The sequence below is a fragment of the Marmota flaviventris genome, chromosome 16 (genome assembly GCF_047511675.1).
Source record: "Marmota flaviventris isolate mMarFla1 chromosome 16, mMarFla1.hap1, whole genome shotgun sequence".
NCBI lineage: Eukaryota > Metazoa > Chordata > Mammalia > Rodentia > Sciuridae > Marmota > Marmota flaviventris.
In genome coordinates, this window is record NC_092513.1 from 1,516,901 (window position 1) to 1,588,190 (window position 71,290).

The 71,290-nt window shown below is 51.8% G+C and overlaps 1 non-coding gene across 1 annotated transcript; it reads right to left on the bottom strand.

The window, feature by feature from the left end:
* Nucleotides 1-37,269: 37,269 nt before the first annotated feature.
* On the bottom strand, nt 37,270-37,371 carry LOC114092768 (U6 spliceosomal RNA). The gene has a single exon (XR_003582803.2). It is a non-coding gene; the product is annotated as a U6 spliceosomal RNA (small nuclear RNA).
* Nucleotides 37,372-71,290: the final 33,919 nt, after the last annotated feature.

The window sequence follows — 71,290 nt, forward strand, 5'->3', positions numbered from 1 at the left end:
ATTAAGGCAGTATCCAAGCCCAGGGGAGCACAGGGCAGGCTGGCAGGGTGGCCACGGGCTGCTAGAGCCATTCTCACCACGTCAGGTGCTTGCTCTGCTAAAGTGATCCCTGCTTTGCTCCTTGAAAGTTTTTGGTCCCTGGATTTGGCTTTCCCTTCCCCCCAGACTTTCTTATTTCTTCTCAAGCCTGGAAGAAGTTTCAGGACTCAGATGGGATCTTGGTCCTTGCAGACCTGGGCTGGTTAATGGTGGCCTACTTCAAACACACTGTGCTTGGTGAAGCCCAAGGTGGAGGGTCTGCAGTCCTGTGGGATTCAGAATTATTTAGAATGGCTCGCACTGTACAAATCGAGCAGGGGACGCAGAGTGGACACCATGCCATCACGTAACCTGAAGTACGTGCTCTGGGGAACACATGGGTGAGGCACCTAGGGGCACGGACGACTAGCCAAGGGGGTGGTGCAGCACCTAGGGGCAGCCACTCAACCTTGTCGTGTCTCCAAAGGCCCCAAACCATGCGAGCTGGCAGACGCTTTGTTGGTGGGATGGATCCTGTGCTCTGTGGAGCCTCTGGGAGATGGGTTGGAGATTCAAGTGCCCACCCAAGGAGGCCCCTGTCATGGAGAACTGTTCCTGTCTTAGAAGAAGCTCTGGGCCACTGGTCAGGATGGAGTGCCCTGCACAGCCTGCTTTCTTTGTCAAGCCTTCTCCCTCAAGAATGCATCTGGGTGTGCGAAACTTCTCACTGTCGGCTTCAGTGTGAGCTTGAAGAGGTCGTCCAGTGCCAGCAAGAGCATGGCGCCCAGCACAGAGATTTCCATGAGTAGGTGCTGAATCATGGGAGTTGAATCGTGTAGAGACGCTCAGACATCACTACTCAGCATCTGTGTGCGATCCGTAGCACCCCCCATTCTGATTCCTATCAATGTCGACAGTGACCAGAGAAGCCGCCAGATGGGTCTGGGAGAAGGGGACAGTTCTTGTCTTCTTTGACTATGATCCATGCGTGATGCTCTACAAGTGCCACGGGTGGGGTAGCTCAAAGCAATAGAGATTGACTTCTCACAGTTCTGGAGGCCAAAAGCCCCAAACCAATGTGTCAGCAGGGCCACCTTCCCTCCAAGGTACCAGGAGAAGGTCCTTCAGGAGGAGGTGGTGCAGGTAGAGATGTGTCCTCCTCCCTCAGCCTCTGTTTCTGGGGCCTTCTCCTCAGCCTCCTCCATGTCATGTGCAAGACTCCCTGTGCTTTCTCCTATAGGAACACGGCCTTAACCCAATCCCACCGGCAGAACCCTATTTCCAAGTGAGGGAGGTCACACTCACAGAGGCCAGGACTTCAGCGTACTTTGGCTGGGGACAAAGTCCAACCCCCAGCAAATGCTAATACAAATGAAAGCACTTACTAGCCCTGAAATGATGGCTGTTATTTTATTTCAGAAGAAAATGGGGCCAGCATGGGGCAGGTGTCCACAGTCACGCAGAACCCTCTCTTTACCAGCCCCGTCCTTCTTTATCCTTCAGGCCAAAAATGGATACTCAAAACTATTGCCTGGCCATCTCCTGAAAACTGAGAAGTGGCCTTCAGCACCCAGGCTGCCATGGGGAGTGCCCCTGAGCCCTTTGCCCGGGCCCCAGGGTCCCGAATGTCACTTCCTTCTGCCACTTCTGCTACAACACGGCCACTTCTTCTCTGCTCTGCTGAGACCCACCCTAAGCTGTTTCATCCATAGCCGTGGTTCCATATTTCTAGCTGTTAAAAAGGTTAACATCTTCTATTGCCGTCTAAGTCCACGCAGCAGCTTCACGGCAGCGCGCTCCACACACATTTCCTGCAACATTAGCTGCATTTAAAAGTATAATCTTATGCAGCTTTTTCTTGCTCAACAACATTTCAGAATAATGGGGCAACACGTCTATTTACAATGGAGAAAATAACACTCAGTATTTAACACTCCTTACGATGTTTATAATTACTTTAGGTGCAAACCTGGAACGCCAGGCGGGGCCTGGAACACCCTCCGGAAGCAGGAGAGCATTTGAACAGGGGGCCATAACCAAGTTGCAGATTTTCAAAAGCTGAGGTTTGCCTAATAAGTGGATGCAGAGCACACAAATGTTTTTCAACGTAATTACTATATGCAGAATGAAAAGGCTTAACACTTCTAACTAGCAGGTAATGAGCGCGGCCATCAATAGGCTTCCTTATAAGGCTTCTCTCTGTGCAGCCGAGCAGGACTGACTGCTGGGCTTGGTGTTTTGTGTCTGGGGCTTTCAGTCTATCTCGAATGAAAATATATAATTCCGGGCCACTCTTCCAATACATCACAGTCATTTTCGGCACTTTAGTTGTTTTTCTCTCCATTTTTCTTAGAAAATAAAGCGTCATTACAGCAGGTTTAAAGTGCATGTTAGTGCCTGCAATCTACCCATGCTTTTCTTTAATATTTCATCATTAAATAGCAAAATAACCTGATATGATCCTAATTTAGTGCCAATTACACTGCATTGATCAAAGTGACCTTTTCATACTGGAGCACAAAAATCAATCCCGCTGTACAACAAATGTCAGGGGAGGAGAGCAACATATAATCTGTGACAATCAAAACATTACTTACAAATGAAATCACCAAGGACCCGCACGCCAAGGCGATTTCTGCATGGTGGGCGCTGTTTGTGTTTGCAGCTCGGGTCGGGGGCTTTTGTTGTTGTTCCCACTGTCTGCCCCAGCACTTTGGGGACATTTCTGTTCCAGTGGCACTGGATGTCAGTGGTGAAGTCCTGGCAGCTGGGCCAAGGAGAACCACAGAGACTTTGAGGACCCTGACTTGATTGTGGGGCACAAAGGGAGGCTCTTTCCCAACTCATAGGGCAGTTGCCACGAGTACCTCATGGAGCACACCTGGGTGGCCCTCCACGGCCTGACATTTCAGGGGAGTGGGCGTTTACAGAAGCCGAGTCAGTCCACAATTTTTGTGGGGAGACCTACGGATCCTCAGTACTCAGACATGTGAACTGAGTTTGGCCCAAAAGGTACAGTGCTGTGACAGGTTTTGGTGGGCACGCCTGGATCGCCCATTTCCCAGGGCATGCTCTTGGTTCCAGGTGGCACAAGACTTTTGGATGGGGCACCAGTCACACTTGGAGTGTGACCTGGAGATGATAGTGTACAGCAGCAGTGGCCACTAGGAGATGCTACGTGGCCTCTTTCTGCCCCACCCCTGTCTGCACCAAAGCAGGCCTGTCCTCAGCCTTCCTGGATCTTAGTCCAGGTCAGTTAAGTGTGAAGCACGGGTCTCCTTAGTGCTGCCCTAGGAGCAAAAGGATTGTCACCTCCCAGCATGCAGACACACCTGGCAATCAAGACCACAAAACGTGAGCCCCTGTCATAGCAGAGGCAGATGGGTACTTGTTACATCCTTGCATTAGGAAATAATCAATTTTCAAATTTACACTTAGTGAAAGTAAAATCGTCTTGGATTCAGCCTTATAGGACCTAAAACGTTGGCTAGGTTTGACCTACAGACCCATACTAGTGTTGTGGTCTTCAAACATGGTCCCACAGACATGAAATAAATTTATTGCCAGCTAGAGAGAGACAACTCTTTCCCAACTGTCAAAGTCACAGACTTGACCGAGACGCAGTGTCTCATTGGCAGACAGGTTTCTGGATGGGAACGTCTGAGGGGTGCCCCCTCTTCCTCTGCACTGCCTGGGCTTCCTCCTGGTTGAGGGACCCTGACACCTGGTTCTGCTGCAGGAAGAAGAGGCAGTGGATCAGGGAGGTCAAGGGTGTGAGAAGAACACTCACATTGGTGGGAGAATTCACAGCTATTGGACGAGTGTCCTGTGCTGCTGGCCATGTGAATGTGGCTACAGGTAGCTAACCTAGCTGTTCATGGGGGAACAGGAGAGCTAGCCCGTCACTCTGCTGCCAAGCCTGGGGATTCAGGAAGAAGGTCACGTGACCGGGGGATGTGTGTTCTACGTTGGGGTGGCGACCTCATGCATCACCTACCTGTACACCAAGTGTCTACTCTGGGGTCTCTCCCAGGTTCCAGATCACCAGGGTGGGGGTCTCCCTTGTACCAGTGCACTGCAGAAGCCAGTTCTCCCCCCAGCTCCAGATCTGAGGCTGGTGCTTCCTGGAAGCTATTCGAGCCATGGGTAAGAACTAAGTAACGCTCAAGTGCCGGTCGCCGACCACATCCAATCCATTTCACGCTAAGGCAGAATTAGTTTCCAGCTTAATGTAAAAGAGCTGTGTGGGCAGATTGTAGAGGTGACTCCCTTATTTTTTTTTAACGTTTTCCAATGCAATTTGCAGCTTAACAGCCACACTATAAATGACATGATTAAGTTTTATATATTTCTGTATATTTGATGTATTTACCCAAATGCAGCTGTCTCTGCTCAGAGTGGTTCAGATGTTTAGCACAGAATCGCTGCCAGAGTAATCACACTTTCCAGGAAGAAACTCCCTCTATCCACTCTCTTTTCTTTTTTTAATAAATTCTCCAATATAAGCACCAACTACACAAAAACACATGGAGAACTGACACATGAGCTTCAACAAAGCCAGTTTTTACTTTCACAGAATATTCAAATCTCAAAGTAAGTAATCACTATGCAGATGGAAAATAGAACATTGGATTGTCCAGAAGACGGACCCATACACAGTGAGCCACTCAGACCTAGAGGCTGATCTTCTCACAGAAGGTCTGGATGCCTTAATTTTCCTCAGTTATTCCCAGCCCACGTAACTCTATCACTGATCTTCACGAGCTTGGTCACAGGGAGTGTGGCCAGTCCTTAACGTCACGATGGTCAGCTATTCCAAAGTCAACGGTCAGGCTGGCCATGAGCCGGAGTGGACTGAGGGTAGAAATAACGAAGCATTCAGTTAGAAAGAACAACAGGACAAGAAACTCTGCACATATACAAAGATTGTTCCTATATTTTCAGGAGGCAATAATGCAGAGATAATTTTAGAAGAAATGAGGCAGGATTAAGGGGAAAAGAAAGTAATTGGGAAAAAAGCAATAGTTGACATTAAAAGTAGATTGAATCTTTGTAGATCTGAGAAATGCATTATAGTTCCCATTTTAAAAATTTCGAATTTCCCTGCCACAATTAAAAAGTGTCTTAACACTTCTGCTGTGAGGTCCTACCTGGCATAGTTTGATGATATTTTTTCTTCAATAGGGCTTTAGGCTTTCTTTCTATTTCTTTTAAGTGCATTAGATTAGTTGATTCTGTTGCTCTACTAATCCAGGAAGAGGCCTGTGTCTATTTAATATTATTTATCACCTCATTAGATGCCCTAATAAGTCATTTTGAAATGCTCACAGGTTACACACATGTTTCTTGGTGGCTTTTAGCAGCAGTGTCTTTCTGGAAAGCCGGCTGCCTGTTGTCTCACTGGGAGCACATTTATTTAATAGCAATAAAAACACTGACTGGGAGACATTTTTCATGGATAGTATTCGGTCTTGTGTGTTTGTTCTCTTAGGTGGCCAAGCTACTTCCCTAAACTTAATTGCCATTCACCATCTCAACTAATCATTTTACAAGTAATAAATCATGCCCTATTAAAGAAACCAAATTTTCTGGACCTTAAGATTGGAAAATTATTAACTTAATTCTTTACAAATTGCTCAGAAGATAATATCTGATAATCCATTAGGCACAACTTAATCAATGTCTTCCATCATAATGCAAAATGCACTGATAAGAATTCAAGCTCTGTTGATTAAAAGAGTATAATGAAATAGCTTCCATGACTTCAGATTACTTAAAATGAGCATCTCACTAATGTAACAAGCCATGAATTAGATTATCCACATTCTTTGTGTTACATTAATATAATGATAAAACAAAATATGGTATAAAACCTAACTTAGGAAAACATGTCATTAGGTTGATAATAGTAGCTAAGTAGAAAGAGGGATTCCACACCCTCTCCTGCTCCTGGAGAGCGTTTAGCTGGGCATGGCCCTTGTCTGAAGTCTGCGTGGCCCCATAGCAACAAGCACATGGGTGTGACTCAGTAGCCCTGTCTGACCCTACATAGACTGGAAATGTGGTATGGAATGCAGTGATTTCAGCAATCTCTTCCCCCATCCTGTCTTTGTTAGGTAAGGGCAACTCTTTTAAAATGACATATTACAACATTTATTTTAAATGAAGGGAGTGGGTTTTTGCATATCATTTGATTCTTAAGTGCAAAACATTATGTGCTACCATTGGTCACATTTGTTTCCCATAATGTTCTCCAGAGTGGTTCATCTTCCCTACTCTTAGCTGTTTTGTTTTCTTTCTTCTTCTGATTGCTAAATATGCACACTTACGTCTGTGACTTCTCATACACCCTGTACAGCACTGTGAAATCACACAGTTCATGTATAGCATAACGATTTTCAAATTATTTTGTTACCTTGATGGTGTAGATGTCGCTTTTGAGAAGACACAGTCTTGATAAGTACCCAGGTGCACCAGGTAGGGGTGTGTGTGCAGGTCACATGCAAGGCTTCCCTTCAGCTAGAAAACAGGTACCGCCCACCTGCTTCCCTCGGTTGTAAAGTAAATGCCCTTTATTTATATGAATACAGATACTTTCCAATTACCATAACTCATTGCTCATGATTTTACAGTACAGTTTTCTTTTGAATAATAAATCATACTGAAAATAATATTAAAATATGTAACACTTAAGGTTTTTATATAGTGGGGCACTGAAATCAGGCAATTTGATATCTGATAAGAGACAAAGAATCTTCTTCGGTTTGTTGGCAAATGTGATGACAGTTAATCATGAAGATGCTGTGATTGTCCCCCTCCAGAAGGTCAGGAGGTACCTGCACAGGCCCCGTGTAGTTAAGGGAAGGTTCACAGCCTCAAGAAGCCATTCCAGCTCTGCTGGCTTAAGGAAGTGGGCCTGAAGAGAGGAACACACCCTGTGTAGTCAGTGCCCTTTCAAAGTCGGGTGCTGCCTTCACACCCCTTCTTAGCCCATAGCAGGTGCCACAGGACAGTCCTGCCAGTTGTCACCACTTGCTCCTTCTTTAATTAAGCATAATATAGCAAACAGCATAATTTGCATCTAATTAAGAATCAGCTCCTTTAGACGGAAGCCCTTGCAGTCCTGCTGTGAGGGACACTGGTCAGTGGGAGCACTGGTCAGGGTACAGGTCCTATCGAGGCTGTTTGCTTTCTTGGCCTACCTTGATTTATACCTAAAATTTCTGCCTCTTTTTTCCTGATTTCTTCTAAAAAGGTCCTGGGAGTGGCCCAGGACTGTTAGCAGAGGTAACAACGATGAAAGTTGTAAAAACTGTCACATCCACATCTCATTAGTGACTGAATAGAATATGAGTCTCCTTCTTGCCAGCATTAGAACGAGTTTTTTCCACTCAGCGGGACAGATAATGAATACCCAAATTCAGGAAAGTCACAGTGACTTAGCAGTTTTGAACTCTGTCTAGTCTTCAAGGAGCTTCTTAAGTACTTTGAGAGTACGCCGTGAGACGTAACTGGTCAGGTCATTTCACAGAGTCGACGTTTAGCAGCCTAACCTTTAGAAAACGTGTTTTGGGGGAGCAGGCCTTGCCTACTTCTGTCTTGGGAGGTGGCAATGGCCACCTTAATTTAAAGGGACAGAAATGGAAAGACAAGTGAAGCAGATCTTCTGGCACCAAACTGAGGCAGGAGGGTAGCAGGAACCATGTCCTCCAAGAGCCTTCACCAAGCTCCTAGGAAGTGCAGGTCCAGGGGTCGGGCTCTGGACGAGCTTCCAGTCTGGCGGTGAGAGGGAGGGAGACTGTAGCCAGCTCCTGCCAGGCACCACAGCAGTCCTGTGTCACTGGCACAAAGAGGTCATCCACTGGGACCCGGAGAGGTGTGTTGATGGGGCATGTGAGCCTCCTGAGTGCAATGGGGGCTTGTAGGACAGAAGCGAGTCAGAGAAAGCATCTGCAGGGCTGAGGATGGGGAGAAAGGAGGGCAGCCTCCACGGCCGTGCTTGGAGAGTGTGTCTTGTTGGTAATTGCCATCTAATGCTGGGTTTGTCCCTGTCCTCCTGTTATTCACTGTGTCACCACTGGAGATCTGGCAATGGTGGGGAAGAATGCATTAAGCAGGGCAAAAATACAGATTATGAACAGGCCTAGAAAACAGATGAAGTCAGGGCGTGCGCTGGGGGCTGCCTTCTGCAGCCAAGGCAGTTTGGTCTAGGTGGAGGGATTCTTCACCAGCCCCATCCCTGGAGCGGCCAGCCTGGCAGAGGACTGGCACTGGCTGTCAGCTGCAGCAGAGCAGGGGCCCCGCCGCTCAGTGCCTACCGCTTCCGACCCTTCCTCCCCTTCCACTAATGCCCATTTATTCAAATTTGTGATGCTGGTTGCTACACATCCAAGCTCCTTTTTTCCTGAGCATTGAACTCTGAAGAGGAGAGGAGCCGTGTAAATCCAGCCATTTAATTAATTATGCACTGGTTTGCATTGACCAAGCTCATCTGAATTTTCAGACCGTTCAAACCTGAGTCTTGTGGTGAGTACCAGGACAAAGCAGAGTGGCTGCTTGGCCAAAGCACCTCATTATCCAGGAGCGTTAGGGAGAAGAGGGCTGCAGCGTCCCCACTGGGCCTGGGGGTAGGGGAGAGTCAGGAGGGAGCCTTGGAGGCTGCACAGGGAAGGCAGGTTCCTGTTGCTGTGTGGCTCAGGGTGCCCGCAGCTCCCCAGTGGAGGGGAGAGGGTGGGCAGCAGGGCTATTCCCCTCTGTCTGCCCCTCTGTACGCAGAGAAGCCCGTGATGATGGGAACCCCGTGTGCAGCTGGTGACATGGGCCTGCTGAGGGCTGGAGAGCCACTTAGAGGTCCACTCAAAGCCACCCCAAGTGTCAACAACATGTTTGGAAGAGAGTAATTAGTAATGCCAATGTCAAGTTATCTGGGCCTGGGCTAGGGACAAAGCCACTCGTGAGCCTGTGGGCCTGGCTGGAAGGGCCAGGAGGAGGTATCCCAACTCCCAACTCTGAGAACTTTGTTTTGATGACTCTGATAAAGATAGTGGAACTAATTCCCACTTGAATGGGCGATTGTTTACTTCTGCTTAGCATGAATCAGAGTTAACTGTTCTGAATAGCCTTTCATGGTGGCTCTGTGCTGGGGCCATCTGGTACAGATGTCCCCAGTTTCCACTTGTGGCTTTTGATATGCACTCAGCTCAGTCTGGCTTCTGAGTGGACCACTGTGGAGGCAAGGGCAGCCCAAACCCCATTCACAGGTGAGTGGACACTGAGGGCTTTCTTCTTCAAATGGGCAAATGTCTTAGTCTCCACCGTCAACCCTATGTTTCCATGAGAGAGAACAGCAACAACTGGAAGGTGTCCTTGACACAAGTGGAAGCGATTATGAGGTGGGGCTCAGGTGGCTGGGACGCATGATTTAAAAGTATCTACTCACGGAAAATATTCCTGGGCTGCAAGCCCTTCCTGTGGATTCTTCTGAGGGCTCCTGTCCTTGAGAGGACAGAGCCCAGGCAGCAGAGGTGGGAGCCCTGGCTGGGACACCGGGGCCGGGAAGGCTCCTGACAGCAGTGGCCCCAGCCTCAGGAGCAGGGGACCGCAGAGAAGTGCCTCGAGCAGGAGAATGGGCACTTCAGAGGAACGGCCTGCTTGGGTGCCTGAGGAGACCTGCGATTCAGACTCCGTTGAGCAGGCGGGAGATGGGCAGGAGGCCTCCGGCTCTGTTTTGAGGAGGGACCCAGCACAGGACGCGTCACCAGGTCCCCCATGGTTGGAAGTGCTGCAAACCAAGAGGGGCTCCCAGGGGGGTAGGCCGAGGTGTAGCCCAGGGCAGAGGAAGAGACCCAGGACGGTGGACGGCACACGGCCCTCAGGCTCTTCCCAGGTGGAGAGCGTCCACTTCCACGTCGGAACTCTCAAAAATCAAAGAGGGAGAGGCGCAGTTCTTTGGTCCCCTTTTGTAGAGGCACCCACAGACGCATGTCTGTGTCCGAGTCCCACAGCTTGAGCAGGGACCTGAGCTGACTCTTCCCGCTCAGGGCCCTGCCGCTGGGCACTGGTGTTGGCACCCACACCTGCCTCCTCCCCACTCAGAGGAGGCCGCCCAGCACACTGGGGCTGCCAAAATGCCTGCATCTCCTCCAGTGTACTCCCTCCCAGGTTTCCTCCCTCCTAAGCTCCCTCCTGCCCTCCCCTCCCCTCTGTCCCCTTCCCACTGGCCTGTCCAGGCCCCTGCAGACCCTTCTGGGGCTCGTGCTGCCCGCTCCACCCTGTGCTTCACTCGCAGCTGGTAGACTGGCAACCCCCATGGAGGCCCTCCATGCCCTCCTGGCTCAGAGGGGAGGGTCCTGTGCTCCACCTGGACTTCACCCGGGCCCCTGCCCTCCGCCTGTGCAGGCTTCATCTCCAGCTCCGCCTGTGCGGGCTGCCCTAATGGAGCTCCACGGCTGGGCTGCTTGTGAACTAGGCTAGTCCTCCCAGGTCTCCAGGCAGGAAGTTTAAAACGAGGGCCCTCAGGGCTGGGCTCTGGCACTCAGCTGCCCCGAGTGCCCGCGCGGTGGCCTTTCACCTGTGCAGATGCAGGAGGATGTGTCCTGCTGCCTCTCCTGGATGATGCATTCTCCCATGGTGGGCTCCACACCCTCATCTCCCCCAGAGCCTCAACTCCCAGCGCCTCCCCTGGGGCTGGAGTTCACACGTGAATTCAGGGTCTCGCATACAGACTTGGCCCTGTGTCCCAGGAGTGTGTCCCCTCTCCACCTCCTGCGCCCGCTTCCCCTGACCTGGGGCAGTGGCCAGCGTTCTCCACAGAAGCAACCTGTGGGCCCAGGACAGGCAGAGCTCCACTACCGGGGCCAGCTGCATGATGTGGAGGCAGAGGGAGCAACATGTCTGCACGGCAGAGACCCAGGGGAGAGGGCCGCCACGTCCACCTGAGCCCGAAGGTCGGAGGGTGTCCCTGCAGGGCAGACCAAGAGCAAACCTGGAGCTCTGACCCTGTGACTCCACCCTGGAGGACTGGGGCTGGGCGGGAGAGGCTCTCCTTGGTCCACTCGCTCACTGCCGCCCTCTTTAGAAACACCTCACAGACCCACCCAGGGCAAAGCTTCACCAGCTACCTGGACACCCCTGGCCCAGGCACGTGGACAGACAATTGATTAGAAAGAACACCCTGCCCTCCACTCACGCTGCTTTTCCTTCTGTCTAATTCAGGATGTCCTTCTCTGGAACCCTTCCAAGAGCTCACTGGTGACATCTGTTGTTGCATTCATACAAGGGCACATAGGTGTCTGTCTGCAGTCCCCTCCCCAGGCCACATGCCTCTTGAGGTTGGAGACACTTCATGACAGTGTCAGCCACTTAACTCTGGGTCATAGCAGGGGCCTGGGGTTTCAATCATAGTTACAGACTCCCAAGAAGAGAAGTATTTCAGGTTAGGCACATTCTGTTCACTTTTACATCACACACACACACACACACACACACACTCACACACACTCACACCTCAGTCCAGACGCAATTCTGCAAGCATGCAACACTTTGAGTGTTTGAGCTGCAACTCCAAAGATGGATGTTGTGGTTTATGTAGAACTCTATATTTTAAAAACAGGGGAAAGCTCTGGGGGACCCGCGGCTGGTGAGCGATCCCCCCCACACTGCTCTGGGGAGGGTTTGCAGAGAGCAGGGAGCCTGGATGAGCTCTGAGTTCCTGGCAGGTGCCTGCCGTGGACTTTGTCCAGCAGGTGCTCTGAGGTCTTCACTGACCATGTGGAAGCTGAGGCTCCAAGAGGTCCCATCTCGACTCGATGGTGAGTCGAGGTTCCAAGGGACTCCCCTGAAAGCCTTTTCCTTCTGTCACCCACCACATTCCCCTCAGCGTTTTCTGCGCGGGGGATACTTCAGTGCACGGAATCCCCCGTTATTCACTCGGTGTGGCCTTGTGTTAGTGTCTTGCAAGAGTTGGTTATGAAGTCATGACTTTCATTCCATTGTCCCAGAAACGTTTTGATGTAAGTCTCTGTAATAGTCCACTGTGACAGATAAAATGATTGAAGCAAAAGACGTTACCTGCTTGAGTTCAAGCCGGGGCCAGGTGAGAGGAAGCAGAATGATTTCTGACAACACACTGTTGAATCCCAGAAGTTCAGAGCCCTCTGCCTTCCAGAGCCACCCAGGAAGCTCTGGGGTTGACAGAGGGAAGGAATCAAGCCCAAGGCCTGCTCTCTCTCTGCTTTCCAGAGGGGTCCAGATGTGGGGACGCAGCGGGACTTCTGGCTGGGGCTTGCCGCCCCTTCGCCACTTAACAGTGGTCAGCACAAGCTGCTCACCATATCAGCGGGACGAAAGGACCCTGTGGGACATCCACCTCTGGAGACCTTCACCTGTGACCTGCCTGCAGCCCAGTTCCAGGAACTCAGACGCACCACAAGGACATGCTTTACAGCTTTATCTGCTTCTCATCTGGACTGGAGACCCTGCCTGGCCTTCTCTGATAGTTTTGCCTGGCTGGGCATTTCTGTTTGTGCTGCGGCCACTTATTTTTACTACTTTATCTTTGCCTTTTTATTGAGTAATTTTTTTAGCTTATTTTACCTTGCTTGTTTCTCTTTTATCTGTGACTTTTTGTGGGAAATAAGAAGTGACAGATCAAGATTCAAAGGCAGACCTGGGCAGCCAGGGGATGGCCGGGCCTCATCTCTTTGGTTGGCTTAGCAGAAGCCCTGGGCTTGCAGGGCAGCAGCCCCTGGCAGCCTGCTGGGAAGGCTGCCCACTCCAGGGGTCCAGAAGATTCCCCACAAGGATGCCGCCCTCCAGACCTCCTCCAAACAGAGAACCCGAGGGGCCTGCCCAGCCCAGGCCCTCACCTCCACCGCCTCAGCCTCCACGCACGACCACGCAGGCCCCGCTGTTGCCAGGCCCGCGTCCCCCAAGGACGTCTCCTCTCTGCTCACTGTTGGCTCTTGCCACTGCGGCATCACACCGGGCACCACGCATGCTCTGCCCTGAGCCCTGGGTCTGAAGGGCCTCCAGAGTCAATCTGTGCAGCCGGGTCTTCACTGCTTCTGAGTCCTTGCTTGTAGCCTTTGAGATCTGTGCTCATAGCCCACCTCCTCCTGCAAGGGTTTCACTGACCTTCTAAAATGCACCTGGACAAGGGAGGGAGGGGAAGCCCCCAGGAAGGATGGGAAACTGATGCTCACCTGGGAGAAGACACGGTCCTCTCCACGAGTGGTCGGTTTACCTCAGGACTTCTGTGATCCAAGGCAAGAGCAAAATGTGAGTTTCCCAAAATCAGCCATCCCAAAGAAGAGATCGCAGGTGCTCCTCCAGAGCCCCGCATGTCCTCATACGGCCGAGTCAGCGTTGCAGGAACGATCGGCCAACACCTGTCCACCCCAGCTGTGGGACGAGGTGGCTCCTGGCTCCCTGAGGGCCTGGACCTGGGTGCCCCTCTGCTCCAGGGCCAGCAGAAATGCACAGCTTCACCAGAAGCCTGCAGATCTCAGACACTGACCAGACCTGGGCACTCCGTCTCCATGTCCAACAGCACTGACCTCAGTAGTTCCTGCTGGGATTTGGAGCGTGGATTTGAGATGAGTTGGGGATGTAAAAAAAGATATCTATGCTGTGGAAAGAGCCTCAGAAGTGGTAATTAAGTCACCACCTGAGGTAATTGAATTGTGTTAACTCTCTAAGGCTGTAGCAGCAAGGTGCTCCAAACCCAGGGCTTGAGACAGCAGGGCTCCTCTCTTGTAGGCTAGGAGTTCAAAATCAAGGTCTAGCCCCTGCTTCTTCTGCCGGCTCCAGGGGAGGGGGCTTTCTGGCACCTTCCAGGGTCTGCAGGCTCCTGCGACACTTGGCAGGTGGACATGAGTCTGAGCCACCTGTCTCCTGTGGCCTTGGCCTCTATTGTCTGTCTTTGCATGACATTTGCCTCTTTGTTCAAATCTCTCTTCTTGTAAGGACACCAGTTGTTGGATCAGGGTCCAACCAAATCCAGTGTGGCCGCGTATGAACATGACCCTGACTGTGAAGACACTATTCCAAATGCAGTCGCACTGTGAGGTGCCGGGAATGAGTTTTGGGGGACACTATTTAAACACTGCAACCAGATGATACAGGAATTCATTAACAGAAAGACGGTGGGGTGGAGACTAGCTCTGAAAGATGAAGCTGTCTGCTGACGGCAGCTCTGTTCTTCAGCCAGGCAGGAGGGTGCCCAGGCCTGAGCCTGGAGGGTGAACAGCAGCACAGAGCGAGGAGGGCCATGACCCTGAGGAGGCCCAGGCTGGGCCTGGCCTTACACCTCCACCCAGCAAGGCAGCGACCACCCCATCGACACCCAGAGTTGTCAGGGAAAATTGTGAACAAATATTCATTTCCAAGTTCCATGCACTGTGCAGAGGCTCTGCCACTCGGCACAGGGCCTGGCTCAGCCTGTGAGAGTGAAGGAATGCAGGGTGAGGCCCTGAGAGCAGGCATGCAGGCTGCAGAGGGCGGGTCACACTCAAGCACCAGGGAGGCCCAAGGGGGCCCTGTGGCACAGCGGGTCGGGAGAGGAGGGTGTGCCTGGCCCAGCACGGAGGTGAAGAGTGCTCTGCTGCAGAGTGAGCGGGAGTGAAGGCCAGGCCTGCAGAGGTGGCCCAAGTGGCCGGGACCTGCCAGCTGTGAGGCCCACCTGCAGCATGGCTGTCTGGGCATGAGCAGCCCCAGGAAGGGGAGGCTGGGGGTCTCTGTGTTACAACAGTCTCCTCTGGAATGGAGAGACACGGGGTGGGGACCAAGTTTACTTGCTTCAACTCTCCGGGCTACTGAGAGGTCAGAGGTCAGCTCTGCATGGGGAGGCCTGGAGTCCTGGGCTGGTGCTGGCTTGGAAGAGGGAGGGAGCTGGGAGAGAGAGAAACTGGGGGCAGGCCGGGATGAGGAGGAGGGCCAGCAGGCTCTCCCCAGAGCCTGACGGCAGGAGGGAGCCCAGGCCGAGAGACGAGAAGCCAGGAGTCCTCCTCTGAGCTTGGAACCAGGCGGTGCCAGCTGCCGAGTGTGCAGGGCGGAAGCTGGGATCAGGGCATGAGAAGAGAAGGTAGCCACCCAGAGAAAGGTGAGCGGTGTCCCCCGAGGGGACAGCACAGACAAGGCGGCTCAGTTCGCAGTAGAGAGTCAGCGCCATGGTCTCTCCCTTCCCGTTTCACAAGCTCCACGTCAGCCCTGCTGTGCTGGAGAACAGGGGCCCTGGAAAAGGCAGGGAGAGCAGACCTGAGGGCACCTGAAGCCTTCCTCCTGCTCTGCTTGACGCACAGAGCCTGGATGAGAGGCAGGCCTGCAGAGACCTCCCCAGCTGGGCCTCAGGTGGACGGGCCCTGCTGGAGACCCTGCGCCGAGGAGCCACCAGCCGGGGCCCCCTTTCTGCTCCCCAGACAGGCGGGGCCCAGTCAGAGCAGGAGCAGGGGTCCTCTGCCCCCAGGGCAGTGAGCCAGGGCTCCCTTTTATGCTCCTGCGGCTGCCCACGCTGGACTGGAACCACTTAGGCCTGCGCTGTTCTGCATTTGCATGTGTTTCCTTCCACTCCAGCATGTCAACAAAGAGCAGGAAACACAAACACACCCCCAACAACTGCAAGCCACCCCGGCCTTCTCTCCTCCCTTCACATGACTAAGCGATTAAGCTCTTCCTAATCAAGGAGACAGATGAAACGAGTTTATTAATAAAAGTCTCCGTCAGGAAGATTGGAAATGAATGATTAGTAAGATCCACCCCATTTTACTTATAGACAGACCCCCCTCATGGAGAGGCATCTGTGAAGGGCAGGATTCCCGAGTAGGTTGGGGCTGGAAGCATCTGGAAGCTGTTTGCGATATGGATTGGGAGTGGAGTTGCACACAGACACCGCCTCCAGCCACGGCTCGCTCTGCGGAGGGGAAATATGCTGCTTGTTTACAGTGCTACTCCTTCCCTTCGCTTGTTATCTATTTTATTTCTTCCTTGGTTCCCCAGCTCCCCCGCCACTCATGTGCAATTATGTCTTCACAGATCTGCCAGCTGTAGGGCTTGTTAACCATGCCCACCCCGCAAGCTGTCGGAGCCCGAGGAAGGAGCGGGCCGTGCTCGAGCGACGGAGCCCCTTCAGATCGGGGTCCTCAGCAAGCCCGAGTCATTTGGGCCTTTTATTGTAGAGTGGACAAAGTAAGTGGAAGGGGCACTTGGGCAGTGGAGACACACCCACACGCACTCCCAAGCTGACACCATGTGTGGATACGTCTGTGTGCACACTCACGGGCATCCTCACTCACACACGCCCAGGACCCAAACATGAGAGCCAAGGCTTTGGTCCCCAGGACTCGCTCACCTTGTTGTCCACCAGACCCTTCAGGGGTTGTATGCTCAGGTCTCCAATTTCTACATCTGCAAAACACTCTCTGGGGACCTGGCCATGACTGCAGCCAACTCAAGGGTGTGTGAAGTGTGATTACTCGTAGCCAATACCTCTCTCTGATAACAGCAACATGCTTGCATCTCTCAGAGATCATTCAGAGATCACTGTGACATGTGATTACCGGTTACCCTGAGAGAGCTGTGCGAGAGTTCTTACCTATGCTCCTTAAGAGTAACCAGCATTAGGCTTTATTTTTTAATCAACTAATGACAACAAGTGACCAGACTTGACCAGAATTCCATGCTGAGAAGTGGCTGCAAAGGCTGGCTGGCCACCACCTGGTCCAGGGCGAAGCCTGGGCTCTCCTGTCCTGCTAGAGGCCAGGAGCCACAGCCAGGTGGAAGGATGGCTTCAGTACTCAGAGAGAACCTGCTCTGCTCGCCAGGTGCTCTCTGGCTCCCAGGCCCAGGTTTCCTTCAAAGAGGGGAAGCTGCCGTCCAGTAGCCAGGCTCTCGGCTACATTTTACCAGACCCCCAGATGGCCATCCCACGTGGAGGGAAAGAGCAGCCAAGCAAAGCTGCAAGGAGAAAACAAAACCAGGATCACTCTGCTGGAAGATGAAACTGGAGGAGGGGAGGAAGTGTTTGGGTCACTCCCAGAATGGCCCCTGGCAAGGCCCCCAGACCCTCCCTACAGAGGGCTTCCGGCTGGGCCCGTGGTATCAGCCCAGGAAACATAGCACAGGGCAGATCCTGGCCCTGCCTGGAGACTGGTTCCCAGTTCTCAGTTGGCTGATTTCTGTGCATTGAGGCGTTTGGGGGACCTGAGGTCACTTGCCCCTGAACACTCTTCAGGGGACACTGCATTGGACCACGTGCCCAGCTGCTTCAGGTGTTCTGAGGCCCTGTTTACCTCAAAGTGGGTGACATGTGTCTGAGTTCCACACCTGAGGACTCCCAGACATGCTGAGGGCTGCTATGGGGTGTCCTCAAGGAGGCCATGGCAGGAGGCAGACCTGGCCACATGCATGAAGACCATGCCTCTCCAAGGAGGCTCTGAGCTGTCCCTGCCCTTCCCCTCCATGTTCATGCCAACCCCTCACCCTCCTTCCAGCCCTGGTATCCCTGTGCCCTGGGCACAGCTCTAGGTCTCTGACCATGCGGCAATGGGACTCTGAGCACCTCCCGCCTTTCCCAGACCGCCATCCGGGAGGAGGTGGGGCTGCTGTAGGTGCCACCTGTGCATGGGTCCATCCACTGCCCTCCCTCTCTATGCCGTGTCCTCCAGGTGGGCTCTGCCCCTGATGCTGCCCACCCTCTATCCCTTCTGCCCTGCAGGCAAACCCACTCCTGTGGCTCCCAGGCTGATCTGGCAGAGCAGAAGGTGGGCACCCCACTGGAGCAGATGTCTGTCCAGATGCCTGGAGAAAGCCCCAGTGATTCCCGTTGCAGGAGACTCCACACGAGGCACAGGCAACCCTGTGGCTGTGGTTTTCTTGACCCAGACACCAGCCCTCAATGAAAACACAGTGGGTGACAGGGCAGGGGCACACTGAAATGACTGCGCGCACGGCCGCGTTAGGAAGGGCAGGGGCCCGGCTGCCCGACTAGCTCGTCCCACCGTCCCCTCCTTGCTGTCCCTAGGCTCTGTCACCCAGCAAGGTCAGTGCGGCAGCTCTTTCCTCAGCCATTTCCTGGCTCACAGGGAAAGCAGTCCTGTGGATGGACTTTGTTCTCTAAAGTGGGCCCAACTAATGTCTCCTGGAGGCTCCAGGTACTGGACGTGAAGGCTCAGCAGACCATGTGGCCTGTGCTGTGTGCCTGGGCTGTAGAAGCGGCACGGAGGGTCGTGGTGAGCACAGCCAGGTTCTGATAAAGCCATTTACAAAACCGCCCTGGGTCTGCTGGCCATCAGGAAGACTGAGATACTGGAACCACGCTTCCCACAATCTGGGGAAGGCCCGGGTGCGCAGCGAGAGCGTTTACGTCACAGCCGTGGACGGCTTGCTGAATTCCCTGCACCACAAGAAGACCAGATGGTTCCTCTCCTGACTGTATGGTGGCTCTGCTCCTGGTAAGACAGGTGTGGGTTTATTTCCTCTCCTCTTCTCTGTCCAGTCTTTAGGTGGAAAGAAGTAGTATGATACAATACATGACACTGTGAACACATGTCAGGGACATATAATAGTGACATATAATAAATGCCATGTAAATACATGTGACATGACAAACGTTAACAGACGTGGCTAACAGTGTGCTGGTGAGCAGTCACCGCAGCTGCAAGACGAAGCCAGCCCACGACACGGCTCAGCTCATCCAATCCTAGAAGCTTTCCCACATCCCATAGATTTCATCTGGACAAACAGAGTTCTTAAGGAGACTAGCCCCGCCTGTCGTTGTCACGTTAGGACACGTGATTCTAAGTGATTACAAGGGGGTGCCACAGTAACCCGTAGAAACACCCACAATTTGCAGATATTCCGACAAGTTGTCTGCTGCTGACCTAACTGTGTGCCTGTAGCAGTGGATTGGAAATGCCTAGCATTTTACAATCTGATCATTGTAGGTAGGATTTGCTTCTGATATGTAGGGCCTTGGCTTTGGAGTCTGACCTGAAGTCAGCCCAGGTCCTCTCCGTACTACAGCAGAGCTGCCCTTGCAAAGAATTTATTCATTGTTTCTTTCATGCACTTGCTTCTTTACCATTAGAGGCTGTTCATGGAGGGCCTGTTTGGTGTCAAGCTTCTCATCAGACACAGGAAAAACAAGGCCTCAAGCTGCTCCCGCCCAGTGAGGAGACCAGTGTGCAAACTCAAACTCAGGCTGCACTGAAGCTGGTGAGCTGTCTCCCTGGAGCATGCGGAGTGGTGACAGTCCTGGTGTGAACTGCAGCTGAGGAAGAGGGACCATCCACAAGAGCATACACCAAGGACGAGGCAAGCAGTAAACACAACCGAGTGTGCACAGCCTGCTGTCCACCCTGGGTTCTGGGGACAGCCAGGCTGACGTGTTGGTCCTCCCTGGGACCCCAGAACAGACAACGTCATGTTCACAGCCCTGGCTGCCAGCCCAGGCCAACACTCAGCTGAGCCCCTTTAAGTCACACCCCGAGACTTGCACGTTTCAGCTCAGCTTACAGCGCCACAGTGTCAAACCACAAGTAGTGAGCCCTCAGACATCTCACACGGTCATCCTGCATCCTCTGCCGTCCCCAAGCCCTCGTCTGCATCTGTTCATTCATCTGTTCACTCGGCTCTCAAGATCCAGCAGCTATGGTGTGCCCACCGGAGCTCAGCCTCGACCCCGTCACGCTCTGATGGCACACAGTCTGGTGGAAGGAGGAAGACTCCGCAGTCGTAAGCCATTGCTGGGGAGAGGTGGCCGCATGCCACCAAGCACCCGAAGCACAGGGGGAGCAACTCGTCCAGAAAGGACACTCCTCCCAGAGCACGGGGGCCAGGCCCTGCTGGAGTGGGACAGGGGGTTTGCTGGGTGGGGGGTTTGCAGGGCAAGGTGCGGAGCAGGGCACCTGCTCCCAGGAAGGAGGCTCCTTGTGGTGCAGCCTGTGTTTAGTGGGAGAGCTGTGTGGACTGAAGTCACTTAGGAATTGCAGGAGTTCCCTCTACCTTGATCTTCACCATCTCTGAAAGAAGGAGGCCAGAGACCTGCAGGCGGACAGTCTCCTTGTAAAATTCAATGACACTCACAAAGGCCCCTGAATATCGATGTACAGCTAAAAACTTCCAAGCCCCTCACCCGCATGCATCTGGCCGCGCTGTGATGGCCTGGCCAAGGGTGGGATCGATCCTGCTTGGCGTAGAATTTATGTCTTACTTCACACTTTCTAAGTGGTTTATGGCCCTGAGTGGTTCCTTACAGGACCCCTGTGTAAAAAGCCAATGTGAGGAAACTGGGGCTCCAAGCACTTAAGGGCCCCCACACCTCATGGTCGTGAACCGCCAGCAGCGGGAGTTCACTGGGCTTCTGTTTCTGCCTTGAGCATTCTAAATCCTCTGTCCTAGGTCAGCAGAGGAGCCAATCAACCCCTGGGCAGTCTCCGCTTTACTTCTGTGGTGACCCTCTCAGGCTTCTGATGGCACACAGTCTGGTGGAAGGAGGAAGACTCCGCAGGCCTCACGGGGGGCCGGGGCGAGCTCTCCACCACAGAGCTGTCCAGCCCCATCTGCTGGGTCACATGCATGTCCACACAAGGGCTTACAGCACAGCTGCCTTCGGAGACCAGGAGTCTGCCTGTCACCACCCGGGCTATAGAACTTAAGCCACTTTCATGGCAGCAGAGTTCTGGAGTGAGTCAAGGAAAAGCCGACAGGATCATCAGTGTGTCCCCTGGATTCAGAGAGCGCCAGAAAAGCCAGCAAGTGGGGGACAGAGGCAGGACCTGTGCAGGAGAGATGAGAGGGCAAGAATCTTCCCAAAGGTTGGTAGAAAGCAAGGCCTCAGCCAGGTGTGGTGGTCACACCTCTGAGCTCAGCTACTCAGGAGACTGAGGAACAAGGATCACAAGTTCAAGGCCAGCTTGTTCACCTAGGAGACCCTGTCTCAAAAGGAAAAAAGAAAAAGGAAGACGCAGGACGGAAGAAAGAGGAGACCTAGAAGTGTGGCTCCGTGGCGGTGGGTTCACTCAGGGCTTGCTCAGCATCCATGGGGCCCTGGGTTCACCCCCAGCTCAGGAAACCAACCAGGACGGAGGAGCAAAGCAGGACTCACAGCACACACACGGACACTTCAAACATGAAACACAATTAAAATCAAAAGGTTGGAAAACGATATGAAAGCCTGCACTTAGGGAAGAAAGCTGATGCGTATGCAGTGTAGAAATAAGTTTGAAGATAAGAACTCATTTCATAATGACAAAATCTCAAATGGACACGATGTACCAATTCTGAACATTTATGTGCCTAATAACATAGCTTCAAAATACATGAGGCAGAAATATGTAGTTCTGCAAGGAGAAATGATCAATACTATGATCAGGGGTTTCAATATTCTTATCCTGTAGTTTCTAAAAGAATCACACAGAGAATCAGACTAGACCTACACTGTTGACCTATTGCCCTTGTTGATATTAATAGAACAGCCCACCCAACCACAGCAGGATGCTCATTTATCTCCATTCCTCACAAATAATTTATCAATATAGACATTATGCTAAACCATAAAACAGCCTGGGGAACTCCGAATATCTAGAGGCAAAGCAACATATTTGTGAAAAATGAAAATACAAACAAACTGATAAACAACCATGAGTTAAAGGAGAAATCAAATAGAAAACAGTCGGCCAAGATGCTGTTGAAGCAGGCCCCAGGAATCCAGGCTGAGGCACGCAGGGTTAGAGGCAGGGACTGGGAAGAAGAGAGGGCTCCACCAGCTGACCTCAGCTTCTCCCAGGAAAGCAGAGGAAGAGGAGCAGAGGATTCAAAGGAGCAGGAGACAAGACTTCACAGAGGTGGTGCAGGCACCCGCGGAACAGAAAGCAGAAACGCAACAGAGAAAAATCAGTGAAACCTAAAACCCGTTTTTTAAGGAGATCAATAAAATTGATAAATCTCTAGACGGAATGATCAATAAAAAGAGAAGACAATTTATCAATAACAGGAACGAGAGAGATGACATCACTAAGGATTCTACAGATATCGAAGGAAGGAAATGGCGTGAACAACTTCGTGCCAATAAATCTGACAGCCCACGTAGGGGCCTGACAGACAGGCGCAGCGGAGGCGTAGATCCCCAGGCTCACTGGGGCCACAGGAGCCTGAGCCACCCCTGCTGCTTAAAGTGTCGGAATCAGTGGCGAAAACCTTTCCCACATGGAGACCCCGGTTGGTAGCTTCACTGGTGGGCTGAGAAGAGACCGTCACGGAGGAGCTCCTCACGTACCCCTCTGCAGAGTGGAGGAGGGAGGTCCCTTCACGCAGGCTTTGCTCCGGCCCTCGAATCAGAAAGAGACTTCACATGAAGCCACAAACCAAGCTCCCAAGGATACAAATGATCTCAAGAAACTCTGGCAAAATGCAGCCCAACGGCGGGGGCTAACACGTAGGGACCGTGAAGGACAGCGCTCAGGAGAACTGCCATCTCTGCCGTCAGAAGCTTGCGGGAGTGCCTGGCTGCAGGACCCGGTTGGTGACTGACAACAGACTTGGCTCTGAAGCCACCTGCTGGGTGTTGCTCTCCACTTGCTTCGTTGCTCCATGGGGGGACTTGGAACTCTGAGGGGACTGATATGTCTTTGTGGCTCCTGGGTACAGAGCTCAAGACCAAGTCCTGAGGAGTGGCATGTGACCACCAAAGCGTTCTTATCTTCGGGGAACTTGGAATCTTATGGGCTTTATTCTGTGAACACTTCAACTTTCTAATATTTATCCTTCAGACTCAGATACTTTTGCCAAGAATAAGAAGGCTACTGACTGAAGGTCCCGGAGCTTTAAGATTCAGTGAGCTCACCATCATCACCCTGGAAAGTGGAAGAACATTTGCTACGCACACCTTTGGCCGCTGCTGCTCTGCCTGGCAACCCGGGGCTGTCTGTGCTCACATTAGGCCTGGCCTGTGTATGGCATGAGCACCACGCACAGTGGGTCTCCAGGACACCCTGCCTTGCAGCTCTGCCCACACCAACCGTCTCCAGGCTGCAGCTTGGAATCCGTTCCGTTCCCAGCCTTTGCCCTCCAAGACTCGCAGCCTGGATTGCAGACGCACCTGCGGCCTGGCACCACATTAGTGCATTATTGCATAAGCAATGACTCGTTGACTGCAGTATAAAAAAGATTGATAATTTACAAAGAAAGTCAATCAATAAATAAACTGTCCCTAACCAGCTCCAGAGCTGGCAGAATGACATTCCATTATCCTGTCAGGCATATTGCAGTCAAAAGCGTGAAGCCTCGGTGGGCAGGGTGCCCGTGGGCCCCCACAGCCCTCCCCTGGTGGGCTGCAGCACTTCCCATCTCCCCCATATCCAGAGCTGCGCCACGTGCTGCCCACGTCCAGATACATATTTGCGTGTCTTGTCAATCCATGGCACAGTGAGACTCAGGTCTGCTGGCGGGACGGCTGTCCGTGGTGACAGCGCCCTGTCACTTGGGCTCCTGGCAGCTGATTCTCGGTAGACAGCGCTGTCAGAGAATCGGAGACTTCCACATGCACGAGTGAAATTAACTTCTGTTAGTCTGACATTTTCCACAATCAATACTCACAGGGTCCTTGTCTCCAGGATCAAAATTCATAAATCAAAAGCAGAAAGCATGAAATAAGGTATTTGATAAATCCATTAACTGAAGTGGCAGTGTACTTCTGTCGCGCTGTCTACAGTACACTTGTGTGAGCAAAAGCCCTCCCTGTCCACCAGGGAAGAGTGCGTTGGGAGCCCTCGCCGGCTGTGCACGTTCTTGGGAACACCATACCACCAGGATGGCAGCCCCACTTCACAGGCTCTGGGTTCTTGCCCCGGGGGCAGGACTGGATGGAGAAGGTGACTCAGGGCTTGGCTTCAGGATGTGGAAGTCCAGCTGCTGGTGGCTTTGGGAGCTACGAGAAGCCCACTGGGAAACTGACTCAGTCTCCCTAGATGATGTGTGTTTACGTGCCACACGCGGACGACAGGTGGGGAGGCAGGGGCATAGCTAGGTAGACAGGTGGGCAGGCAGATGACATGTTCCCAGGCCCTGGGGCTGATCCGCCGTGTGCCCCCCACCGGTCATGGGCTTGCCTTGGCTTTCTGTGTGTCTTGGGCATGAGGCCCTGTGTAGGGCAGCCTGGCTGTTTGTCACCCCTCAGCGGGAGCAGACAGTGAGCTATGGAGAGTCTAAAATCTACCTGCCCTCTCCTTGACCAGGCGCCATCCTCCCTGCCGCTGTCAGAACGGGTTTGTCATTTTATGCCGCACGTTTTATGACAGTGCAGCCGCTCCTCGTGCCTTCAGCACAGACCTATGAATCACACACTTCAGGGCCTAAGTTGTGCGGCAGTCCCCAGCTCTGCTCTTATGGAGCTAGACGTTTCTCCATTTTTTGTCAACATCCCAAATCTGCAAATATGGCCTAAGTGTAAAGGTGGGAATGCTCTCATCTGAAAATTAAAAATCTGCAAACGCTGTTGTCAGCTTTCAGAGCAGGGCAGAGCTCACAAAGGTCAGTGTCAGGGGCTGGGCCACAAGGCCCCTATGACCTGGTGTGTGTAACACAGCCCTGTGAAGGCCCTGTGAACCCGGAGAGCCATGCTGTGCGTCCAGCCTCTATAAGGCAGGGAAGAGCATCCCCTATTTCTAGAAGGGAACACCTACAGGTCCTATGGATTTGGGTTAAATTGTAGGCAATAAAGTGTGGCAGGTTCTCCTGAGGTCGCAGACGTGTTCCCAGGCCCGGGGCTGATCCAACCGCCCCCTCTCGGGGTGACTGGCTGTGGGCCAAGGGTGCTCCTGTCTGGTGGAGGGGTGTGTGAGGGTCCCCCGTTCCCTCTCTAGCTTGTCCTGTGGTTTTGGAGAAGAACATGGGGTTAGCAGGAAGATTAGCTCACCTGGTCCTGGCCCACACTGGAGTCCCTGCCTCTCTGTGCTGATGTCCTGCCCAGGATTTAAAGTGCCAGGAAGCCCATCCCAAATAAAATTACCTTATAAATCCTTCCATTAAAATCCACCAGAAACCTGATTCTTACTCTCCAAGAGCAAGGTGCATTTCTAGAGCCGCCAACAGGGTCTGTGCGCTATGAGCAATGTCGCCAGTCTGTTTGGCTCTCCCTTTGCATCTAGGTGGCCTGGCCAGGTCTTTGGGGGAGCACCCATTCCTCATTAGCACTCACAGAGGAAGGCCAGCACACTGGCTTCCTAGGCACAGACGTACCTTGCAGATTGTGGTTTCTGTGTTGTTTCCTCTCTGAGGACAATAAATTATTTGGTGTGTCTAGACGTACATGACACCTAGGTGGAGAGGAGTCTGGAGAGGCAGGGTGGGCTGGGTAAAGGGAGGCAGGGGTGGGAGGCAGGGTGTGGGCCAGGTGAGGGGCAGGGTGGGGGCCAGGTGAGGGGCGGGGCAGGGTGTGGGCCAGGTGAGGGGCAGGGCAGGGCGTGGGCCAGGTGAGGGGCAGGGCAGGGTGTGGGCCAGGTGAGGGGCAGGGCAGGGCGTGGGCCAGGTGAGGGGGCAGGGCAGGGTGTGGGCCAGGTGAGGGGGCAGGGCAGGGTGTGGGCCAGGTGAGGGGCAGGGCAGGGTGTGGGCCAGGTGAGGGGGCAGGGCAGGGTGTGGGCCAGGTGAGGGGCAGGGCAGGGCGTGGGCCAGGTGAGGGTCAGGGCAGGGTGTGGGCCAGGTGAGGGGCAGGGCAGGGTGTGGGCCAGGTGAGGGGCAGGGCAGGGTGTGGGCCAGGTGAGGGGCAGGGCAGGGTGTGGGCCAGGTGAGGGGCAGGGCAGGGTGTGGGCCAGGTGAGGGGCAGGGCAGGGTGTGGGCCAGGTAAGGGGGCAGGGCAGGGCGTGGGCCAGGTGAGGGGCAGGGCAGGGCGTGGGCCAGGTGAGGGGCAGGGCAGGGTTGGGTAAAGGGAGCCAGGGTGTGGGCCAGGTAAGGGGGCAGGGCAGGGTGTGGGCCAGGTGAGGGGCAGGGCAGGGTGTGGGCCAGGTGAGGGGGCAGGGCAGGGTGTGGGCCAGGTGAGGGGCAGGGCAGGGCGTGGGCCAGGTGAGGGTCAGGGCAGGGTGTGGGCCAGGTGAGGGGCAGGGCAGGGTGTGGGCCAGGTGAGGGGCAGGGCAGGGTGTGGGCCAGGTGAGGGGCAGGGCAGGGTGTGGGCCAGGTAAGGGGGCAGGGCAGGGCGTGGGCCAGGTGAGGGGCAGGGCAGGGCGTGGGCCAGGTGAGGGGCAGGGCAGGGTTGGGTAAAGGGAGCCAGGGTGTGGGCCAGGTAAGGGGGCAGGGCAGGGTGTGGGCCAGGTGAGGGGCAGGGCAGGGCATGGGCCAGGTGAGGGGCAGGGCAGGGTGTGGGCCAGGTGAGGGTCAGGGCAGGGTGTGGGCCAGGTGAGGGGGCAGGGCAGGGTGTGGGCCAGGTGAGGGGCAGGGCAGGGCGTGGGCCAGGTGAGGGTCAGGGCAGGGTGTGGGCCAGGTGAGGGGCAGGGCAGGGTGTGGGCCAGGTGAGGGGGCAGGGCAGGGTGTGGGCCAGGTGAGGGGCAGGGCAGGGTGTGGGCCAGGTGAGGGGCAGGGCAGGGTGTGGGCCAGGTAAGGGGCGGGGCAGGGTGTGGGCCAGGTGAGGGGCAGGGCAGGCCCAGGCAAGGAGCTGGGCTCACCCTCCCATGTGAGCACTTGCCAGGCTTTTCCTGGACCTGTGCGGTCAGTTTCCTCCCCACTTCCTTCCTGCAAGCTCCTGCTTCCCCCTAAGAAGGAGCTTCCTTGTTCCTATCCCTAAGACGTCTTCCTGCTCAGCTGAATCACAAGCTGTGGTTCAACCAAGTCCTGTCTCTTGTATTGCTGTATGTTTGATGCTGAATGGACTCTGATCACATGTTTCTGAAGAATGAGCAGAAAGTGGGCCAGCAGTTACGGCCTGTGGATGCTGAAGCCCCACGGAGCAGGTGTGACGAGGGTGGCCGCTCTCTGGGTTAGAAGTCCCGGAGTCAGATGTGGGACAGGACCAGACGACCTTCCATGCCCTCTGGAATTCCTCTGGCTTGGGTTCTATAGCATGACCAAAGCGTTGAGCCATCATCTTGGCTATTGAACTGCCTCAAGAGGAATGAAGGCAAGGAACGGTTCTCCACTTGGTGCACGTGAGGAGAGCCCCTGATCCCCAGGCGTGCTGAGCCGAGCCAGAAAGTCCTCAGAATCTGGGTATCTCAAGGCACGTTTGTCCAGGGTGTACTGTGACATCCTGTCGGTGAGAGCTCCAAGACAGAGTTAAAGAGAAGGCCCATGGCTATCACCAGGTACAGTGCCATGTCCGTGGAGAGGAAGTCCTTCAATGCCATCTGCCAGTCAGCAGGGCAGGCTATGCTCTGTAACAGCAATCCCCGTCTCTCCAGGCCTTGAGACTGCCGGAGCCATTTTGTTTTTTTGCATTACTACAAACTGCCATTAAGGCCACTTGTGGACCCAGGCTGATGGAGCAGCCCGCATTTCAAGGTGACCATACATGAAGGAAAGAAAGAAGTTGGATGTGTCCCCTCTAGCAGCCCAGAGCCGACAATCCCCCCACCTCCCGTCACAGCAGGATGGCTGTGGAAGCCACTGACCTGCAGGAGGGTACAACGTACGGTCCAGTGAGCCCCGGAGGGAGGAGGACCAGGGGAACAACGTGGCCCCTGTGCCCAGAGACCAGAGGCTACAGAGTCCGGCAGGGAGCATCTCGGTGACTCCAAGGAAACCAGGGAAAGAGACAGGGATGTGGGCTGCCCTCTGGACTGGCGACATGGCCTGAGGCTATGATGGGGGCACTTCCTCTTTCTGGGCTCCCCGACGGGATCCTGGATCTTGGCTCTCAGACTCTTCACTGAGTCCCGCTCTGCGATCTGTCATGGTGAACAGGACTCGGTCTCTGCCTCCCTGAGTCTGCCTGGGGCAGGAGTTTGCTCCAGGCCTGAGTGTGATCCCTGGGCTGAGGCTGGGCCTGGCAGGCCAAGGGAGGGCGGGGCAAGCGTGCAAGGGCAGGAGGGGCCGCGCAGAATGTCCCAAGCTAGGGTTTCTGAGACGCCACAAGGTCTGGAACCTGTCCCCATCAGTCGGGCTGGTGAAGAGACACTGCGGCTGGGCTGCTCAGACGTGGCCGCTCAGTTCTGGAGGCCGAGGCCTGGTCGCATGGCCACAGTCTCTCTTCCTGGTGCATCTTCTCGAGGCTTCCTGGGGATGCAGGCGGAGAGTGCTGGTCTCCTCACAAGGCCACTGGTCAGGACTCAGTGCCTCTGACCTTACCTGTCCACTAGAGATGGGGTGGGAAACCAACCCCGGGGAGGGCACTGCCAGGAGGGCACAGGAGCTTGGCCAGCCCACAGCGGGAGATCATGGTCAGTGCACTCCGTAGGAGCAAGTGCCCGTGGGCAGTTGCGCCACAGCTGTGGTGGCTAGGTGGCAGAACCTACCATGGGCCCCAATGAGCAGGACAGGGCGTGACAAGACTAGGGGACGCAGAGCCCGAGACACCCTCAGCACACACCTGGAGGACTTGCACACCCTCAGACACCCTCAGCTCACAGGGAGGACTTGCACACGGGCAGACCATGAAGTCAGGGTCCTCAGCCCAGGCACAGGTCCCCAGGGGACCGAGCACCTGACCTGAGCCAGAGCAAGTCTGGGCCAATGCTGTGCCTGGGCAGGGGTGAGCTTCACGCCCACCCCCCAGAACAATTTTAATTGTCTTGACATCTTTGGATGAATATCGCCTCCACAGCACTCGAGAGCTGGTGACTCCTGCTCAGCCAGCTTTCAGAAGAGCTTGTATTGTTTTATCAAGTAAAAGCACACAGGGCTCTTGGTGGCCTCTCTGAATTTACAAAGCTCGTGCCCTAATCCAAGATCCAGACGACGGTGGAGCCACCTCCTGTGTCATGGGCATGTGGCAGGGACCCCGTCTGTGAGTGGCTGGCCTCGAGATGCCCTGCCAGGTCACGGCAGGTCGCGGGCTGCAGTCACACAGGAAACGTCCCGTGAGAGAAAGTGGCAGCACTTCTGTTATGGAAACCCCATAAGCACTGTAAAGGCGATGGCTGTCACGTAGATAGTGTCACGAGTGCCTGGTGGAGATGCCAGCACTCCCGGGGCTGATAGTGCCCATCGTGGAGTAAGAGGTTCCGTCCACACATCCAGGACCTGAGAAGTGACTCTTCTGGTTCCTACAAGGAACGGACAGGGCAGTCCCATCCAGGGCACCCCCCGCATGTCTGACCGGGTGCCTGGTGAGCAGGTGACCTGCTTTCCTTCGGCTCTGCGGATATGACAGTAACCTTTATCTCTCTGCATTATACATTCCCTGTCTATCAATCTGAGCAAATGGTTTGATACTTTCTGCTTCTAATTACAAAGGCAGCCAATAATTGGAGCAGTTTTTTTTTTTTTCCGTATGGATCCTCTGTCGTCTCGGTGTCAATAGCCATGGCTTTCCCGGGAGCCCGGATGGACTGTGGTCAGTGCCCTTGAGAAAGGTTTTGTTGTTATTTAAATTCAATAAAGTTTTCCTACTCTGCCTTCATTCTGTTGTTTGCTTCAGTGAGTCCAGGTCCAGAATGTCTGGTTCTTTCCAGCAGAGCACAGCTGTTTGAGAAAGAGATATGCTTTAGATAATAGATTTTCCTGGTAAGTACTGGGCCAGGTACGTTGTGTCTTTCCACAACCCAAGGGCTGTGTGGTGGTAGTGCGCAGCACAATGAAATTGTATTTTGCTGACCTCAAAGTGAAGCTTGCACAAGAGGAACCTGAAACCTGCCCTGTGAAACAAGGCCTGGACGGACACAGCGCTGCGTTCAGCCAGAGTCAGGGCATGTGGTGACACATGACCTCTGACCGGTGAAGGAGCAGGAGACATGGCCCAGGCCACCTGGAGGCACACTTCGCAGTGTGGTGTTAGCTCCTGCTGCCCTACCTGCTCTCTGCCCTGGCCTCCTGGGGCAAACCTGAGTGAAATCCGTCTCTATGGGATGTGACGGTTCCCGTGTGGGTTGAGAGGACATGGTTTCACTGCCCTGAGGTCCACCCTTGCCAGGGAAGGGTCCTGACCTGCTCTCCATGGGGAGAAAGCCCAGGGCAGAGGTGGAGCGGGCATTTTACTACAGCACTGGCCACGGTGCACCCTGACCCCATGGGCCTGCCCCTTGGGTCCCCCCACCATGTGACCATGCCCCCCAGCACCATGGCGCTCTGCTGAGCAGATGATGTGCAAGTGTCCACTGCCAGTGGTCCTGGGAACCTCCTCTGCAAAACTATCCCCTGGCTCTTCTTCCTTCTCTTCAGGAGTTAGCATAGCACTTGGAAAATCAAAGTGTGTCATGAACGAGCAGTAAGGAAGCTGGAATGTTCTAGAATGTACACTCCAAAGCGTGATCCTGAGTGGTGGTCCTGGTATCATGGATCTGAGCTATGGAAGGAACCGACACCCTCCATCTGTGGGGAGAATGGGGGGATGCAGAGCTGAGCAGGAGGGCAGGGTTCCCAGGGACTCACAACTCTCCCACTCTGCAAATTATTGCCAAGACTGGAAATTATAAAAAAATCAATAGACATTGAGAAAAACAATGCAGAAACTGCCAACCGTTCTGAAGTTAACTGCAAGGAATATGTTATTAAGGCACCGTGCAATAGAATATTGTAAATAATTCTTAAATGTTGGTGGAGATAACAAGCCCTGCCTTGTGAATAAACGAGCAATCAGCGTGCCTGGAGTGGCTGCTGTGCTGGAGAACACTGTCTTGTGACTGGCTTTCACATCCAGTGTTTAAAGGGTCATTTGGAAAGTAATTGTTCTTCTCCTTATGTGCTCACTAGCCCACATTTAGAAACCTTTCTCTTAAACCTATTAATATTTCTCACCTATTTATGCCCTTGGAATTGGTCTCTGTATGTGGAGCTATGTACGTGCACATGGATATTTAAATTATGTAAGTTGTTTTGTTTCTAAACAAAAGAAACAAGAGCTTCACGGTGGTGCAGTCGATTATTTCCTTTTCTGAACGCTAAGAACAGCAATTGCAAGGTGAGGTCACTTCCACCCAGAGATGAGTTCATGATATTTTCCCAGCAGAAGGGCGTCCTTCATGCACTGGACATTCTGCTGCTGTGGGACAGAGGCTGACACGCTCCCTGGGCTGCTGCACAGAGATCCAGAGGGGTCTCCAGTGGAGGCTTTGAGCAGCTTCATGCCTCAGGAACGGGTGGTGTGGGCACCAGTGGCCTCCAGGGTGCCTTCCCTCACTCTCTCACCAGGGCCGACCTCATTGCCGCCACGCTGAATCCTGCTCGGGCTGGAGAGGAACCCTCGGGTGTGCAGACCTGGGTCACGGGGACCCCAGGCTGAAGGCCCCTGTGCTGGAGAGCTCAGCTCCCCAGGATACCATCCCAGGGCGTGGCACGGCCTGCTAAGCCCCGGGGCAGAGGGACGGAGGATGGTGTTCCAGGGATATTCCAGCTCCTTCCCCACCCCCATGGGAGTCATGAGCCTAGTGTTACTTTGGCTCCGGGGTTCAGAGCGGGGAGACACTGAGCGCTCGTGAACCCTCACTCCAGACAGGCTTGGTGCTCTGGGAACAGCGAATGCAAGAAGATTCTCAGCAATTGGGAGATCACCAGAGGGACTGGGCTGCTGCCACCGTGGGAGTCTGGCTCGCTGGGACTGGGACCCGACGCCTGGATTGTGTCCATTTCCGTCTCTTTCCTCACGTCCCAGTTCTTTACAAACAAGAACACCAGAATAAACAAAGGGAGAGCCTTCTTAGATCCCATGTGGATATGGACAGAGGACATGGAACCCAATTCAGGCCTGACCCCAGCCTGGGCCTCCTGCCCATGCCAGGCCATGGCCAAGCCCCACACAGGGAACGAGGCCATAGGCCAGGGCCCAGGGCCTGCTCCTGCTGCCACGCCACCTTCCCAGCCCAGGACTTGCTAATAAATACATCTCAACGCTCCTGGACAGCAGTTGGCTGGCGTGGTCACACACTCCGTATCAATCCTTACTTATTTAATCCTAGTTTTATTGCAACCATTTGGGTAAATCCCACGTTCTGTGAGAAATTATTAAGTTTTTTTAAGTTTGAGAAGCCCAACACAGCTAGCACAAAGATACTAAAACACTTAGTGTCCTGGCAGCCAAACATTAGTGTCACGGCTGGTCCAGGGCAGATGTGGGCCTCGGGGAGGTGACAGGCTCCTGAGGGCTGTGACCCGTCGGGATTCATCCTGCTGGGTTCACATGCTAACGATTTGTGGGGAGATTTGTGACAGAGGTGAGCTCTCTCTGCTCGTGGCCACCTGGAGGTGGGTGCTTCCCACCATGATGCTCTGCCTCACCAGGGACCCAGAGACAATAGAACCACATGACCATGGACCAAAGACAAAGTAAACCTTTGGTCCTTGTAACTTGTTTCTCTCAGGGGTTTTGTCATGGCAACTGAAAGCTGTGAACCAACAGAATATGCCTTCATCTGAAGAACTAGAAGTATTATTTTGAAATCTTGGGTTTTTTCCTAGTCACAGAACTATTTTCTTTGGAAGATGTCACAGTTAATAACACAAGCAATACAGACGTGTTATATAATAATATGGTAGTTTGGGCTCAGAAGTGTTTTCGTTTACATACACTTATTTACTTGGTGTAGTGTCATTATTTTTTCCATCATGTCATTGAAGGAAGCGCATCTTGGAGTTGTGGCCAAGTGCTGATCTAGGTTCACGTCCAGCAGGGGATGGCCTGGCCTGTTCAGGGGGAGTGAACACAGCTGCTGCTCCTTCTCTCCTGGAGGTCTGACCTGGGAAACCAGGGAGGAAACCAGCCCCCAGTGCCAGGAAGGAAATGCCTGCTGCTCCTGACCTCTGGACACCCCGCCAGCGACCGAGCAAGCCTTTGAGGATCTCCACCCGACGGGGACTGCGGGGACATGTAGGCTGAGCTGAGACCTGTAAAGGAAGAATTTTGAAACCAAATAGAGTTTTTAACTAAAGATCTGCACCTAGTAATGTGACTTCAAATCGCTTATGCTCTGAGATCTGCTTCTTCTGGAACGTGGGAGCAGCGTGATTGACGGGCCCAGGAGCGATGGGCTTAAGGCCACGTGTGCAGCCCCTAGTGTGGAAGTAGCTTTCAGAACATGGAGGACCTTGGGCAGGACATCAGGCCCTGCGGAGCCCAGACTCTGGGCTCTGCGGACTGCATCCAGGCCCCTCCAGCTTGCAGGGTACCGAGAACATGCTTCAGGCCAACGGTTTTTTAGAGACCCGGGGGAAACCGGAAGCTCTCCGAGGGACTCAGGCACTGGCCAGGGTGTGTGACGGCACATATGTGGCTGCTGTCTTTGGGTGTGTTTCTGGGTGGAAGGCACATCAGGTAGGCCCAGCGGTGCTTGTCAGCGTGACCACTGTGATCCCCAGTGAAGCGGTGCCTGCGTGTCCTGGTGAGCACACCACAGTGCCTGACGTGGGGGACGTGGGAGTTCAGGGCCGTGATGGGCAGGGAGGTTTCTCCTGTGCTGTGCTGAGAACCACAGGGCAGTTCAGCACTGGCCTGGGCACCTGCTGTACAAGGCACCTGTGGTCTCCTCTCCAGGGACCTTCTTTCCTTGTGCCCTAGAGCCGGACCCTCTCTACCACTGACTCCCACCTTCTCAGAGAATCCCCTCCACCATCGCTGCCTTCCACATTCTCCATTATGCTCCCAAAGCATCTATTGTCCCAGGAGAACACGAGTCACCGAGGGCAGCACCCGAGAGCCCTTCCCGGGAGCCCCATGGTGACGTCTTCCCTTTCTCAGAGCTGTGCTGCTGGGCTGGGAGTGTGCTCCGGCTCTCCTGCCAGGCCCAGCCTTGACCCTTGCTTCAGCAGGAGGTGACAGTGTGTTTGTTTCCTATGTCTCTGGCCCTTCCTGCTGATGGCCATGTCCCCAGGAGCACTGCACAGCCCATGGGGTCACACTGGAGCGTACAGGGACATCACCACACTCAAGGATGTTGGGTGGCACTAGCTCTGAAGCCTCACACCTTCCTCTGTCCCTCTCCCTGCCTTGAAAGCCGGTAACTACGCTGTTCCCTGACCATTGACCCTGGCACTGGGGCAACCATTGACCCTGGCACTGAGATGGGACCCTAGAAGAGAACTCAATGTCAGAGGGAGGCCAGGGTCAGGCGGGGCTGGCCTGCCCTGGACATTGCTGACACTGCTGAGGGGAACTCCGGGTCCACGCTGCACAGATGGGTTGCAGGGTGCAGGATTTCAGGCTTCAGGCACAAGCGTGAGTCCTTCCCGGGAGGTAGCTGAGGCTCTGAATATCAGTGAGTTTCCTGAGGAGAGATTAGGGGAGAGAGCATCAGGGTCACTAACTGCTCACGATCCACAGCTCTGGTCACTGATGGACACTTTAGATAGGGTGAACCATACCTCAGCTTCCTGTCCTGCTTTCCTGTCTGCAGGGTGAGTTCTTTTGTCTAAAATCTGTCCCGTGGGGTTGACCCGTGAGAAAGTGAAGGTCAGCTGCGTTGAGGGGCAGCCTCCAGGACCCAGGACCTGGGGGTGGGGGTGAAGTCCTCTCCCCTTCATGGGCAGCTGTCCCTGCACAGCCCCTGAGCCCTCTGGTGACACTTCCCCAAGGGTCTGTGTCTTTGGGGTGCTCCAGGCTGCCCTGGGCAGGACACACAGCTCAGGACTGGACCATCAGGATGCCGGAGCCCCGTCCCCCTGGATCCCATCAGAATCCATCAGGACTGTACATCTCACCTTCAGGCTGGAGCTCAGTCCAGGCAGCACAGAACTGTGGTGGCCATCGTGGGGACCTCCTGCCTGCTGGCTTGTGGGTCTAACATCCACATGTGTCTGGAGCTCCATGGAGCATCCCGGGTGACGAGATGGGACCTCAGGTGACGAGATGGGACCTTGGACAACTGCACATGGGGGTGTGGTTTCAGTGTAACTGAGGCACTGTCCCTTTTACTCCACACATGCATGAGCACACACACGTATTCAAAGGACTTTATATATTTTTATGTTTTATTATAGCAAATTGGTAGATGTTAGAATTCAAAAGATAACCTTAAAATAGTGGAAGCTGATCCCAAGAAAATGTGAAGAGAGACACTATATTTAGAGGGGCTGAGGTTGTGGCTCAGCACTAGAGCACTTGCCTAGCATGTGCGAGGAGCTGGGTTCAACCCTCAGCACCACATAAAAATAAAAACAATAAAAATAAAGGTATTGTGTTCAACTACAACTAAATTTTTTTTAAAGTATTTAGAAAAAAAAAAAGAGAAAAATACGAATCATTTATAATCCCTCATAGACAACGAAGCATTTCTAACTGTGCCTTAGGACGACGAGGTGGTCCTGCCTTGGATGACATGCGCCTGTTTGGAAGGTGATCAGAACCTGCCCAGCAGTGAGCTGCCCGTGCCCTAGCAGCACAGCCGGCTCCGTCCCTCAGCAGCCCCTCAACCCCAGGGCCAGGCTCCGCGCTGACCACACCTGCATTGCTCTTGGCTATTTTTGATAAGTGTGTGTCAGGACGATCTTGTTCATTTTCATTTCTCTTTGTAAATATGCTCCTGACCTCAGTGTCCTTCAAGGGAGTTAATAGCTGTAGTCCTACATCTTTGTTCTTTGAGGCTTGCCCATGAGAGGATTGATTGAAAGGTGCATTATTCCCAGTTAACAGCTGTAGAGACTGAGCTGCTGCTGAGCCAGGATTGTGGCACCACAATGAAGGCAGGTGGGCTCCGTTGTGACAGCCCCCGCGAGGGTGGAAGGACAGTGCTGGGGACCCGTGCACGCCATCAGCAGGCGCTGACTCCTGGTTAGCACATCACAGAGCTTCCGAACCTGGACACAGAAGCCTGGTTTATTCCCCATTCAAATTGGAAATTGTGGTTGATACTTCAGGCGCCGACTCTTTCCTACAGTGCCTTAGATAAATGGGCTGCTCAGGCCCAAAGGAACATTGTTTCTCGTGATCATTGTTTCTCATGTGATCCCCTTAGTTTGGGGATTAGATCCAAGTTTTAAACTTCATGCATTTTTCTTCTTCCCCTTCCCCTTCCCCTTCCTCCTCCTCCTCCTCCTCCTCCTCCTCCTCCTCCTCATCCCCCTCCTCCTCCTCCTCCTCATCCCCCTCCTCCTCCTCCTCCTCTTCCCTCTTCCTCCTCCTCCTCCTCCCCTCCTCCCCTCCTCCTCCTCCTCCTCCTCCTCCTCTTCCTCCTCCTCCTCCTCCTCATCCCCCTCCTCCTCCTCCTCCTCATCCCCCTCCTCCTCCTCCTCCTCATCCCCCTCCTCCTCCTCCTCCTCTTCCCTCTTCCTCCTCCTCCTCCTCCCCTCCTCCCCTCCTCCCCTCCTCCTCCTCCTCCTCCCCTCCTCCTCCTCCTCCTCCTCCTCCTCCTCCTCCCCTCCTCCCCTCCTCCTCCTCCTCCTCCTCCTCCCCTCCTCCCCTCCTCCTCCTCCTCCTCCCCTCCTCCTCCTCCTCCTCCTCCTCCTCCTCTTCCCTCTTCCTCCTCCTCCTCCCCTCCTCCCCTCCTCCTCCTCCTCCCCTCCTCCTCTTCCTCCTCCTCCTCCTCCCCTCCCCCCCCTCCTCCTCCTCCTCCTCCTCCCCTCCTCCTCCTCCTCCTCCTCCCCTCCTCCTCCTCCTCCTCCTCCTCCTCCTCCTCCTCTTCCCTCTTCCTCCTCCTCCTCCTCCCCTCCTCCTCCTCCTCCTCCTCCCCTCCTCCTCTTCCTCCTCCTCCTCCCCTCCCCCCCCTCCTCCTCCTCCTCCTCCCCTCCTCCTCCTCCTCCTCCTCCCCTCCTCCTCTTCCTCCTCCTCCTCCTCCTCCTCCTCTTCCCTCTTCCTCCTCCTCCTCCTCCCCTCCCCCCTCCTCTTCCTCCTCCTCCTCCTCCCCTCCCCCCTCCTCTTCCTCCTCCTCCTCCTCCTCCTCCTCCCCTCCCCCCCCCCTCCTCCTCCTCCTCCTCCACGATGCAGCATGCCAGCCCTTTGGGCATAGGTGCAGCGGCAAATCTTGGGCAGAGTGGAGGGTCAGCAGCAGAGTTCTGCGTTTCCCTCAGAGGCAGTGGATGATCGAAACCTTAGCCCTTTTGCAGATGTGCACACATTTTAACAAACCAAAGCTTCTCAGCCGTCAGTCTGTCGATAGAGCTTCTTTCATTACTGAGAATTAATAGGAATTTCACAACATTTATAAATTGAGAGGAGTTTGGAGAAGTAAATACTGAGAATTTTTTTTTTTTCTAAAAAGTAAGGAACACTGCTCAAATTTGTGTGCTTCCTTGTGCAGGGGCCACGCTAACCTGCTCTGTATCGCTCCAGTGTTAGTACATGTGCTGCTGAAGCTCGCTACGTAAACCTTAAAAGGGCCTCATGTACCCTTGTCTGCTGACTCCATGAGAAAGTTCACTCTGTAGTCAGCCTGTGAGCTCCGGTCCAAGGAAGGGACAACTCCATGAGCGTTCACCAGGCTCCCTGTACATGTGGCCCCATCCAGAGAGCAGAAGGGAGAAGGGCTTGGTGCACTGGCCTATGGTGCTCTTTCAGAATTTCTATACAAACGCTCTTATTTAAGACCTCACTGGGATGAGGAGCAGAAATCAGGCACTTAAAATCCCACTGACTGCTTATGACAGGAGTTGTATCTGGACATCGGGAGTGTGTGTATGCTTCTCCTCCCTAAGGAATGCTGCAAATTTCCTGCTATTTTTAGGACATGAGCCTGGAAAGATCTCTCCCTGCTTTCGCGTGTGTTGCTTAGATATTTGCTTTAATTTCCCGGGCATATTTCAGACAATCGTGTCTTCTTCACCTACGGGGGATGCTGATGCAAGAGAGGAGCTGTCCCTTGGAGGAGCAAGGGAATGCTTCTCAATCTTGGCATGTAAATTAATTGCTAAATCACAATGCAATTTCCATGGAATTGCATTTGAATGCAAGATTAATAATGAATGAATTAATCGAGATTAATTTTATTACAATGAACACCAGAGGATCTAATGATGATTGGCTGCTTCTTCTGGAGAGCTCCCTGATAAATATTCACATTTTTGGCGAGTTCCTTGACTTGCACCATGCATTTGAGGGCATCTTTCCTAGATAACTCTGCCAGTCACGTGGGAGAAGTTTCTGCAGGAAGTTCTCATTTAGGAATTAATTTCCTGCAAGGCTTCCCATCCCTGGAGGGGGTCCCCAGCTAATGAATTGTTGAGAAAATATATGAATTTTATGTTTGGAAAATAACAGCTCAGTGTGAGGAAGGGCTCTTTCCAGGGATATTCCTGATTCAATCAGCTTGACATATTTAAGAAAATGAATTCAAACTGAAATTAGGTGACGTTTGGAAAATGGCAGGGCACTATTCCTGTTTGAGGTAGTGAGGCTATGATTGTTCTATTTCAAGTCCTTGTTTAAATTCAATTCATTCATGTCTAAATAACAAGCAAATAAAAATATCAAGGAGTACTGTTCTGGAACCTAAGGTACTTTTGTCTATATTTCTTGGACTGAAAGGGAGAATACTGATAAGGTTAAAACGACATTGGGGTTGAGATCATTTTGGGGAGTAGTGGTAGTTTTTTTTTTTTTTTTTTTAATAAAGAGCAACAGTGATTTCCTGAAGAAGCTGCACCTGCCTCTGACCCTTGCCCTGGCTCCCAGCTCTGTCTGGGGGCCGTGCCACGTATTTCCCCCCAGAGACCTTGCTGAGGGCTTCCTCCCCGTGACTGGGGGCCTCCTGGGAAAGGCTTTCCATGTGGTCTCCCAGGTCTCCTTCCCCTCCCTCATGCCACGTTGTGTCCCCCCCCCCCCCCCGTTTCCCTTTGTGTCCTCCAGGGCCTCAGCAGCCCTCAGGGTGGTGGAGATTGATGATGGGCAGACTCCTGGCCCCTGCAGAGGCCCAGCAGCAATGAAGCCCAGGGCCAGGTTGAAGCAGTCCAGAATGGCCTGCAGAGCACCCACTCTAGTGCTGGCCCTGACCCCAGCGGAGGTCCTTGGTCAGTACGATCTGTGTCTTGGGCAACTTGACTTCTACAAATGTCCATCTAGTGCTCGTGACGTTTTCCCTCGCTGCTTGTGGTTTTTTGCCACATAAATTTTCGTAGTAGTTTGAATTTGATGTGTCTGTAAAATAAAATAAAAATTTCCATCCTCTGAATAATTCTTCATCGAGTTTTTTTAAACTACTGCTTAGAAATCTAACAAGCCCCTAGTGTACATTAGTCTATTGCCTGCAAAATGACCATCATGATCATTGACGGCCAAACATTTGGTTAGGCAAGTCATATGGTGTTTGCTAATCTTCACAGAATGGCTGCTTTTCAATCCCGGTTTGATAGATGAACATACAAGAGCAAAGAAAGGCCTAGGACCTCACCCACAGGTACACCCATAGCAGGTCTTCTCACCTGTTAGCCATTGGAAACTCTAGGCCTTTCCCTCTGCATCTGCCTTTCAAAGAGACTCACAAACAAACAAACATGCTTTTGCCTTAATTAATGTCAACTCTCCTGACTGTACTATTTACAATCACAAAATTAGCTCACTTCTCCAAATGATCCTATGCTCGAGGAGATTAAATAAAGTGTTAATAAACTAGTTCCAGAGTTTAATGCTTTTCTAATCAGCCAGGCTGCAGGTAGAAAGCAGTTAGGAATTCCTTGTTTTCTTTTCACACTTTTGGGGAAATTTTTGCAAATTTCACTTCCTGTTTACCTCTCCATCAAGAAACAGTAATGCAATGCTCATTCAAGATGGATTTCAGATTTTGTGCCTCTGTGTTTCTAAAAGATACTCTCAACCAAGATCATTACAGAGACAGTGTGGTGAAATTGTCTCTTCCCTAAAAGGAGGAGAAGCAGGTTTGGGAGACCGGCCTCAGTGATTCAGCAAGAGGACATAAGTAGCTTAGGCACGGGGTCAGATGACTGCCCCTCTTCCCCTCTGGACAATGATGGCTGGTTTAATTTTTAAGCAGGTTATTCAATCACCAGGACCTGGCTCACCCACAGGCGTCCCTCGCCCCCAGCACCTTCTCCCACCCCCAAAACTCTCGCTTCCTGAAAATTGAGGGCAATGCGTTCTGTGGCTCGGACTGCCCAGGTACCATCCTGGCATGGTGTTTCTGCAGGTAGCTAGTAATTCTCCACCACGGGTTCTTTAGAACTGACATTAAAACCAACTTAAATTCTAATTAGAAACAGTCTGAGAACCTGACGGGCCCACTTTTGCAGAATTCCTCCTCCTCATTAAAATGAGATTTAAAGCCAAGTAATGCGTTCTGTCGCCCTCAGAAAACAACCTACTTTGGAACGTTCTTTATTACAATCAGAAAGTAGTTTTCTATCAACGTAAGGGGGGAGAGCACAAACTAGTCTCCCCGAGTCCCTCCTCCAGGGACAAGGCACCTGAAGCAGAATCCAAGGTAGACAAGGTGCTGTTGCTGTGGGCGGGAAGGCACGCCGCCCAGGTATAGATGTGGTGCTCCCAGACCAGGACTGGAGCCCTGCTCTACCCCCATCCTTCTCCTCCGGGGCCCAACCCTGTTCCCAAGGCACAGGAAATTGGAACCTGTGCATTTTCTGCACCGGCAGATAATGAAGCACTGCTCTCCCCAAGGAGGAAGAGTGCTGGTGTGGAAAGGTTCCAGAACTCGAGCTGTGCACGTGGCAGGTACCAAGAAACACCAGGAAGCTGCTTCTACATACTGTTAGTCATTTTACCAGATAATGTGTTTAATAAGCTTTGTCAACCTCAAGGCACTTTTGAAGGTCAAGTACTTCATCATTTAGTGTCAGTGATCCAATTGCTCTTCTGAAAAAATCTACAATAAATGCACCAAAGTGTGTCCAAACATTCTAGAAACACAGGAAAATCATGTGCTTTTCCCAGATTATCAAATAGTTCCATCATTTGTGATTCAGTTTCTTGACTGGAAAAAAAAAGTGTCTAGAGGCCAGAGAAAGCCGTTGAGCCAAATCTGGAAAAGCTGTTAACTTACTACTACTATCAAAGGTCGCCCCTTGTAGGTTTGTACCCCCTGCAAAAGGTGTCACACTCTGGCACTCACTACCTGGGTGGGAAGCCACCGCGTGCACCCCGTAGCAGAAGCCTAACAGGTTTACCAGTGTTCTTAAAAACAAGGGACGTCACAGCACATCAGCAATAATGCACCTTGGACACTGAAACCCACCCCAAGTGCCCTCCAGAATGGAGCCACAGGCTCAGGCTGCCTGGCTCTGGGTTGGAAGGTCAAGCCTGGTGTCCCCACCTACAGAGTAGTGGCTTCAGGATTGGGGGGAGGGCAGGAGGGAGGGGCATGCAGAGACTGGGCAGGGACGGGTGCTCTGGGGCATTCTGTTGGGCTGAGCTTGTGCATTTGCACAATAATTCCCATGTTTGCAGGTGAGGAAGCAAAGCTCAGTTCACACAAGGAAGGCAGCTGGCTGGCCTGTTCTTGGATCCGGGACCAGGAAGTGCAGGAGCCAAGGCGCAGGGGCCTGAGACCCCGCTGGATCAGCACCTCTGATTCCCAAGGAGCAAGCCTCGAGGCCATCGCTTCTGCTCTCGTGTGGAGTTAGATAATTTGGATCACACACCGCAGCTGACAGGAGTGGACTCAAATCAGGCTCTTGGAAAGCCTCCCGGAGTGTTGGCACCAGCAGCCGGGGCCATGTCACGGAGTCAGTGAATGGCCTCTAGGTGAGAAGGGAGCAGGTCACTGCTCCCAGCCCACATCCCAGGAGACAAGGCACTCAGGACCCAGTTCCTGAGCTAGCCCTGGCCATGGTCCCACAGCCTCAGAGGGGCCCAGAATGCCCCAGCCAGCCTCACGTCATGGATACAGATACGACGTCGGAGTCTGGAAAAGTCAGGTATTGTGGGCAGCATTGTAGTAAGAAAGATCTTAGGCTATCCATATTTTCATGCAAAATATTGGGAGGGAAATAAAAATATTTAGGCCTAATGGTGATTGTACCTCCTTTCCCTGCTCTGTGCTCTTTCTGGTGTTTTACTTGTTTATTGATGGATAACACCAGAACCACCAACTGGTGGAACAGACAGGACTCGTGTTTAAAGCACGTCTCAGAGCGGCACACCTAGTGTGTGGGCACTGTTTGCAGACTGAGCACAGGTTCACAGCCAGGAGACCCACAGGGTGGAGGTCCAACGCCCAGCACCCCACCGGGGTCAGGCTAGGGCTCATCCTGGTGGCCCTGTCATCTCAGGCAGTCACGACAATGGCTTAGCACAGAGGACTCCTCATAAGAATAAGAGCTGGCCCTCAGAGAGGCCGAGAAGAGTGCCCCCATGCCTGGCTCCAGCCCAGTTCACTTGGGTCTATGTTGCATTGTGGCACAGGAAGGAGAAGCAGAAGGCCGAGAGCAAGCCGGCAGTGTGGTAGTGAGGCCCGTGGGCACTGGAGGCCACCTCTCCCTCTGCTGTTCCCCTGATCTCCAAGAGCCCCAGCTCAGCCGCTGTGCTCCATCTGGTGTCCACAGCGGGGCACAGGCCCACCTGCTCGGCAGGCCTCACCTGAGAAGTTGGGGGAACGCCACTCTTGCTCCGTGCAGGTAACCCGGGCCACACGGAGCCTGTGTCCTACCACACGTGGGTAGGCTGGCCTGTAAGAAGCACGTGGAAGTTCACGTAGGCCACGAGACCATTGATACACACGGCTTCAGGGACATCGTGTGCTGTGACTCGTGCTCTGCTCGCCGTGCCTCTTGGAAATGTCCTCATGGGAGCAGTGCAGCCGAGACGTGTGATTCCCTGTGTGTGGAGTGTGATCTTCTCCTTGACCCACTGGCGTTTCCGGGAAGGCTGCAGGGGGGTTTCTATGTAGCAAGGCTGCCACAGCCAGCCGCTGGGAGAATAGACTGCGCCACAGCCCACTGGGCGTGAGGGCGCCACCACGGCAGAGGCACAGGACCAGGGGCGGTGCTCCTCGCGACATGGGCATTCCATTTTAAAATGACATGTCATTGCCAAAAGCAAAAGAAGGCAAAATAGAAGCAAAACACAGAAAACCAGACGGCAGCCCAGAAGCCCAGGCCCACCCGGAGAAGGGACGCGCGCTCAGATACGTGATCCCGTGGACCCACCAGGGAGAGGGAGAGGGTGCAGAAGCCTGGACGGCTCACCCTCCCTGGCGCCAGAACCGCGGCTCTCATTTAATCACTCTCTGCTTTACGACATGTGCTTTTTAATCCAAGTGAAAGTCCATTAGTCAGGGGCACATTGATCTCCTCCCAGTGTCTCTGTCTCCTCTGCCTCGGCCCACAAGAAGGAGGTCAAGTTGGTTTGCCAGAAAGAAGAGAAACGGAGATTCCAGAGAGCAGCCGGGAAACGCCAGGAGCCGCCCGGCCAGCTCGCGTCCCTGCGGTAAGGAATGGAGGACGAGAGGGCTGAGGCCAGCAGGTGCGGTCGCCGAGGCTCCGGAGGCAGATGCTGCCAGCAGGCGGAGATTCCTGCGCTCTAGAGCCCAGATGGATCAGGAGCAGTTGGGGCAGGGCCGGGGCCTCCACCTGGGGCAAGGGCAGAGCCTCAGGCCAGGCTCCTCCCTCTCAAGCAGGTGCCCACAGCCCAAGTCTCTAGAAAAACCCCACTTCAGCATGGCAGGCCCAGGCAGGCCCGAGGCTCTGCAGGTGGAACCGTCCTTAGGGTGGAGCTGAAGCTGAAGGCCCCGGACCTCCTCTGGGTGGCAACAGCCGGACTGTCCCAGTGGAGCAGCAGGGAGACTGAAGCTTCTCCTGACCCAGGGGACGCTGGCTTTGGAGGACTCCGGCAGAGCTGCCCTGGTGTATGTGCTTAGACCTGGATGGTGATGGCGAAGTCGGTTAAGGATCAGGGCAGTTTATGAGAGCCACTTCACTCATTTGTATCTGCCTTTAATATCAGGGCACACTTAGCTAAAAACAAAAGGTTATTAATGGAGAAAGTTACCCTACACCTGTGCTTCTCTCTGTCCAGCTGCGACCGGGGACCTGCCTGTGCTGGGCACGGGTTGCACTGTACTCCACAAGATCCAGCCAGCAGCCACACTGATTTGTGGACTTCAAACACCACTTTTTGGATTAAAATGTCAACTCTCTTGCATGATATTTGGTCACAGAATTAGGAAAGAGACCAAGCTATGTAAATTTTGCTACTTAGAAAGCATAAACCATATCTTGGGGAGAACTTGTTCTCTATAAAGCATTTTATGAAGTTCAGAAAGGATTAAAAATGACATTGACTTTTTTTGTGAGGTCTCAAGATACTTGCAAGGTAAGTAACTCACAATAGCTCCTGTGCAACAGGGAGGTTCGGTTTCTTCCCGTCCCCTCCTCCAACATTTCACAAATATGTCCCACAAAAGCTCAGAGTGAACGGACAGGTCCCTGCTGCCATGTGGAAGATGTGCTCTGAGATTAGATCTCAGAGGGAGAAAGCTTCTGCACATGGTGCTACTTGAGCCTCCTGGTCTCTTCTTGGCCGCACCCTGACTCTGGGACAGGCCTCTGTGTCTGGCCTGCCTGCTCCTTGGCTGCTCTGTGCCTCCTGCTCACGGCTTCTATCCCAATGCACCGAGGGCCACGGTTCTCTCCAGTCATGCTTCAAAATGGTCCTGAAATAATCACAAAGTGACACTGTGAAATTGCTAGAAACACCGTGAGGCTGTGTCATGACATTCTGTAACAGAGCCCTCCACACTCAAGGCTATCTCCAAGCCTAGAAGAAGGAGGGGAACTGTGTTGTGACAGCCTGGAGCCCCGAATGTGCACACGAGACAGGAAACACACCAAGCAGGAAGCCATGGGGTGTCCTGCTGTGCCCCACCACGACGCTGGCCCACATTGCTCGGATCTGACTTCCAGAAGGCGGTTAGGAGGAGCCCCAGTGTGCCAACACGGCTAACGGCCCGGTGACCTCGCCCCACCCAGGCAGCTCCTGTGTCGGCAAGGATCAAACCCAGACGGACGGGCTGCCTTCTCAGGCCGCCTCATCGCACAGCAGCATGCTCACAGAGAAGATGAGCAGCGTGACCAGGTGCAGGAGTGGGCTTGGGGTGTGCGGCTCGTGGAGGGCTGGGGAACAGCGCACCCTGACAGGGGCATCTCTGAAATCCTGCCCTGCGGGACAGGAACAAGGTCAGCCACAGCCCAGCGCTGCCCTGCAGTCTGAGGAGGGGGTGGGGCCAGGACCCACCTTCAGAGTGGTCGCCGAGGGCACCCTCTTCACGTTCCAGTCAAACTTGTTCTAAGGCTTAGCCCTGGCCTTGTCCTTCTCCCAAGGCAGTCACTGCACGTGCTCACGTCCCCCTCTGTGAATCTATCTGCTCTGCTTTGAAATAACACAAACTTTGCCCATTAGCCAAATACTAGTAGCCAGCACCCAGGGGTCTGAGGGATCAGACCCTCACCCAAGTCACGGACCTGGCCCAGACAGCACCCAGCACCTACAGAGGCCAGATGAGGCTGCTCCTTGCCAGAGGCAGGGGCTCAGGAAAGCCAGGTATAGCAAGGAGCCTTTGGGCTGGAGCTCCCCCTTCTTCATTAGAAAGTTGTTGGTCTCCCATTAAGAATGCATCCTCTTAGGGAAGTTAATTGGACTATCAGCAGCAATTTAGAACTTTTCATAAGCAAAATTGCTTTTAGCTTTGCTCATAAACTCCCGCGGAGCTCATCTGTGGGGCTCACAGACCACTCAGCACTCCGGATTCACCTGGGGCCACTGCTCAAACCATGGCTCTGTTCCCAGGGAGCACTGTACCGAAGGTGTCATCCCGTCTCGGGCAACATGACAGCAGGCTCATCACTGTCACACCAGCTGTACAAACAGGATGTCGAAAGAGCTTGAGCCCAGTGACATGGGCTGCAGAGACACGGGTGCCTGGGAACAGGAAGCCCGGGGTCCTGCACCACTCTGTCCTCGGCTGCCTCTGTTTGCACTGCTCTGCATCCTTTAAGCCTCCTCAGCATATCCTAGGTGGATACTGACATCCTCATATCACTAAGAGTAACCTGAATCATGTGGATTCAGTGTTTTCCTCAGGTCCCACAGGAAGTGGCTTCTAGAGCAGAGACCGGGACCTAGGCAGGTTTGCCTTTGTTCTCTGTAACAGTGGCGCCATGTGCGCTGCACACCTGGGAAAGGCAGACCCCGCTCCTGTTCTGACACCTGGCCAAAGCACAGGCACAGGATTGCACATGCTCACAACAGCACAGTCCTTCCTGGGACAGTCACCTGCCATGCCTCCTCAGGCCCCCCATAAACAATGGGCCACTGAAGAAATGAAGCCACGGCCCTGGGTCTTGAAAGCCAGGTTTGCTGATTGAATTTCATTACTCGATTTGCTTAGAAAGGCACCAGGAGTGATTCCAAGTCTACCCTTCCCTGCCTTACACACTTCAAAGCTCTGTGTTAAGCAAAACAATGAGAAATGTACAGGAACCGGGTGAAAACCCAAGAGCCATGGATTATGGGAAATGGCTTATATAGGAGCAGGAATCAAAGCACTTGCACTAGGAATGCAGTCCTCCCAGGTGTCCAACTGGAAGTAGGAGCAGCCCTCGGGTCAGTTTCCCAGGCATCTTCTCCCCATGCAGCTCACGGACAACGGACACAGGAGCGATTCCAACTTCCCACAACCCAAAGCTCAGAAAGCCACGTTTTCTCTCTGAACCCGATCCTCTCACTGTAGACTGTTGTTCTAATTTAGGTCACCTAGCCTGACTTCCTCATAAAGAGGAATGGAACATCTTGGGTAATAAGGGAGTCCCCCAACTGAGCTCACTACCACTCAAATTCCTTTACACTAATTATGCTGCTGTGGAATGCACTCCTAAGAGGGGAACTTCTTTGCACATGACCGAATCAGTAAAACCCTGGATGCTTTGAGGTGATACTTAATTCTCCTTTTAAAGAATCTTCAATATAGGACGGAAAGTAAAGCAACGAGCATCGCATGGCACTACAGTTTAAAGAGACTCCCTCAGCAGCCGTTGACGTAGGGTGTGACACACCCTCTGAGCTGCCTCTGCTGGGGCTTGGGTTGTGTGGCGGCCTGAGTGTGCTGACCCTCCCGAGGAGGACAGGCACGGCCACAGGAGCAGGTGGCCTGCTCTGCCTCGGTCTCCTTTGGGATTTTGTGGCCGTTACCCTCCAGCTCTTCCCAGCCCCTGCCCACCCCCCCCCGTTCTGGGCTGCGACCTCCACATGGGGTCATGTCTCCCTAAACCAGAAGGAGAACGGAACCGCTTACAGGAGCTCATCAGCTGCAGGAGAGCAACACTCAGCGTGGTCACCACGGGCTGGACAGCTGGGGAGTGTTCCCAGCACCCAACCCTTCACAAAGAGTCCCTCAGAAGGAGGTCACCCCAGACAGGCAGGTTCCTCTGTGACGGGTCTGGGAGAACATGTGCCTCCTCTCTGGGGTCACTAACCAGAAGCCCAGGGTCTGGAGAAGCCCTGTGGTGCCTAGGCTTCTGTTAGCGACGCCCTCTTCGAAGTCTGAAGGGTTCTAGGCAAAACTATCACAAGTGACATCCTGGGCCCGGCACACTCTTGGGAGACAAGAGGACCTTTCATGACTTACCCGCCAGTTTCCTCACCTTTAAAATGGGTGTAAGATATCTAATGAATAAGAACTAGGTAAACCAGCCCTTGGATGTGAGGAAGGCAGGCCAGGGCACGGTGCCTGTCAAGAGCAGTTCCTGTCCTCTGCAGTCTCACCCCCACAAACCCAGGACATGGGGACACAGCAGCAGCATCCTTTCCTCTTCTTGGAAGGATCCAGAACTCAGCTTACTCTGCCAGGAGCAGTGACAGAGGGAATGATCTTTGTTAAAATGGTTTTGTGTTTTAAAAATCCAGTCTTCAGTTTCTACTGAGCATCCACCAGAACAGCCTTTGGGGTGCAGCTAGAAGCCCTTCTTTCCTCTAGACTTCATCCTTAACACCCTAAGTGAGTTCCCACCATTAGAAATTACTTCCTTTTCCTTAAGGACTTGTCCCTATTAAAATGCAAAAATCTAAGAAGCCAACACATTAAGCACTTGTCAGTAATTGACACCTCTCCGTGAACATGTGTATCAGCTCAGGTCTCTGTTGTGGCTGATCCCAGCTCCTTTTAAGTCCAGGAGCACCACCTCCTAGAGGGCGGGGACTGGACACCTTCCTTGCCTCTGGCACTGGGTGTTTGGCCTGCAGTGGGCTGTAAATGGTCACCCAAAGCATGAAAGACAGTGATGAGCACACAGATGAAGGACCTAGTGTTGTAAATAGTGTTAGAAAGATCCAGAATGTAGGATTAAGAAGGCTGATGGGAAATTCTTTATGTTTACATATTAATGCAGGCAACCCTCCCCTTAGAGGGGTGTGTGGGTGCCAGGGGCTGGGCCAGTGGAGAATGTCCTGGAGCCCCCTGAGAGGAGGAAGAGGAACTGGGAGAGAGTGGTGGGTGCCCCCTGAACCTAGCAGGGGCACAGGACTCATGTTCACTCCGCAGGTGATTTCCACGTCGGTGGCACTAGACTCCATTAGTCTCACTTCTTCTCACAGTGCAAAACCCTTGGAGGGCACGTTAGCACATATGTCCTCAGAACCCTTCAAAAATCCCATCCTGCTTCTGCCCTTCATGTTTCCCTTAAGTGGATAAAATGTATCCATCTTTCACCTCCTGAGTCTAATCTTTCCAAAAAAAAATTAATTAATAAAATTAAAAATATAAAAGGAAGAGCAGGAGGAGAAGGAGAGAAAGAAGAGGAATAAAAAACAAAATGAAAATCAGTTTCAGTTTGAGCAGGACAGAGCAGCGGGTGTGGAGGCAGAAGGGTTTGCCTCCAGACCGGCAGGCTGCAGGCAGAGCAGGTGTTGGCCTTGGAAGGCCGGCTTTCTGGAGAGGGGCAGTCCTCAGAGGTGCAGCCCCACCTGGGAACCAGGACAGGAAGCCAGGCTGAGAAGTCCCGGCCCCTTCCTGACCTTGTGCCCCAAGGACTGCAGTGTGAGAGGCCCGCAGGGAGGCAAGCGCCTCCTGGTCACTTATGGACTCTGAAGACCAGAGACAGGCCTCGTGCCGAGCCTCCCAGCTCTGCCTGCCCAGTGGTCTCCACCGCGAGCTGCTGATGCAAACACAGGAGGGGTGTGGGCACCGAGCAGGCTCCCCAGGGTCCCCAGCAGACCTCCACTCTCACAAACAAGAGCCTCTCTGGCTGGGAAGCTGCCCTCAAGAAGCATGTGTGAGCAAACTCCGGGCCAGCACCATCTGCCGAGATGGCAGGGTGCCCTGCACAGGTCGCCGCCCGGCACAGCCGCCAAATGCACACATGGCAGGAGGCACATTCCACCACAGGGCAGACCAGGCCGTGCCGGCAGCGTGCATTCCCGCTGGCAAGTGCCCACAGAGGGTTCCATCTCAGGGTGGTCCGTTTCCAGCCCATGTAAACACTGAAGTTTGGGGTCTGGTTTTGTTTTTCCTTGAAATCTTTACTTGCCTCTGGCCTTCTTTAAAGGACCATTTCCACTGTCCCCATATGTGAGGTCTGAGACCAGAAGCCAGACTTACTGTTGGGCCAGCACAGAAAAGAGAAAATAAAACCAGTTTTCTATTGTTTAACCGGAGGGATCCCGTCCTACCCGTCCCTGGGTAGAAGGGCTACCCCACAGAATAGGTCATGCTGCACCTACCAAGGAGTGAGAGAGACATCGAGGGGACCCGCCGCATGGCGGTGAGTCAGAGCACTTCTGCAGGTCAGGGTTTGTCCAGAAGCAGAACCCAACTCACCTCCTCTCAACAGCAAGGCTTCAGAGTGGTGTCCCAGCAGGGCAGAAGCTCTAGCAGGGGTGGCCTGCTCAGGTGGCTGCACAGGTGGGCAGCGGGCTCCCCTGGCTGGGAGCACCTCCCAGAACACCAACCCTCACCTTAGAGGGGTGTGTGGGTGCCAGGGGCTGGGCCAGGCTCTGAGGGGTTCTGTCACCTTGTCAGTGGTGTCAGCCGCCCGTCCTCCCTGGGAAAAGCAGCAATCCATGGAGCCCAGGAAAGCAGACGCAGAATGACAAGCGCCATTCGGGGTGGGGCGGGTGAGAACTGGATTTGGAAAGAACTGGATGCTTATAAAGAGAGTCCACAGAAAAAGTTGTCAGACTCCTGGGAAACGAGCCGCCGGTCCTTTGGATAAAATAAGGTGGAAAGGGCACATAGGACACATTGTGTGTGTGTGAGTGTGTGTGTGTTCCTGCAAGGTCCCAGAGAGCGTGCACAAGGACTGGCAGGATGGTCTCCAAACCAAGTTCAAAGTGGCTGTGCCAGAGCCACTAGCAGTTTATACTAGAATGTGATATTAAGAAAATCCATTGTAGGGCTGGGGTGGTGGCTCAGTGGCAGAGCATGTGTCTGGCATGTGTGAGCCCCTGGGTTTGATTCTCAGCACCACATATAAATAAATAAAATAAAGGTCCATCAACCACTAAAAGAAAGAAAAGAAAAACCATTGTGGAAAAGCCGTCTACCTGCTTTCTTCCTAAGGAAAGTGGCCGAGTGCAGAGAGAAAGATCAATGACTCTCAGGTAGAATACTTGGGAGACGACTTTCTTAGATCTTAAAAATTTTCCTCTTACAGATTTTGGATTCGAGTTGTGAAAACTACGGGTGTCAGGCCTAACGGAGGCCAGCCGGGTGGAGGAGGCACCCAGCTGAGGGGAGACGTACGCTCAGGTGATGCTATTGCACTATTTACAGGACACTGCCGAAAACAGACTGGTAGACGAGACGCACTCAGAGGAAAGGGTTTAGTGGAAGTTGAATGCTTTCAGGGGCTGGAGAGTCAGACAAGGTTGATCCTGAAGGCAGAGGTAAAAGAGAAGGTGGCCTCAGTTTTCTCACCTATAAAAGGGGACAGTGGTGTTACTGTGAAGCAGGTTTGATGGCTCAGCTCAGATCCCTCATCTCCTACTGTGTGCCCCACATCCTCAGAGCCCAGAATGGAGCTGTGAAAACTCTGGTAAGGTACAGGTGGGGGTCACCCTCAGATGGAGAGGCAATCAGGTCCCAGGAGAGATGGCAACCCCACCCAGGCAGCCACCGTCCCAGAGAAGAGGGGCAGCAGCTGGGCAGGGAGGCCTGGCCCCACCCTGCAGATCTTTGAACACCCCAAGGGTGGAAGCCACCCTAGTCCCGTGGGAGGTCGGTCTAGCAAATGTTGCAGCAGGCCAGTGAGCTGCCCACCACCATAGTCCACGTGGGAAAGGACACTGCAGCGTTCCCTTCACCACTGTAATCCACGTGTGAGAGGACGCTTTGCAGTGAGTTCCCCATCACCTTAGTCCACGGGGGCGAGGACGCTCTGTTAGGCACGCTGTACTCAACCAAGATGCCGTGCCACTGTTCAGTGCCTGTGAGGACCCACAGTGGTGTTCGTCCCACTGCCCACAGGACTGTGGCCCACTCCACCCAGTCTGCGCCTTGCTCTCTAACCACCTGGCAATTGCCGCTGCTTAATGGCGGTGATCCATCCACCTGGCTCTCCTGGCTGGAGCCTTAATTAGACAATTCCACACTGCAGTGAGGGGTCCCTTCCTAGGCCCCGTCTACACCGCCGTTAAGTGATGCCAGCGATAAACATGTTTAAATAGAGTTGCTGGTCTCGGGTTCACTGAGCAGGGACACGTTTTATTTTTGTTAGGACAGAAAATGGCGTTAAATTGGTTTATTTATATGGGGTTGTGGCCAGCACGGAATAGACTCCTTGGACTGGTTCTACCTCAGTGACAGAACAGAATTAAGGGATCTCTAGTCTAAATCGGGCAGCATGTCCTGCAAACTGGCTCCATTATTTTCAGGTTGTTTTTTCAAATTTCAGATTATTCTTTTAGGAAAAGGAAAAGAGCAATACTGAGTGCTAGTGCAGATCACAATGACCTTTTGTCTAACTTGTCAAAACTCACACGTGGAGACCCACAACATGAGACTTCACGTGCACACATTCAGTAAGAGACCCAGACAAGCCTGGCAGCCAGGGTCGAGGGTGGAGCCATGCACGAAATGTCAGATTTTGTGCTGGATTGCGGGACAGGTAACTTTGGAAACAACAGCTTATAAAGTAATGAAAACCTGTGAAGGAATCAGCTCTTGCAGGCAGCCCTGTAATCGGACAAGCCACCATGGCATACAGGTATGTTGGGTTGTTTCCTTGGCAAGGGGGAGCTAGAATCTGAGGACAGCAGAGGTGGTCCCTGGAGAGGTCGGTGGGCAACCGTCCTCACCGTGGTGATGACTCCTGATTACCTCTATGTGGCTGCTTCCCTGCGTCTAGGTGTTATTCAACACAAATGCCAATAGCAGCAGAGAGGGCTGATTTAGATACTAAAATCAAATACTGTTCTAAGTGGGGCAGCTTAGTGTGCATTTGCAAACCCCCCTAAAATGTCATTACATTATAGTAGGATTAAAAGCATTGAATCACGCCGTGACCTTTCCTCAGAAGAAGGAAGTTTAACCCTGAAGCAAAATTTATATTGAGAGTTGCCTGTCTCAATTTAGAGCTCTTTGTACTCCAGCAAGATGTAGAATTTTTATTTTTCTCACTTTTTGTGGCTCCCAAATTAATGACATTGGGGTAATTTAAAATTGCACATTCTGATTCCAAATTACGATGGCTAAACCTGAATGTCTGCTTGTGTGCTTTCCTTCCACGCACAGCCATTCAAGGCTCAGCACCCCCAGTGCAATCCTACGGCAGGGCTTTAGCTCAGTGAAGCTAGCTACGGAGGACTCAGAGCAAATGGATGAGCAAATTAATATTTAAAATACAGCCAGCGCAGCTAACCGCAGGCTCCCTGTTGACTTACAAGTTGATCAGCAACTCCCAGAAATTAGAGGCCAGCCGAGCTCGTGCAGAAGGGCTGTGCTGCTTTGCTTTCCAAGCCCGTGCACAGAGCTGAGATGCAGAGGTGCTGCCGGAGTGGAAACAAATTCAAATTTCCAAAAGGAGAAAGAGAAAAAAAGAGACAACAAAAGCTCCCCAAACAATGGCCTTGCCGGTGACAGCGACTCTCCCTGAGCAGCCTCGAGTGTTTAACATATTGAAACGGTTCATCTTCCTGCAGTGGACTTTAATAACTCTGCCAGGTGAGAAGCTGTGCTCCATACTTCTTCATGTTGTCGCTCCCCCTCAACATATCTATACTGATGTGCTCGTCTGGCAAACTTTACGGCCTCGGTGCGCGCAGCCCCGAGAGCTCGGTTATTACCGTCATCAATAACCTGGCGCTCCTGCTCCGGCTCATCCCTCACGCCTTCCTGTGCCCTTCCACAGCTAATAAGCGCTTTGCCAGGATCGCTGATCGATATGCGCGGGCACCTGTTCCCTTCGCTCAACTCACCCTGCTAAAGTAACATGACAAGGGGACAAATATGATTTTGACTGGATCTTGTCGAGTAACAAGAAAACCAATCTGGAAAATTTCCCTGTGGGGCCAATTTATACAGATAACCAATTTTTACAACTGGGATTAATCTCTTCTTTCTTTCCTCCTTAGCTGTGATACTTGGAAATAAATACAAACCATATTGAGTATTATATTAGCACAGTATTATTTTAAAACGGTCTAATATTCATGCATATATCTAAAATGAGTGAGTTGTGAGAAACTGCCAATATTATATATTTCCAAAAGTTCAAAAATACACATTTATCCCCAATACTAATTTTATAGCCTATGTTTGATCATGCAATATCAACATTTTTATATTAGGATAATAGATATTTTAATTTTGTAATTATTTTAATGCTCAGATTTCAAATTTTATTACGTCATTAGGGTCATTGTGTGCACCAACATATGCACAAGTAGCCCACCTGACCTGGCACTCAGACCTGAAGGACTCCGTGCTCCGAGATACAGGCATTGAGTGAGCACACTAGAAACCCGTCAGTCCAAATCTCAACACTCAAAAGCATGCTACTTTTAAAGGAAATACTGCAGTCTAATATAATAGGGTTTCTTTATAAAATCATTACAAGGGACAGGCACAAAGTGGAACAATATTTTGGGAGGTGGGAATGGAGCTTAATAAGTCAGTGACTGCAGCAGTTTTAGTTCTGGAACCGTATTTCAAAATCCATGGAATAGCTCTGTCAATGCTGCTTCAGTACCAGGGTGCCATTCTCCTGTGTTTGGGGCTGTGTGTGCCCATGCGATAGGGAGACACCTCGGTACCACCCTGCCACTGGCATTGTGAAAGTCTGCCCACATTCCAATTTGAACTCATATTTGTAGCTGTTGCAATATCAAATAAATTAATAAAAATGCAGAATGTATAACCTAGATAATCTAGATAGGGCAACATTCTTGGTTATAACTTTAAAATCATGTACTGAATATTTATTATTTCTCCCAACAAATCATAGTCATCTTTGCAGAAGGCATAAAAAATAATAATTTTCTAAACTAAGGACCTTTTTTTCTATTGGTTGTCTTTTTTGTCTGAGTTTTCAGGAGCATATGGCATTTCTGGCTTTAAGGAGGGTTCAGCATTTTCAAAATCGAATTTTATTTTTAACTATTTACAAAAGTCTCCTTGTGCTGGGAAGAGCCTTGGCCTTAGTCCTTCAGTGTTTCAGAATAAGTAGTCACTTATACCAAGGGAGTAGCCTTAGCCTTGGTTTCTTGTGCACAGACTGAGACAGCAGGGAAGGGGCTCTGGGATGCCTGCCCCCCCCCAGGTCGACTGTAAACAGCAGGCACCACTGTCCTGACCCTACATCTGCAGCACAGTGTCCTTAGCTTATTTTGCCACAAATGATTTTAAAAATCAGTTTCTAGAAACCCAAGAAACCTTGACGCTGCGTTGAGACTGGGTGATGAGCACTGCAGGGTGGACGCTGCGGAGCAAGGAGTCCTAGGGTGATGGAGTCCATCTGGGTGTGGAAGCCCCACAGATCAATCACAGCTTTGTATCAACGCAGTGGAATGAAATTCCCCCAAGTTTAATCCTGCGGTGTCTTGGCTTCACCGCTGGGAAATGTGGATCTTCCCCCAGCAAGCTGATGGGAGGGGGATCGCCGAGCCCCTGGCATAGGCAGCTTCCAGGCCTCAGTGGGAATGAGCCACTGCCCTCGATCGGGCCTGAGCCAGGGCAACTCAGAAGGAGGAATTCAGAACCCAAGTTCCGACGCACGTTGCCACACGCTGCTGCTGTGCTAGACGTGGAACTTACCTGCCTGGCCTCGGAGGCACCCTGTGTTTAAAGTAATATTTCAATTAAAATGAAGGTCTTAAGACAATCAAATAGTGATTTAGTATAAAATATATGGGACACATTACCACACAACAGTTATTTTTCCAGGTAGATGGGTACATATATTTATCTATAGCTTTTAATTTCATGCAGACTTTTCTTCATTGATTTACCTGAAGAGGAACACGCGTGTGCTTTTGCAGTACATTCCATGGAAGGTACAAAAGTTACCAGGGAACGCTAACTCTAAAACATAATTGTGAATGGTAGCGTTAGGAACACTTCTGTCTGCTCCTGCTTGACTGGAGTCCAGCAACGCCGGCCTCTTCTGGCAGATAATTGTCCTTTCCTGTAGAACGCCATAGAATCCCATCTTTAAAGCACTCCGGGGTCAGACAGGGGTCAGGCCTTCCTACTGTTTTTGATGGGGAAAAACACAGCAGAGTTCAGAGTTTTAGTGGATGAGCAAGAAGAGGCCGTTTAAGTGCTACCTGCCTGCCTGAGGACAGAAGGCTGAGTCCTTTAGTATTTCAGAATAAGCAGTACGTATATCTAAGGCAAACTCCTCTGGAAAGCAGGGTGCCCCAGGCCCAGTTGCCTTCCAAGGCGCGGTCCAGACGTCACGAGAACACCTCGTTCTGCACTTACCCTGTTGTTCATGCAGCGCGCCACGCAGGAGCAGAGTGGAGCTGTGGGGTTAAAGAAGCCGAATTATAAAACCAAAACATCTTTATCCTTAGAGCATTAAGAAATATAAACCAAGAAGATACTGTCGGTGCGCAGGCTAAGCATGTGTTTATGTGAAATGAGACCTAAGTGTCGGTGTTAACTTGCCTGACAGTTGTCCCTATCTAGGTAGGAGTCCAGCCTAGGAAACGTGAATCCTCTAAGAATCCCTTAGGAACCCATATGCCCACCTTAAATTGTCATGGATAATCACTTCAGTCTTCCGTGATATTCTCTTTGTGTACGGTATTAGGAAAAATATCACCAACGTTCAAAGTGGCCTTGAAAACAAATTCTGAATGATTTTATTCAAAAATATTTTCTCCCTTTTGGAGAAGTATTTGTGCAGATCTACAACAAAGCACTCTTTGAGGTGCATGGAAAATGTCTAACCAAAAGCCCTGAGTGGTTTTCCGTATGCAGACTACAGTGTGTGCTTCGATCCTGGCAGGCCTGTTTGACACAGTACCTTGGACGCCATGTGTATAAAGGCCAGGAAGCAGATACAAGGAAGGCTTGGGGTTGCGGGGCCATCCTGGAGGTGTCCTTCCCAGGGCCAAGCAGGGCTCTCGACCCACATCAGGCTTCAGGGAGCACGGAAAAGACGTGGAGGGTGGTCTCACTCCCTGTCAATCCTGGAAGCCATGATAACTCACCACTCAAGGCAACGTGCCATAGCACCCCATTCTGCTTCCCGCCTCCTGTGATCATTCTTCCTTCTGGACTTTGGAAATCCCTTTCCTTTCTTTAGCAATTCTCCAAAATAATTCTTACTGACTGCAGTGACACCTACTGCTGGCAGAGCTGTTCTACCTGGGGTCTGAGATAAAGAGCCGCAGAATTGCAGCAGGCGACATGAAGATGAACCAATGATCACGATTCTGAAATGAGGTTCCTGGTGAACCCCAGTGCTGGCCGGTGGGCCGGGTCTGGACCAGCAAGCCACACGTGGCGCACAATTCCTGCATCTGTGTGGGGACCCGACCCACCCATGACAGAGGAAGCTGTGGCAGTGCTGGGAGCCGAGGTCCCCTCCCCTGCATGGTGTGAATAGAAAGAGCTTGCTATGTGTAGTATAAACCACTACCTGATTAAGAAAATAATCATTCCAACTGCCACCACATTCTGCATAGAGTTAAGCTCTTTTTCTTTTTTTAACAAAACAATGCTAATTTTCTCTTAGACCATCTGTGACCCATTCACATAACTGCTAAATGAAGACAATATTATTTTAAATCACGATCTTTGTTACCCCCAACCTTAAGAAATGCCAGCAAATATTTACAATTGAGACCACGATTTGCAAGATGCTCATTTGCATTCTGCCCTTGCCAATGTGCAAGAAGACGTCTGCAGCCACTTTTCTGCTTATGTGCTTAGAGTGACATCAAAAGCAATAAGACCACAACAGCAATTTTAAAAACAGTTGAAATTTTTCCATGATCATGCTGTAAACTTTCATGTTGTAAACTGATAGCCGTGTCTGGGGCTGTTTCCTAAAATGCAGGTACCTGCCAACCAGGGAGCATCTCCTCCCTCCTCCCAGCTGTCTCCAGGATAGCCAGTGGGTTTCCACGGTGAGCAATAGAAAGCAACCCAGTGAGAACAACTCCCTGCCTGCCGAGGTATCTTAAAGAAGGCCATTTTTAAAAAGAGAGGAAATTGCATTTTTAATATTTCCAAGGAATAAGCAATGAAATTTCTCTTTTCAATTTTGAAGAGAAAATCAGAATATAGCAATGTTCAAACCAAGCTGTTTTTTTTTTTCTGGATGCTTAATAAGCTCACACATACACAGTGTGTGTATTTTATGTGTGTGGCATATCCTTGGCATGTATATATAAATCTTGGATATATAAAACAGGAGCACTAAACATAATTTAAACGAGTGATGAGAACTTCATTTTCCCAACACAGCACATACAATCGCAGTCATGGCAAAACTCGTCACGCTGTCTCAAAATGATATGACTTAGTTTTGAATTGCTGTCCTTAAAATCTGACAATAGAAAACAAGTGCAAACATCCATCAACACAACCACAAAAGTTAAGGAGAAGTTAAGAACCAGTCACCGTTTGTTACTCCATAGTGCCCCCGCATGGAGTGAGATCTGAATATGATGCCACCGTTCAGACTCAGGAAGCGTCTGTGAATGACGCTCTGCAGACTTCAGGAGGACAGCAGAGAGGGACACCCAGTCTCTTCCCAGTGTGTCAAGTCCAAATGTCTCCTTGTGAAAATGGAGATGTCCCATTCCTAAGAGGATGAACACACTGTAGTAAAAACCAAACTGCCAAACTGCTTTACTCCATCAATAAAAAAGGAACCATTTGGTAAAAAGGATTCATTATACATTTTCTATTTAAATCGGTTTATAAGAAGCAGATGTTAAGCTTTCCTTGGTAAGGAAGAAAAAGGAGTTATAAATGAATTAAACTGATTTTTCAGGGATCTCTCATTCTACATTCTCAATGCATTTGTGTTCTTAATGATAATCTGAATATGCATTTAGATTATTAAATCAAATGCTTTTAGCAACTATTCTTTAAAACATCAGATGATAGGTTAAGAAATCTGCAAAATTAAATGCCATTTTTAAAAAACATAAATACAGGTAGGTTCCAAATCATGTTAACTAGAGAATTTCAGAATCAAAATCATCACGTAAGAGCATCAATGAAAAATGCAGCCTAGTCTTAAATTCTCCACTCTAATAAAGCATCTGTGATTTCAGATTTCATGATCTCTGTCAATTGGTTGTAAAGTATAAATTGCAATTCAAGCAAGTTTGAGAGCAGTTTCCTGTTCTGCAGAGGCGGTTGGTATAAATGGTGACAATGGTTAGCTTCTTCGCCTGGCTGGGAAGTGTCACATCTCAGGCCCTCCCTTGGCCAAGACCCCACACAGTTCACCACCTGTAAGGTGTTTTCCCTGGTAATCGTCTTGAAAAGAGCTTGAATGAAATGCTCCACCTGGACCTGGATGGTCTGTGTAGAAGCTTTCATGCTCAGACAAAGTGAGGAGCGGCTTGCAGGGAGAGAAGCCCAGGCGGGGGGGAGGAAAGCCGTGTCTCCAGGAAGCTTCCAGGGAACTAGGCTGGATGATCTACCCTCAGTTACCTAACTTCAACACTATTTTTTCCTTAGACTGCATTAATGAATCCAATAAATAAAGCATTGTATCACCCATCCGGAATAGACATTAATTTTAGAACAAAACATTAATCAATTTAAATTTATGTACTAATGCAGACACAATCAATTTCAACTTCTTATGACAATTAGCAAAGCTTTTGCTACATCCCTAAAACACACTGACCCATCAATTATGGTTTGCATCAAAGTAATGCTAATGACACCCCTTTGGTCCTCAGGCTGTCAGCAGCCCACCTGATTGGCCAACTCGAATGTAGCAGATCAATTAATATAAATTATACATGCACGGAAAGATGGGTTAATATCATAAGTTAATTTAATTAATTGTGTTTGATTAAATGAGGTACTTTCATTAGCCCACTTAGCCATGAACCACATATACATCATCATAACCCTTTTCCAAGCTCAGCCACCCAGACGCGGACCCGACACGGACAGCATATTCAAATCACCAGCTCAGCCACGCAAACCTCCCTGCATAATTAACAGCTAAACGAGCTGCAGTCACTTAAGCTGAAAAGAAAACTGTTCACATCAACCTCTCTGATACTGTTTAAATTGAAGATGTCATGGGTAAAACAAAGGTGAACAGACAATGGTAATTAAAAATTAAAAAGGACAAGGGGGATTCTCAACTAATGGAAGCAAAGTGGAAAGAGGGCCGAGGCCCTGCCTCGCTCAGACACGAAGCGTGTGGCTGTCAGGTCACCCTGAGCCTCATCCTTTCTGGGCTGTGCCAAACGGGGAGAGCCTGTGGGAATCGGGAAGCATGGAGCTCTGCCTGGATGGCAGAAGGGGGTGAACGCCCACGCCGCTCCATTAGCAGCAGATGAAGCTGCGGCACAAGGCTGGCCAGAGCCCTCTCGCCGTTGTCCGTGATGGGGTGGGCTGAGCGGGTGCCAAGTCCTGTCCAGTTCCCCAGGTCTGAGTGTCTGCTGCATTTTCGGGTGCATTTCCGACGTCAAAGGTCAGACAGTGTCCATCCAGCTTGGGGGCTCACCAAGCTTCTGAGGATGGTGTTCATTAAATGGATTTTCTTCCAGACAGCATGGCAGAGCCTTGACATGAGATATAGGGATGTCTGATGGAAGTTATTCATTCCTTCCTGGTTCGATGCACAACCTTCCAGGAATGGTTTTAATTCACACTGGTTCCCAAAGTATAGCAAAAAAAGAACTGCTGCAATTCAGACAGCACCCAGCCCGCACTGCAGCCCCCAGGGACAATTCCAGGCTCAGAGCCACAGGCTGCAGCCCTGGAGGGGAGGCAAGAGGCAGGTTGAGGTCACTTCACAGAGTCCCAAACATGGCACACGGGACTTCCTTTGAAACTCAGGCTGAGGTTATTTTTACATTTGATGCTCATGGTCTCAATTCCTTATTGCATTTTGGAATATTTAGCTACAGCTTTAATAGCAGAATAAACAGTGCCTTGACTGAGGGCCTGTGTGCCTTCTGCTCAGGAGCAACGTGTGCGAACAATGGCACGTTGCTGACACACATAAACGTGCAGACAGGAGTCCACTGCCCACCGAGGTATCCAATTACCGCCGCAGCCTGCGAGGCAGGACGAGCTCCAGCGAGGCAGGCAGGACAGGCTGCAGGGTCCTCTGTTTGGGCAGCTGCTTTCCGTGCCAGCTGAGGAGAGGTTCCTGTGTCTTCCTTTTACTCTGTGGCACTGGGATTGGACCCGGGGATGCTCGAACCCTGAGCTACATCCAGCCCTTTTTATTTATTTTGAAAGAGGCTCTCACCAAGTTGCTCCCAGATAGCACGTATAACAGGGGTGCTCCATTGCCCCAGCAGACGTCCTCTTTCCACATATGTAAATTGGAGCAGAAGTAAGTCTACACACATGGACGCCTGCACACGCATCGCATGGGAAGGGTGCTACACGTGTCCTGCAGGCCACAGCAGACAGCGCTTCCTCAGGCAGCCGGCAGAGTGGCAGAACCTGGTGCTCTTCTCCAGGACCGCCCTTTCCTGCCACTGAGAGGAGTGTCCAGCTGGCTGTCCTGGTCAGGTGTGGTCCAGCCGTCAAACTTCTGTATCCACTGCTGGCTGCTGCTTCAGTCAGCATCCCGAGTCGGGGGGCCGGGTCCTTCTGCCCCTGGGCTGCTGGAGGTTTAAGGAACCCCTCTATGTGAAGCGTTAAGGGCAATGCTCAGAGCACAGTCTGCCCCAGAACGACCTTGGCCCCACCATCAGGTCATGTCCTGCAGCGCTTCTCTCTCACTGTGGACACAACCGCCTTCATGTCCCTGGCAAATGTCTTCATGTCAGGTGCATCCTTAGGCATTCAAGTCCTCCTGGGCTTGAGACCCAGACACGTTCCCGCCTGGACCTGCGGGCTGCTGTGTGCTGGGGCGCGGGCTCCTGGGTTTCTCATTCTGGAGCCCAGGCCTGTTTCTCCCACCATGGCCATACTTAGAAGCCCAGTCCTCATCACACCAGATTCCATCCAGTGGCCCTAACTCACCGGTCATGTGGAAGGTGAGAGCCAGCAGCAGAGGAAAGGGGACCCCAGAGGTAGGGACACACAGTGGACAACTGCAGAGTGACCACCACAGGCAAATTGGTTTTTGATTAAAGACATCAAGGTACTCCTAGTAACTTGGCGTCTAGAGCCAGAACCAGGCTATGCCAGGCCTGCAGCAGACCCTCTGCCCTGCACAGGAGGGTCTCCATGTGGAAGGATGAGCCCGCACATGATGAATGGACAGAGACCAGCATCGTGTCTGGCTTTGCTGTCCTGGTTGGCTCCATGTCACGTCCCAGACTGAGAATCACGTGGAAATCTCACTCACAACCTCTCCCTCCCAGTAAGAATCTAATACACACAAATAAATCCTGGGAGAATAGCATTCTTTTTCAATGAGATGATTCAAATACGGGGTATTGCTATTAACAAACTGCTACTGAACTAAATCTTAAAGATTTAGGAAAACTAATTTGAGAGTAATTGTTCAATTTTTTAAAATGATAAAAATCATCAAGAATTAAAGTAAAATCATGCCCACAGGCTCTCTGTGGAAAGGCCGACTGAGTGTGTGGCACTCTCCGGGAGTTCACCCCCCATGCTCTACCTCGCTCCTTCCTTCTCGCCACTTCTCAGTGGCACTGGGCTGCTGTGACCTAGAAACATGGTCACTTCCATGATCCACAACCTGAGGGACTGTCCAACAGCCCAGAAAGCACTGTGTGTCCCTTTGCCCAGCATCAGGAATGATTTGAAAAGAGCAAGTGGAGTCATGACCGCTCACCTGGGCTTGCAGCTTACCCGCAGGGACGGAGCTGGTGAAGTCCATCTGCAAAGGGAAAGTGTTTCGCTGCATACAGGAGGGCGCTGTCTGAGGAGCACCCAGTACCCGGCCAGCAACCAGGAGCACAGGTTTCATACCGAGCAGGGGCAAGGAAGACAGCCAAACAAAGCCAAATAAAACTGCTCAGCTGCGGCTAGAAAGTGAGATTCTCCAATGCAGAGAGCTCAAGGTGTTCTGGGGAGCAAAGCTTTCCCTGATCTTGCCTCATAACAACAGTCATGCAGAGGATCCTGCCCTGCTGGGCATATGCAGCTGCAGCAAGGGACACTCAGGGCAGAGCTGGGGACGGGAAAAGAAAGAGGGTTGCAAGCCCAGTTGTCCTTAGAGAGTTGCTGTGCATCGGACGCGGGCACACCTCAATGTCCTGCAGAGTGCTGGTTACTTGATTTGCACAGGGACCCTGAGCCTTATGGAGTGGCCTGCAGGAGGCCTTTGGGCTGATGTCAGGTTGCCTGGACAGCTGAGGGCAGTGATGTGGGGAGACAGGTTGAGCTGTGCTCACAGTGTCCCAAGACTTCTCTGGGACCCTGCATGAGAGCTGGGGACTCTCCTGGGTTGAGAGGAGTGCGAATGTGGCAGTTGGAAGCCACCTCTCTTCAGCCCAGCACAAGGTCACCTGGAGCCCAAGGGCGCTTGAGGAACTGGCTTTCCATGCTTCTTCCCTCAGAAGAGATGCCACAAACCAGCAGCTAAGCCACCTTCAAAGCAAAACAGTACGGCAGGGCTTCCCAGGGCTTGATTTTCTATTCCTGCAGCAAGTGGATGACCAGGTCAGATTGGAAAGAACCCTTTCCTCACCTGTTGGCAAGTTATCCAAAGTCATTTTGTACCTCAGAGATTTAGAGGAATCTTAAGCTATTTAACCAGCATTTCTGGGTTAAACAGTGCCCTACTATTTCTTTCCTTTCCAGGAAACACAGGTCAGCTTGCCAACCCAGTGCTTTCTGCATGCAGTCTGGGAAAACAGGCCTGCAGGGGCACCTCGCATCTGTGCCTGGATCCAGAGGCCTCACGGATCCACAGAGCCCTGGGGTTGTCTGAGGGTGAGGTGGGCTGAGAAGGGCAGGGGAAATGCCGTTCCCCCCTCTGGCCTAGCATCACTCTGGATCCCAGCTCTGAGGACGTGGACATCACAGGGGGGCCAGTGGCCTGGATTCCTTCTGAGCTTTCTCCAATGGCCCTTCCTGCATAAGTCACAGTCACCCATGTCCTGTGTATTTAGGTAATGCTTTGTATGATATTTTTTTCTAAACTGACACCTCTGGAGACATTATATTTAGGAATAAATGGGGAGAATTACTTCTTTTTTTCGGGGGGGGGCAGGGATTGAACTCAGGGACACTCAACCACTGAGCCACATCCCTAGCACTGTTTTGTATTTTATTTACAGACAGGGTTTCACATAGTTGCTTAGAGCCTTGCTTTTTCTGAGGCTGGCTTTGAACCTGCGATCCTCCTGCAATGCCACTTGGGACTACAGGTGTGCGCCACCACGCTGGCTGGGAAGAATTACTTTTTAACATGAAAGCAATGATACTTCAGTAAAATTAAATACATAAAATTACGTGATTGATTGTAAAATCTCCCTTTCAAAGAAAATAGGTCTGACTCCTTTTTGTCGTAAGGCAGTGTGTGTGCGGTACTTATGTCCTCGCTTCGTGGTTCTGACGCGGTCCTCCAGTGCAACGTTGAACGGCTGTGGGAGCCGACGCTAGCCTCGACCTCGTGCTGAAGGCTTTTCTATGCAACATTTCGGAGTCAAAGGATAGAGCTTTTGCAAGTGGGTGGTAGATGCCCTTTAGTCAAGTGGCGTGGGGTCACAGGGCTCAGCACTGCTGGCCCGACACCACTGCATGGGGGAGGGAGCCAGGGACACGTGCCCCCTTACACACCAGGCCTGGAACGGCCAATCAGCAGGCTGAAAGGAGGGCGAGGGTGGAACCCTCCCACCCTGTCGGATGCTACCCAACCCGGGGAATGACGACGCCAGGGAGTTGTGCCAGGGAGTTGAGGACCCAGCCAGTAAAGGCCATCTCAACAAAGCCGGTGATGGCCAGGGAATTCAAAAGAAGAGGACCATGTACCGTTTTGTCTAAAAAGGCCATTAAAGGAGCCCAGAGAGCTGGTGGTTGGCCCTGCACCTTCTTCAGGGAGCCCCGTTCCTGGGGAAGCTTGAACACTGGCTACTTCTGAAATCGGAAGTCCCTCAGACTGGAACTCAGGAGTCTTGCTCCTTATTCCATCAGTGGTGTGGGACAAGTCATGTGGCCACGACCCTTTCAGCGTGCCCTGATCTTTGCCACATCTGCATAGCGTCCTCAGAAGCATGGTGGGTTGCCCCTCACTATGCTGACTCAGCCTCCCACCTGCCCTGAAGTGGCAGGAAGTCTTTGTGGCTAAGAGCTGCTGCCACAGGCATGATCCTCCACCACCCACATGGCCTGCAGGCCAGCAGAGGCACCTGCTCCCTGGTCACCTGTGCCTGATGCACAGCTGCCTGACCTCGGCTCTTCGCCAGGGCCTTTCTAAAGCTGCCCGAAAGCTCCGCGCTGGGCCTTGGCTGGCTGCGGGGAGAAGCTCATTGTTTGAATGTGTTTCTTCCAAGTTGTCGCTGTCTGTGCAGGTCAGGAACACCACAGGAATCACTGTGTGAGGTAGGATTGAGGAACAAACGTGCAGACCCCTCGGAGCAGCAGGCGTGTGGTTTTAGACCATCAGGGGTGGATGCCTGGAGATGCGGAAGGAGGTCGAGCAGAACCTGCAGGTGGTGGATGCAGTGGGGCAGGAACATGGAACAGGAGAGGACAAGAAGGGCAGTGCTGCTTCAAAACAGCAAAGACGGGAGCTCAAGACCTGCCGGAGGGAGGAGGGCGGGGACCCTGGCCCGGTGCGGCCAGCTTGCCGGAGGAGACCCAGTGCAGGAAGCCGGTGAAGGTGGCGGAGGTGAGGGGCTGGGACGGGCTTGGTAGTGAAACTTGGGAGGAACCCGCGGGGTGCAAGGGCAGTGCCACATGTCAGCCTTACAGATGCGGGAGAGAGGACAACACTCTAACAAAGGGTTTGGAACCTTAGAACGGAGCAGAGTGGACGGCCACTGGGGCTCATGCTGGGAAGCCCAGAGTGGGGGACAGTGGCAGGACACAACTCCAGCCCAGCATGGGTGTGTGGGATCAGCAGTGGTGTTCATCCCAAGGACCCTCGGCGGGACTCCACAGTGAGGCTGGTGACCTGGGGACAAGAGCCTGCTGGACAGAGGAGGAAGGCCCTTGGCAGAACAGGATCCGGCCTTCTGGGTGGGGCTGGCTTGTCAGGAGTCTGGGCGGCCACCTGAGCGTCCTCCTTGGCTTTGGCACAGCTCACGGAGCCCCAAGGCCAGATGCTCTCCAACTCCAGGGTGCCTCTTGTTTCTGCCATGTCCTGGGCTGCTCCTGGGACACATCCGGTCTGCAGGAGAAAGTCCTGCAGCCTTCAGACCTCTTCTCCCCCGCAGGGTGGGGCTTTCCCCACTGTCACTTCTGCTCCGTGGACGAGGTCGGCCCCTCCCGGCATTCTGCTACACAGACTCTCCTCTCCTTCACTTCCTGAATCTCTAAGGTGACACCACCTCTCACAGCTCACTGAGCCCACCGCGCCAGAGAGTCCTTTCACCTCCACTTTAAGATATAAAGCACATAATTCTTGAATGTTCTTATTCCTATAAAAAAAAAAGTGATGTTCGAAAACATTCTTTTGCTCCTGATTTTTGCACTATTTTAAGGACTCCCGATTGTTGTTACTTCTGGTTTCTGTGAATAGGAACAGATAAGGATCCATTGGTGCTGCTGCCAGCCATGGGCCAGGGAGAGGGGAGCGCTCGCCTCCTGCACCAGGCTCGGTGCTGGGGGTCCTGTGGTTGCCACTGGAGATGCCGCACAAGGCAGGCATTCCCCGGCAGGGTGGGGGCCTCAACGAGATGTCCCAACCCACAGTGCTTTTGTTAAGTCATGTATGACAAGACTCTCTTCTTCTAAGTCCTTCAACTGATGGGCACAGAGTTCTCTATCTTATTTTCCTATAGTCCTTTAAACAGCTGCAGGATATCATCTCTTTTACTCCTGATATTTATAAGTTTTGCACTTTCCTTTTTCATCACTACTGTAGCTGAAGTTTATCCGTCTTATTATTTCCCTGCAATAAGCGATCCCTGCTGTGAACTTCCTGGTCTTTGTTTTCTACTCATGGAACACTCTAGTCCATTGCGTTCTCCTGGATTTTCCTTCTCCTCCTCTTCCTCCTCCTCCTCCTTCTTCTTCATTTTGTTGGAATTTATTTATTTTTTAAAAGTTAACTTCCTCAAGATATATTATTAATTTTAATCCTGTTCTTTAAGGCATTTTAAAATATCATTTTTCTTTTAAAAGCTTCTATTTCTGCATCCTAAAATTTTTGATGTGCTGTATTTTCTGTTTTATTTAGTTATAAAATATGCTCTGATTCCTTGAGATTTCAATTGGATTTGTGGATTTCTTTGACAGTGTCTCAGATAATTTTCAAATAGTTGAGGATATTAAACACATTCTATTACTCTTAATTTCTAATATTACTTCATTATGCTTGGACTCTGTGTGACTTCAGTCCTTTTCAATTTGGTAAGACCTGCTTGATGGCACAGCACACAGTTTATGTTGGTGGATGTGCATTTAAAATAATATAGAAATTCTACTGCTGCGTAGAATGCTATAAATATCAACTAGGCCACGTCTGTTGGCAGTGATAACTCCAATATCCATAATGACTTTTCAGTGTGCTTATCTGTCTCAATAATCACGAAGACATGGAGTCAGAGTCTCCCGCCATGTTGGAGGCCTGCAGTTTTTTTCTTTAGTGGTGTGTCGCGTCAAATGCTTTAGCACCTGATGCTGTGTCCTTGCTGCTCTTGCTGATTGCTCCTTTATCTTATGCTCCTGCTCTTCTGGCCGATGAAGCAACTGCACCGGCTGGATCACATTTGGGTTTGTGTGATAAAAGCTGACCCATTCTGCTCGGGCGTTTGGTCTTCACATTTGAGGTGTGTTTCTTGTAGACAGCACATGGTTTTGTCTTGCTTTTTACCCCTTCTGAGAACTCTTCCTTTTTACAGAAGTGTCAAGTCCATTAACATTTAATGGGATTATTTAATGGGTTGGATTTAGACCTCAGAACTTGCTATTTGCCTTCTTTTGTTCCTTTGTCTCTGCACTTTCCCTACCCTCTCCTTGGTCCATCCCGTGGGTCCAGCACTCAGTATGTCCTGCTGTGGGCGGTGACTATGCTCTTCTCTCAGGTGCATCCAGACTCATCCGGATGAGCACTAAGTCCACGTGACACTGCTGACGTCTGAGTCTCCCTGGCCTCCCGCTGGCGAGGTATCCACCACGTGCTGATTTCTGGGCTCCCATTTCCCTTATCTCACCATGACATTGTTTTGATTCTGTGGGGAATTCTCTAAAGCATTTCTCATAGTGCAGGGCCTCCGGCAGCAAGTGCTCTAAGTTCTCGCTCATCTGAAAACATGGTGACTTGGACTTTAACTCCAGAAGGGTGTCCATGTGACAGTGTCTTCTACCTCTTCACTGTTTTCTCTTTCTGACAATATTCCCTGTGGTTGAAACTGGGCCCACTGGGAAGGTGTCGCCCTCTGTACGCCACGTCTTTGCCCTCAGCCATTCCACCTCTCCTGCCCCACTGCTGTCCCCTGGTCTGTGACGTGCTAAGGGTGGCCTTTCCCCCCATTTGCTGGCTCAGAGGTTTCTGGGTCTGAGTTCGTGTTTGATGGTCAGCTCCTGAGGTATCTCCCTCGGGCCCTGAGTCTTGCACCTTCCTGTGCCGTCTGGAGTCGGTGATGGCTGCAGGGAGGTGTACTCCTACTTTTGGGGGATGGCTCTTTCCTTTCTGGGATCCTTCCTCTAATTTCAGCAGGTCTGACATTCTTCAAACCCACTCTGCTCCTTTCCCTTGGACTCCTGAACTCTAGCCTCATGACTAGGAAACATGGCCTCCCAGGAAAAGACAGGAAAAGGGCACCTCTTTCCTGCGCTACTTGTCTTCGCTAAAATTCCCTTCTGCTTCTTCTGGCTTGGTAACTCTGGAGTTTCTTCAAATAATTTATCTTTAATTCAGGCTGGGACACCTGAATCCATTAGTTGATGATTGGCAGGGAAATTAATATGAGAGAAAACGAGAATTAGTGTCAGTTTGGAGAATCAGAAGTGATTTACACTGCACACTGGGTGACAGTGATGTGGACTCCCAGTGCCCAGAGCTTCAGGACCCGCCGCTGCTGTCCTGGCTGTGTGTGATGACCTCCCTCCACCTCCAGCTCAGGTATGAGGGACTTGGAGAGGACAGAAATGCAAAAGGGCAGTCGACATGTGATTAGGGTCTGTGGGCTTTGGTAGTTGTTTTATGTATTTTGTAGAAGATATTTTCTGCTAAAATTGGGATGAAAAATACTTGTGTGTGTGTGTGTGTGTGCAGGTGTGTGTAGGGGTGTGTCTGTGTGTGTGTGTGCAGGTGTGTGTAGGTGTGTTATTAAGTTTCCCTTTGCTGTCACTCATGAAAAATATTCCTAGGTCTATCAACACAGACTGATTAAAATTCAAGTTAAGTTACATTCACAATAATATAGACCACAGCAGCTCTGTGAGGTAGCCATAAATATTCCCATGGAAGCGATGAAAACATTGAGTCCTAGAAGGATGAACAAAGTCACCTATCGGTGCTGGAACTCTGAACCACAGTACTTCCAGTCTCTCCACAGGCTGGGACCCTGAATCCGAGACAGGACTTTTGACCCCTGCTCTCAAACTACTCTCTCCTTACATGTCACTGTTCCAGGTCCAGCTGTCTTTTAATAACCCATCCCAACACTGCCCTGTCTCCTTCCCTAGTCACTCAGTCGTTGGTGACTTTGTCATTATTAAACTTTACATTCTAACATAGAAATCAGAGAAATGGGGTTTTACAGAAACCGTGGGATAATGTAGAACAGAGGTTTGGGAGTTTCAGGCCATGAAAACGTCCCTGCTCTGCTCTGAGCAAGCACTCTTGAGTGAATGGTGTGAACTACCCATGGCACACGGTGTGTGGGGGGGGGAGTTTGTGGCTCTAGTGGCCTCCTTGCAAGACTGGGCACCACCCCGGTACAGACAAACACTGATGTGAAACACAGGTGACACCTGCAGCAATGATGGGGACAGGCACACCCAGGGTGTCATCTGCTGGGCTCCCCGCACCCTCCACTCCCCAGGCAACCACTCAGACCTTGTGGGGAGGTGAGGTTCAGAGGACTCTGCTGGGCTCAGTTTTCCCGACAGCAAGACCTCGAGACACCCCGCCAGGGTCTAGAGCCATCCCCTAGATCCCGACAACCACCACTCACATGCCCAGAGCAGCCCGAAGGGGCACAGCCAGCCGAGGCCCCTGCTCCTGGGTGGCATAGGGAGAACCCTGCCACCCCAGCCCTGCGGCTGCGGGGCAGAAGAGCAGACTCACAGCCCACAGGGGACCTCCCCCTAGGCTCCTTCCCAGGGCCGTCGCTGAGATCCCCTGCTCCTCTCTGTGCCTGGTATAGTGTTCCTCGTTTTTATTTCCCTATGTTTTGCTCTCAGATAACAATATTGATAACTGAATTAATATTCACTGCCAAATTTAAAAATCACAGGCAAAAATCTGAAGATATCTTTCCTAAACCCAATCTCCTCCTCTGCAAACACCTTTATAATTTTGGTTCTGTTTTTCCATAATTTTCACTGGAAAGCAAAATATATTCAAATATCTTATTTCCTCATTTTACATAAATGAGCTCCCACACAGGGCCTCTGAGTTCGTTTTCAAGAAGCTGTCCTTGTTGGTTGCTTCTGCTCTGTTGCCAGGTGCATGATGAAGGCCACATACCCGTGGGGCCTAACTCCCTTCATGAGTGCTACAAATCCATCCCTACGTCTAGCATTGTGTGATTTCTAACCAACATGCAGAGTGGTTCTTAACTTTCTCATTTATTATCATCACCCTTTGAGAATTCGAAGAAGTTGTTCTGTATGTGGACTTTCCAACATTCAGAATGTGCCTAAGCATGCAGACCAGACCGAGCCCACAGTTCTGGAGGTCTCTGGGCCAGTTGGAGACCCCAGATGCCACAGGTTGTAAACTTGGGCTCCAGCACACTTGATCTGCTACTTCTCCCAGACAGTGACACGTGCATTTTTAACAGCTACCTTTCCGTTTATAGTCACATTGATTCTGGAATCACAACTGTAAGAAACAAAAACTGCTTCCTACATATTCATGAACCATTCTCCTGGATATGAAAAAAAGCAGATTGAACATATGGACATCGGGGTTAAGTTTAACAAGTTGAAAACTCATTTGCTTCTTGAGGTAGAAAATCATTCAGTTGGCACTGAGCAACAATTGCTGCACATAGAGGGCATAAATATTTTATGAATAAAACTCAGTAATTTCAGCTTTGCCCAAAACAGATGCTAGATTTATGTGGTGCCACTCATGTCCCTCATAGGTGGGCCTGCTCGTGTGGTTCATATTCAATTCAGACACAGGCCTCTCAGAGTCACGTGCTCGAACTTAACTAATCTGCTCTCTTTACTAAAGCATGCATAATACATCTAAGTATTGCTAATTCAGCAGTGAAAAATAAATTACACTTTTAAGCCAAACAATTAACACTCCACTGTAAATGCTGCTTGCTGGAGCAAATAGATGGATAGTGAACACGCTGTTCTGATATCCACAATTCCTGCTGGATCCATCAATCGGGATTATATTAATATTTCCCTATAAACCTCCCAAACCACTTTATTAATTCATT